The 72,089-nt window shown below is 35.2% G+C and overlaps 4 protein-coding genes and 1 long non-coding RNA gene across 8 annotated transcripts; 3 read left to right on the forward strand and 2 right to left on the reverse strand.

The window, feature by feature from the left end:
• Positions 1–8,056: 8,056 nt before the first annotated feature.
• Positions 8,057–9,064, reverse strand: LOC109178943 (AP2/ERF and B3 domain-containing transcription factor At1g50680-like). Its single transcript, XM_019328493.1, has one exon. It carries the CDS (start codon positions 9,053–9,055, stop codon positions 8,057–8,059), a length of 999 nt encoding a protein of 332 aa, XP_019184038.1. The 5' UTR covers positions 9,056–9,064.
• A 19,668-nt stretch (positions 9,065–28,732) lies between these two features.
• Positions 28,733–29,141, forward strand: LOC109178969. Its single transcript, XR_002053796.1, has 2 exons — positions 28,733–28,897; positions 28,981–29,141. It is a non-coding gene; the product is annotated as an uncharacterized LOC109178969 (long non-coding RNA).
• A 322-nt stretch (positions 29,142–29,463) lies between these two features.
• On the forward strand, positions 29,464–30,140 carry LOC109178944 (homeobox-DDT domain protein RLT2-like). The gene is made up of 3 exons (XM_019328494.1): positions 29,464–29,545; positions 29,685–29,849; positions 29,946–30,140. The coding sequence occupies exons 2-3, from the start codon at positions 29,709–29,711 to the stop codon at positions 30,138–30,140; spliced, it is 336 nt and encodes a 111-aa protein (XP_019184039.1). The 5' UTR covers positions 29,464–29,545; positions 29,685–29,708.
• Positions 30,141–39,612: 9,472 nt separating this feature from the next.
• Positions 39,613–47,269, reverse strand: LOC109179002 (myb-like protein X). 4 transcript variants are annotated; one of them, XM_019328560.1, is made up of 5 exons: positions 46,866–47,269; positions 46,377–46,560; positions 45,750–46,025; positions 41,092–42,406; positions 39,613–40,817 (listed from the first exon to the last, which is right to left on the reverse strand). In XM_019328560.1, the coding sequence occupies exons 3-5, from the start codon at positions 45,825–45,827 to the stop codon at positions 40,183–40,185; spliced, it is 2,028 nt and encodes a 675-aa protein (XP_019184105.1). In that variant the 5' UTR covers positions 45,828–46,025; positions 46,377–46,560; positions 46,866–47,269; the 3' UTR covers positions 39,613–40,182. The 4 variants fall into 4 exon arrangements, with proteins under 4 accessions (XP_019184105.1, XP_019184106.1, XP_019184107.1 ...); XM_019328561.1 differs by having other exon boundaries at positions 41,092–41,656; positions 41,768–42,406; positions 45,750–46,560; XM_019328562.1 differs by having other exon boundaries at positions 41,092–41,632; positions 41,744–42,406; positions 45,750–46,560.
• A 21,507-nt stretch (positions 47,270–68,776) lies between these two features.
• Positions 68,777–71,231, forward strand: LOC109178945. The gene is made up of 6 exons (XM_019328495.1): positions 68,777–69,019; positions 69,102–69,202; positions 69,244–69,865; positions 69,991–70,489; positions 70,540–70,832; positions 70,881–71,231. The coding sequence occupies exons 1-6, from the start codon at positions 68,777–68,779 to the stop codon at positions 71,229–71,231; spliced, it is 2,109 nt and encodes a 702-aa protein (XP_019184040.1).
• The last annotated feature ends 858 nt before the right edge of the window (positions 71,232–72,089 follow it).

Raw genomic sequence — 72,089 nt, forward strand, 5'->3', positions numbered from 1 at the left:
TAGAAATAATCTAGCGACTGAAAATTCCGTCACTATTCCCTTGCAAAATTCGTCATTCAAATCGTCGCAGGGAGGAAACTAGCAACAAATTATTTTTGTGTTAGCGACGGAATCAGATTTCGTCGCAAGTAAACAACGACGCCACTTTTAGCGACAGACCGAATCCGTCGCTATTCCTCTTTAGTGACGGAAATTTCCGTCGCTATTTTCGCGTTTGTTGTGATGTTATTTTATTCACACACTAAATACAATAGAAAGAAGCATTTTTTTTAGTACTAACCTCTCATTTTGAGAGAGCCACATAGTTGCATTGAGCTACAAGCTACTTGACAAATAAGCATTTAATACACTTTAACGAGTGTTAACCAACATAAGTGGTAAACAAAATTGTTTAGGTACGTTTGTCCTGGGGTGCTAGCTCAATTGATTTGACTAGCTAGTCGATCATTAAAGTCTCGTAAGGTTCAATCACACTGAGAACTTGGGATCATTGAGAGACGTTGACCGATCATAGGAGATGAAAACTCCTGTGCGCATAGTGTACATGAGTGAGAACCAGTAGACTTACGGGACGACTCATGATTTACCTCCTCCAATAGTTCTAAGGGTTTTGAATTAATCTGGCGTATCATGGAATACCTAATGTAAAAAAAAAAAAAAAAAAAAAAAAAAAAAAAAGTTTAGTCTTATATTTAATTTGAATTTTCTTTTATTGGGTCTATCATCATATTTTTTCAACAAGACCACAAACCCCCGTAAGCATCAAATCATGGAGTGATGGTGAAGGGGCATTATATGGGTTGTACAGTTAGGTGGTTATGCAATTACGCCCTGCATTGATGGAGATGTGCTGGCACGCTTCAACCTTTCTCCTCATTAAGACGGAGATTGACTGATGTGCAACGCTTTATGGCGTAGGATAAAGAACCCTAACCCCTACCTGGCCTATTTATTATGTACTATTGTTTAGTTTGGAAATTTAATTTATTTATTTATTAACAACCATAATGTTGTATCTATTATGACTATCACCAAATCCATAGATGACAAATAAGTCAGCTTGTTAATGAACCAATTTGGTTAAACGAGTTGGTTCAAACAACTCATATTGTTTTAAGGAGGGATTATTAACCTAGTATTCATACATATATAATTGAACGAGAGCGTCGAACTAGCAAAATCCACAACCCTATACATATAAATACTTAGGGATTATATACATACATATTTAATTAATCTATTTACAAATTTTTTTGAATATGTGTGTGTGTGTCTTCCACACTTTCATGTATCTCCATATCTAGAAACATTATGTGCCAATATAGGTTTTGTTCATGATTTTTGTTTGTTTTTGTATGCTAATAAATGTATATATTGTATTTCAAATGTTGTATGTTATATTTTTTTAGGCAAAATTGTTTTTACACTGTATTAGCTCCGTTACTATGTATTGAATTCTAACATTAATGACTAAATGAAAATAATAATACACCCTTATAATTAATTTTTTAATTAGAAGTTTGCACCAATTGCTTTTGTAACCTTATACATTATAATTCTTCAGTTAACATTATATTTTCATTTTCTCAACATATATACACAGAATTTTTTCAATATAAATAAAAATATTATGATATTAATTAATCATTTCAATGCAATATATATGAGTTCTACATCGTGTAATCTTCATTCATTTATAATAATAATAATAATAATAATAATAATAATAACAACAACAACAACAACAACAATTGTTGTTGTTGTCATTTTGCAAATCATTTAAATATATTCATGATTTTAATATCGGACAGTTACTTTTGTGCATCGCACAGAATGAGACTAGTGTGTGTGTATAGAGGTTAATTTTTATTTTATTTTTTTTTTATATGTAGAATGTAATCCAATTTTAGTCTAATTGTGGAACTTTGGATTATATATTTATCATGATCTTATGATGCGTTGAAAGTTGGAGACTAGATAGTGCTTTAATTGTGAATTATTTAGGGTGTGTTTGGTTGGTGGGTTTTGCCCATAGGAATGGGTATGAAAGTGATTGTTGTTGTTTGGTTGATAGGTTTTTAGAACACTACTATGAGTTTCGAACACCCCATCAATTGAAAAATCCATATCCAAATAAAATAAGAGTTTCATTCCCTTATTCATTCTCAAGCACTACTATTAATAACCATTCCCATTCCACCCTACTATCAAACATGTTAAATACTTTCACCAAAACTCATTACCAAGTATTTGACACTCATTCCGATTCCGATTCCTATTTGCAAACCAAACACACCCTTATTATAATTTTATAATGTTTATAAAGAAATTTATATGTATTTCGGGCTTATGATAATTTATAGACCCATGGGGTCAGGGTCCGCAAATTATGCCCTGGAAACGTGTTCACCGTGAATGGTGAACATGGATCCAAACGGTGTCGTTTTTACGGAATTTTTTTTTATAGTTAATGTGCTGTTAACGGCGCGCATTTGTTCAGATTATGAACTTTCTGTTATGAGATTATAAATGTACTGTAAATTCATAATCTTATAACAGAAAATTCATAATCGCATAAAAGAAAAACATTTATTAAATTATGAATTTTCTGTTATGAGATTATGAATTTACAGTTATGTAATTATGAATTTTCTGTAAATTTATAATCTCATAACAGAAAATTTATAATTTCATAACAGAAAATTCATAATCTCATAAAAGAAAATTCATAATTTCATAACTACACATTCATAAATCCATGTTTGCACATTCATAATTTATAAATGTTGAAGAAACTTGCGCGAAGATGAAGTGAAACCGCGAAATGTGAAAATGAAGAAAAAAAGTCGCGCGGTTAATTAAGAAAAAAAAACGATGCATTGTTACCGTTGGGACCGTGTTCACCATCCATGGTATAACGATTGGTCAGGGTCCAAAGACACTTGAGTTAGAGGGAGACATGGAGCTTAAAAGATTACATAGTTCAAGTTAAGTTGAAGCTAGCAAAACAGAAAGAAGTGTAGCCACCAAGACTCAAACCCTGACTTGTAAATGCACAATTACACCTTACTCTACCTAGTCTACTATGTTTCTTATGTAAATCTAAACGGGAGTTACAATGACGACAAGTAGGTGGACATGATTGATCGAGACATAACAACCAGTAGTTTTATAGTGAACATGATTGATTGAGCCATTACAACCACTCATTAGGGGGGGGGGGGGGGGGGGGGAGGGGTGTGCAAACACTATAAATAGGGCTCCTTAGCCCCCTTCTAACATCATATCATATCCAATATAATCACTTATAAGACACTTCTCTACCCTCCCAACCACAACACTTGGGTGCAAAATCCCAATTCTCTAAGTAGCGTGTCTTAAGAGGTATAGTCAAATGTATAATCTAACTTATAATTAAATGTCTAATCTAACTTAGATTTATTAGACTGACTTTATTATTTATTTATTTCGACCCAATATCTAATCAGTAATATTATTTTTATTTGTATTGTTTATATTTTCTACCCGTTTTATTGTGGGACACCTAGTCCCACAAAATCATTAATAATTTATGAGGGTAACATGCTTTTAAGATAACATATTTTTGATGCGTCACCAAATCACCAATTGATATTTGTTTCTTGTTGAGAATTGATAACATTGGAGTTGTTTGGATGAGATTTATGTAATATAATTACTATTTTCTTTTGTCTTTGTTGTATAGCAAAAAAATATATTATTTAACCACAAAATTTTTAGGATGGCCAGGATTTTAATTTCATTACTATCAAATTAAACTTCATGGAATTATATAATTTCATAGTTTGGTTGGAGAGAATTGCAATTCTGTCCAACTATGAAATTGTAATTTCAAGGTAAAAACTATTAGTGATTGATTGGATTCGATTATGTTGAATATGACAGAAATTTATTGTAGGAGAGCAAAAAAATTTTATAAAAAAAAATTATTTTTCTTTGAAAAAAAGGATACTAGGCGTCGATTCTTGTTGTGGAACAAACACCCATTGTCTAATTTTTTTTTTTTTAAAGAAAAAACTATAGGCGTATGTTCTTGTATAGAAACAAACGCATATTATTAAAAAAGAAAAAAACAATTCAAACCGACGGTTCAAACCAGAATTGTCGGTTCGCCATTTTCTGAAACCGAGAGCTGTCGGTTCAGAACTAGAACCACGGTCACCCCTAAATCAATTATAACCTATTGTTAACCTGTTATAGGAAGTAAAAATTATAAAGGGTATAAATTATAATTGTGTTATTTTTTCGAGTTCAATGGCTTATTTAAAGTATTTTAGAATTCGATGACTTAATTGCACTTCTCATAAAAGTTGAATAGTTTATTTGACTCTTATCCCTTAAAAGAATTATATTCTTCCCATAAAGATATGATACCATTTTGAATTTTCAACTATATATAGTAATATTTATATTTTTAGTCTTTTACCAATAACTTGACTATTTAATTTGGTAGATTGTCTCTAATTATTCAAATTGACCAAATTCAATTCAAAATATTTAAGATATACTGATTTTCACCAAACTTCATTTTTATTCATATTAGAGTATTTTGGATTTTGAATGTTTTAAATTGAATTTAGGGTTTGTTTGGAAACTCAAAAGTGACTTTTGGAAGAAAATATTCATTTTGGTCAATAAAAAAAAAAATAATTTGACAGAAAATGACTTACTAAATTTTTGGTTGAAAGAAATTTTTCATATTCTTTATTTTTCCTGTGTTTATCATCTCTCTCATCTCTTTTGAACCTAGCTAGTTTCTCGATTATTATTACGACTACAACCACCCCCACTACCCCCAACTACCACCACACCGATACACCACCACTAACACTACTATCACCATACTAATTATTATTATTATTATTATTATTATTATTATTATTATTATATGTTTATTTTCACGAAAATAAACAAAACAGAAAAAATAAATAAATCTTTTAGCGTTCAGTTAAACATTAGAAAATTATATTATTAAAAAGAGAAAAGGGTCAAATAGGCCCCTAAACTTTACCTTAAAGGTCAATTAGGCCCCTAAACATTAAAAAATGTCAATTAAACACTCAAACATGTTAAATTGGGTCAATGAAGCCCAAAAACCGGTAAATGACCTGTTATTACAGGTCATTTTTATTCCGGCGATGAATTCCGGCCACCGGCGACAATTTCCAGCGACGGACGAGTTTTTCCGACCGTCCGGTCGTCTTCCACCGGAGAAGACGGCCGGACGGCCGCCTTCTCCATTGCGACCGTCTGCCGACTAGATTTGGTCGTCTTCTCCATTGGAGAAGACGACCAGACGGCAGTCTTCTCCATTGGAGAAGACGACCAGATCTTCTCCAATTGAGAAGACGACCACCAGACGGTCGTCTTCTCCAGTGGAAGACAACCGGAAAAACTCGCCGGTCGCCGAAAATTGTCACTGGTGGCCGGAATTCGTCACCGGTGGCCGGAATTCGTCGCCGGAATTAAAATGACCTGTAATAATAGGTTATTTACCTGTTTTTGGGCTTCATTGACCCAATTTAACATGTTTGAGTGTTTAATTGATCTTTTTTAATGTTTAGGGGCCTAATTGACCTTTAAGGTAAAGTTTAGGGGCCTATTTGACCCTTTTCTCAATTAAAAATTATGAAATCATTTTCTAAATTTCTAAAAAATCAAGAGATTAAAATTGATCAAATAATCTTGAGAATAAAAACTAAACACGTTACAAACTAAAAAAGAAGCGTAAATAGGACGCCGCAATCTAAGGCATGTCACATATGCATAGAGAAACGAAGAGTTTTTTCCCAAAATGGTCCCTCGACTATCGCTTATTTTCAATTTTGCATTTTGACATTTAATTGCACCCAATGTGGTTCCTTGACTTTTAAAAACTTCCCCAAATTGATCCTCCATTAGAAATTTCATCTATTAAGTGTTAAAATGAAGGGCATTTTCGTCCATTCACCTATTATATGCCTAATATACTCTGAAAAATAGTCGAGGGATCATTTTGAGAAAAACTCATTATTTATTTCCATTTTTTTTAACACTATCAAATTAGAATTTCTATACATTTTTTTTCTTACAAATATAAATAGTTAAAATCCACAATCAAATCTCAAAATTTTAAACGTTCTCTACAATTTTTTTCCTTTTGTCTAAACGTACAAATTTTTCCCCTATCCCTATCAAGTTTTACAATAAATTTCGTAACATTCATAAATACTCATATACTTTTTATTTTTATCTTTTTATGTTCATATATATATATATATATATATATATATATATATATATATATATATATATATATATATATATATATATATATATATATATATATATATATATATATATATAATCATATTAAAACTTCAAAAGACAATCAATCACTATGTATTACATTAAATATTATTTTTATAGTTAAAAAAAAAATTATTTTTTGTTTACGTACTTTGGTAAACAAGTTTAACTTTCAAGTTTAAGTTTATTAACATTCATATATAAAATACAAACAAACTTCAAAATGACAAGAACTTGTAATATTGGTAAATGATGAGACTTTAGGTTTAAAATTGTTTGTTTTGTGCTAATTATTTTTGCATTTGGTTTATTTTACTTGTCCTTTAAGACATAAAATTGATAGCCATAGTTCTAGACTCTCTTTAGCATGATGTACTTCTGGGTAGAAAGGCATTTGGAAATGGTAGCTATGGTTTGTACTAACTTTTGAATGAAACTAATGGCCTTACAGGCTAAGTTAAGCCAACTTTCCAAAAATATTTTCTAAGATTTTTTCATTGACCGAGAAGTGACGCGTACTTCTCAGTTCGAAGAAGTGCCAGAGCATAGCGATTGATTGTAAAAATAATAATTTTATTTTCAAAAGGCATAGTGACCGAGAAGTGAAGCGTACATTTTGGGTGTCTAAACTGATAAAAATAGTAATGTTATTTTCAATGGTAAAAATAATATTTAATATGATACATAGTGATTGATTGTCTATTGAAGTTTTAGTGTGTGTGTGTGTGTGTGTGTGAACATAAAAAGTATATGAGTATTATATTTTTGAAATTTACAGAACTTATTGTAAAACTTGATAGGATTAGAGGAAAAGTTTGTATGTTTAGACAGAAGGAACAAATTTGTATAGAAAGTTTAAAATTTTGAGGTTTGATTGTGGATTTTAACTATTCATATTTGTAAAAAAAAAAAATGTACAGAAACTCTAATTTGATAGTCTTACAAAAATGGAAATAAACAAAATAAAATAAATAAATGAGTTTTTCTCAAAATGATCCCTCGACTATTCCCAAAATGGTCCATTGACTATTTTTCAGAGTATACTAGGCATATAATAGGTAAATGGACGAAAATAACCTTCATTTTAACACTCAATAGACGAAATTTCTAACAGAGAACCAATTTGGTAGAGTTTTTAAAAGTCAAGGGACCACATTGGGTGCAATTAAAAGTCAAAATACAAAATTGAGAATGAGCAATAGTCGAGGGACCATTTTGGGAAAAAACTCGAGAAAGGAATAAGCGTGTGAATTAAATGTCAGTTCAATTTGCTAATGAGTGAGTTTATTTAGCCTCAAATGTTAAAAAGAAAAACTAAAAGCACAACTTTTTTTTAGAAAAAGGCAGAGAGTTACATGACACTGTAAAAGGTTTCTAAATTAATAATAATAATAATAATAATAATAATAATAATAATAATAGAGTGTGTTTGGTAAATAGCTGTTAGCTGATTGAGTTAGTGCAGTGAATAACATTAGCTACTTGTTAACTGATTACATGCAAAGTTACTTTTTCAAAAAATTGATTGAAAAAATTACTTTGAACAACTTTTAAAATTTTAACATTTTAGAACAATAAGTTGTTACAGAAAATTAATTAACCAAAAACACTCATATTAATCGTTTAACCAAATCAAATCACTAATAATAGCTAAATAAACTAAAATTAGCTATATTACCAAACAAGGTCATAGTCTCTAAATACTAATAAGTTAAAACGCAGGTTCAGCTTAAATAATTTGCACCCCAAAAAGCAAAAACCCGGCCGGTTTCACAGCCATATTTCCCATTTCCATTTCTATCCCTTCTCTTCCTTCCTCATCACCCTTGTCAACACTGCCCTCTTCCGTCTTTATCTCAACCCCATTGTTACTGTTAATGTGGTCAGTATATTCCACATCTATGACGCAAATGGACCGGGTTTCCGGTCCATTATTATTATTATTATCCTTGTATTCGTAAGCCGAGAATATCACAACGTCTCGGGGCTTAATTCCTTTGTCTTTCACGAACCGGTTCCAACCCCGTGTGAACACGAAGCTCTGGCTGCTCTTCCAGTAACAGTACCGGAACTTCCACGCCCGCATTGCCTTGTCGTAGAACACGAGCTCCACGTCGTCGGCGCCGCCGGTGACCTCCGCCGTGTCGAGAGTTCTGGGGAAGAATTTCAGGGCGTGTTTCTTCGGGATTACAAGGCGGTTCAGTTTCCCGACGTCGCTCGGAGTCAGTTCTTTCTTGAAGAGTTCTGTCAGAACCGAACCGGGTTCGTCCCCGGGTTGGGGAGAAATTCCGACGGGTTGGCCGGAGAGGGCGAGGTGTTTGCAGTGGTCGGAGAATTTCGGGACGTAGGATCCGTCTTTGATCATCTTGAGGATTTCTCCGGTGGAGAATTTGGCCTGGAAAGAGGGCTCTTGGAGGGTGATGCTGGTCCAGGGGAAGTTACGGTGGGCGTCGCCGCAGCGGAGGCGAATGGCGGCGCTGTCGTAGGCCGCCGCCGCCTCCTCCTCCGTCTTGAACGTCCCCAGCCATACCCTCTGGTGGTTCGCGTAAATCTGGGCTCCCCAGTTGCCGCTTTGTTGCCCCACCACGCCTTTGAACCTCGACGAGCCGACGTTGACGGCGGCGTCCGGCTCCGGCCTCTGCCGCTTCTGACGGCGGTGTTGCTCATTGGAGCTGTCGGAATCGGAGGCTTCCACCGTCGTCACGTTCGTCGTGCCACTCGCCATCATTTCCTCCACTGTCAAATCTTGTGTGAAAGATGGAAACAATTAAAACATAACAATTTTTTAATGTAACGAATCATTTCCAGTTGCATGCAGATCATATCAAGAAGAAGATTCATCAAATCCTTGCATCATGTTCATCATAATTTAAGCAGTAAATCCAAATTATCCAATAAACACACTTTTTAAAAAAAAAATCTTCATACAAAAAATAAATAATAATGCCAATAAAATTTTGGTAACTTAAGATTTGAAATTACATGTAGTAGAACTAGTATAATTTGGGTAAAGGTCCACTATGGGACCAAAAGATTAAATTATGTGAATTAGGAGAAAATGATAAGAAACAAAGACTACATTATTACTCCATACATATTGTAAACTTAAAAAACTGTGAAATATATATACATAAAAAGAGTTAAAAGTGTGTACTATTTTAAGTGTTTTATTGAAACCTTATATATATATATATATATATATATATATATATATATATATATATATATATATATATAAACGAAAATACATATAAGAATTTCAATTAGAGAGATTCGTGTGGTAAGCACATATATATAAGAATTTGAATTCTTACAGCATGCTACACAAGTTTTATTATAATGCATTTACTACGCAACAAAATTCTACTTAAATAAAGATGGATTGATATATAGAATATATAGATTTAAGATATATTCAATCATTTAAGAATATTAAATATTTCCAAACATTATATAAGATGTATGTAAATAATATTTAATTTTGTTGATTACAGAATTAACAGAACACCATGCTGACAACTCTAATTCAAACAATAATTGTAATAATCATTGATATATATATAAAATTTTAGGACATCTGTGTGTTAAGTTATACACACACGTGTGTGTATTATTAATTTCAAATATTTACTTTTTTCTTAATTTTAAAAAACCCTAATTTTTTTGAAATAAACATTTATACCTATAACATACCGCCGCCGTCGTTATATTTGAAAATATAAAATAATAAGTGTTCAACTATTTACAAATTAACAAATCTAACAACTTTTTTTAAGCGAAAAAATGACAGTTCATTAATCAATTAAGCACAAAGACTAAAAAGACATGGGAACATCCACAAAGTACAGCATACCCTAGCTCCTTTGGCCTTGACATGGGAGTGGGCAAGGCGATTACTATCTCGACAAACATAATTGACTTCACAACTACTAATAGACTCAACAAAACATTGTTTTGAAATAAAAATTTATACCTATAACATACAGCCGCCGCAGTCGTTATATTTGAAAATATAAAATAGTAGGTGTTCAACTATTTACAAATTAACAATCTAACAACTTTTTTAAGCGAAAAAACGATAGTTCATTAATCAATTAAGCACAGAGACTAAAAAGACATGGGAACATCCACAAAGTACGGCATACCCTAGCTCCTTCGGCCTTAACAAGGTAGTGGGCAGGGCGATTAATTACTATCTCGACGAACATAATTGACTTCACAACTGCTAATAGACCCAACAAAACATTGTTTTGAAATAAAAATTTATACCTATAACATACCGCCGCCGCAATCGTTATATTTGAAAATATAAAATAGTAGGCGCCCAACATAACTATTTACAAATTAACAAATTTAGTAACATTTTTTGAAGCAAGAAAACAACTTCAATTCATTAATCAATTAAGCATAGAGATTAAAAAGACATTGAAACATCCACAAAGTACGGCATACCCTAACTCCTTCGGCCTTAACAAGGGAGTGGCCGGGCAAGACAATTACTATCTCGATGAACATAATTATTACACAACCGCTAATAGACTCAACAAATCTAACAACTTGATCACTCTAGAATTCAAACAAACAAAACAAAACAAAAAAAAAAAAAAAAAAAAAAAAAACCCCAAAATCTTTGTTTCAAACAAAAAAAAAAAATGTAAGTCAATAAAAACATTCATACATCATATATATTCGTCTTTTGTTTTTATGTTTTTTTTTTTTTTTGTTCTTGTTTTTGTTTCTTTCTTTCTTCTACTCGACAACTTCTATAAAAATTCATAAAAGGTACTAGAGATTATGTTTGTACCTGGGAGACCAAGTTGAAGCTTCGGGTCCATCATGCGCAGATACAAAACCTTCCAACAAGGCAACAAGGTTTTCAAGTCTTCATATATTGTGAGAGATTGAATATCAACAACCAAAAATAATTTCTTTTATTTTTGTAAATATTCCATGATTTATATAAATCAACTCCTAATTTATGCAACTTTCCTAAACTTCATATGGAAGTTTCATTTGCCAGCAGATTCCCTTCCATATACATCCCATTCTTTAATTTTTTTACCCACTGCCATACCAAAATTAATTATTTCACTAATAAAATTTTCCTTTTATTTCAACATATACAAAATATATATTTTTTGTTCCTTAAAAGTGATTATACTTGGTAATTATTTTAGGAAAAATTCTATGTTTCCTCTACAAAAATTGTTCTCTAATTAATATTCACTCGTTATTATTGTATTTAATATTTTATTATTACATGAATTATTTATTAGCTTCTAATAAGTAGAGTCTTCAAAACTGGCTTTGCCCGTCCAGCCCCGCCAAAAAGGCAGGCATAATTTTAATTTTATGACCCGTTTTGACGGTTTTTTTTTACCCGACCCGCTAAAATAGCGGGCTTTGCTGGCCCCGCCAAGGCCCATGGGCCTAAGGTGGGGAGGGCAGGGCAGCCTATTTTAGACACGTACCATATAGTGGGCTTTGGCGGGTCCGGACAGGTCCCGCTCCGTCAGTCCGTTTCGATAATATTGCTAATGAGATTGACTAATTCAAAAGTAGTCAATAAAAATAAAAAGTTTTATGAAAAGTTAGGGAGTAAATATAATGTAGTGATTTTAGTAGGAAAAAATATTACTTTTAAATTACGTACTTATCTTATATATTTATATATATAGGTGAGGATTGGAAAGATGACAAATCAGTGCAAATATAAAATCTACAAGTCTTAACGTATTCAAATATAGCCAGTTTTGATAAATTATTCCCTTATTATATAATTTGGTTGTATTATATTTACAAAAACCCAGACGGGAAACTCCCACAAAACATGTAATTAGCCAATTATTATTATTATTATTATCTTTAATAATAATCACTAAATAATTAGAGGACAGTCTTATTTTGTATTTTGAGATTTGAAAACAGATCCCATCCCTGGCTGAAACAAAAGAGCCTTCATAATATAGTGTAGACTGTATGTAGAATGAGATTCCAATCTAGAATTTATGTTTTCTTGGTGTGAACTTAGTCATCATACCATAAATGTCAAAGTCAAAGGATTTTCTCAGTGATCTTAGGACATCCCCAAGAGAGATTTTTGGGGTGATTTTTTAGAAACAAAATTTGAAGGCGATTTTTGGATGGATGGACTAATGGAAGATTAAGTTTTTTTTTTTTTTTTTTTTTTTTTTGGTTGGTTTTCCCTCCTACAAATTAATTTTTTTTTGTGGAACTCATTTAATGATAATAAAATTATAAAAGGTTGTGTAGGTGCACGTAAGGTGCACTTGCCTGTTGGGCACGTAATACTGTTATATTAATTTTTTTTGTTAGAATTCTTTCTCCCTTTAATTTTTTCTTCTCTCTTCCCTATCTTTCTTACTTGTCCATGCAAAAATCACCAAAAATCTTCCATTGTCGAGGTTGCTCTTACATGATTCTAATTTCTTCAAGTTCCTAGTATATTGTGTTTTATTACTTTTACTAGTATTTTTTATGCGCGATGCGCAAAGCATAGGTGCCCAATATTAGTACTTTATAATAAAATTTTAAATTTTTTTAAATTTTAGATATTTAAATTATTGTAAATAATTATAATAATAATGTAAAACATTTGTATAAATTTGATATTTATATTTTAAAAAATAACTAACATATAATTTCAATATATAATGTGTATATATTATTATTATTATTATTATTATTATTATTGAAGAAGATAATAAGAAAACATATGGTGGATGCATGTGCATGGTAACAATGGTGAAAAAGATAACAGAAGTTATAACGGTAGAAGTATGTTTGTCCAAAATATTATAAAGTACAACATTTATAGCATAATGTATTAAAAAAACTTAACGGAAAAAACAGACAAAAATAAAAGGTATAACCTTCATTCACACTTATTATGTTTTTAGATTAGATTTAGATTTAGATATTGGTGTAGTTAAACATCACAAATTATATCATGAACCAAGGTTCACATTGCATTATGAATCATGACCCAAAATGATGACATTCAGATTATATTAACATATATGTTAAGTGTATATACATGATCTGCACATGATCCATGATGCATATGACAAATCTTTATACCATGGATCAGGGTTTAGAGTGCACGGTAGATTTTGATGCATGTGTATATATCTTATATTCTTATGTTGTAAGTTTTTAATTTGTATCTTGTGTTATGAAATTCTTAAAACTGATACTTTTTCATGAATATTTTTTTTTAAAGTTCAAAGAGAATATATTGTTATTCTTCTTCTCCCAAAATATATATTACTCTCCCTCTCCCCTTTTATCTGTCATATTTACTATTTATTAGTCAAACCAACTCTTTCTTCTTTGTTTATTTTCTTTAGTATTTTTTACTCATTTTTAAATTTCATTTTTTTTATTTAATATTAGTTTTAGTGTAGTTTTTAAATCTATAATTTTTTTTTTATACTAATACTACACTTAATATTGTGAAAAATTGAATAAAAAATAACTTAGTCTTGTTAAACGAACAAAACACATAAAATGGGACGGAGGGAGTATTATTCTTTAACATGGGAAAATAACACTTTTTCCCCCTAAGTTATATACTTATAGCACTTTTTCCTCCTGAATTATTCAAGTGGTTAATTCCCCCCTCCCCACCCCCCTCCTAAATGTTAAATGGACATATTTAACCTTAAAATAAATATAAATATTTCATTTATTTTTCTTCTCCAACAAATTATGACCACGATTTGGTTCAAACCGAACAGACACTATAGCAACCAAACCGAAATATTTCAATTACAATTTAGAATCGAAACCTGATATTTAGAGTTTATTAAAATCGCGAACGGGAACTGCCGGTTCATGTTCCAAACTGAAAAAATAAAATACATTTATTGTTGAATTTAGACTATTTTAAAAATAAAAAATAAAATTTTAAAATAAAGACGGTTCAAAATCGCGAACCGGATCCGGAACAGTCGGTTCATGGTTTAGGATCCAGTTTTTCCGGTTCATAATTTTAATAAACTGAAATTCAAATATTGGGTTCTGGATCTGAATCATAACTGGAAATTTTCAATTCGATTGTTATAGTGTCCGGTTCAGTTCGAACCGAACCGTGATCATCCCTACGTATAAGCAATAATTTGTTGGAGAATAAAAAATAAATAAAATGTTTACTTTAAGGGTAGAAATGTCAATTTAATATATCAGGGCGAAAAATCACCACTTTTAGAATAATTGAGGGGGCTAATGTGCTTACATGAATAATTCAGGGAGAAAATGTGCTATAAACATATAATTTAGGGAGAAAAGGTGTCATTTTCCCTAATAAAAATAGTTTAAAAAACTAATTGTAGAATTAACATATACTCGATCATTTAAGAATAATCATATTTTCAAAATATAATATATATGTAAATGAAAATTAATTGGAAAGTGTCATCCCGCACCATGAACTATAACGGATTATTCATGCCGCACCCTGAACTTTCATAAGTGATGTTTAGAACCACAAACCATTAATTTTTTTCCATCTAGCATTTTTTACAGGTTTCTTACAGGTTACCGGTAATAATATGCTGAAATGGATTTTTTTTTTTTTTATTTCGTATTTTTCTTTTTTGGTCTTCTATTTGGTACCGATAATCCAACGCTATTGGGTTGAATGTCCTCTCTCACAACCCCTGCCCTCACCAGAAACTCTGTAGATTGTCTCTGCCAAAAGTTTGACACCCTGCCACCATTATCATCATTCTTGGAGCCGCCGATCTCTTTATGGAAATCTCTCCACACTCCCTGATAGTTGTTATTGCCTCCGCCAGTTATTGCCCATTAAGGTGATTGTTGTTCTTCAATCCTTACTCTAGGTAGTTAATCAATTTGCCGAAATAGAACCCGTCATTGTTATTGCTTTCATGGCCGCATTGCCTCCCTGGCTTGCCAGATACATGGAACCTTCTCTTTCACACCACAAAATCTTAGGTCGTCGTTAAGATTCTTTGTTCAAGGAAATGGAATTGTTGGATTGGTGAATAATGTGAACTAACGGAGATCACACTGCAATTTTAAAGCCACAGGTCCACATTAACTGTACTGTTTCCGGGCATGACGTACTGCATGAGAGGTTGCCTGGGTTCATGAAATTGGTCTCGTCCGGAATTGAAAAGCCCGCCACACCCAAAATTTTAGCTTACTCGTATTCTCTGAAACTCCCCTGTAACTCGTGGTGTTTCTAGAGATCAGTCCTCTATCCACATCTCAATCTTCCCTGTGTATATCGCCATTCCACCCAATTTATACCCCTTATTCCTTTCTTTCTATCACCAGATTCAATCAAACACGATACAAAAAAAGAGAAGCAGAGGAAGAAGAAGAATTTGTTAGTGTCGTGCAATAATGGCTTCAGAGCATATGAGAAGAGCCAACAAGACGGACGAAAGTCGAACTGGAGAAGAATAGAGTCCCCAAAATGGCCAGCCACTTTGAGTCGCTGGCCGAGAAAGTCGCCGATGACACTATTGCGGATTTCCGTCCCGCCGATGTGCGTGTTATTGAAACGACGGTCGCCACTACTGAACATGGAGATCAAGGCAAAATCGCACGAGAAAGGGAAGCAGCTCGCGACGCGCAGAAAGGAGGGAGGGCGCACGGCCAACAAACCCGCGACATCACCTCTCAGCGTGAACACAATCAAGCCAAGCCTTGGAAAGCAACCGAACAAACCCAGGATGATATTGCACCTGATTGTTGTTGTTATTCACCGGCGGTGCCTGATACTTCGAAGACTCTATCGCCATTTCCTTTCTCTCTCTTATGCTGGTTCGCAGGATTTAGTTATTACATTTAAATTTAGGAAGATTTACTTAAAAATAAAGTCCACATCAGCATATTACCGGTGCCACATCATCTTTAAACTGGGAAACCTGTAAAAAATGTTAGATGGAAAAAAATTAATGGTTTGTGGTTCTAAACATCACTTATGAAAGTTCAAGGTGCGGCATGAATAATCCATTATAGTTCATGGTGCGGAATTAATTTTATTGATAATAGAATTAACAAAACACCAACAACTCTGAATGAAAATTAATTAATTTTTTTTTTGAATGACGAGGGAAACCCCACAACCCTTTCAAGTGTGAGTAAATCCCGCCTTCCCTAGCCGGCAAAGGATCACAAGGAGGTAAACCAACCTAGGTTACCCATAACTGATCGGCTCAAACCAAGGAAGCAAGGATTCGAACTCGTGACTTTGTGGTTACAAGTGTAGATCACTTGCCATCTTGGCTGGGGTTACCCCGTAAATTAATTTTAATATGGATGAAAGAGTGAAGAGAATTGAAGTTGGTGCACGTTGCGTGCACTGCACACGCTAGTTAGGAGTGTCATCGTAGCTGTCCGTTGATCTTATAAGGAAAAATATAATATTTTTGATTAAAAAAGTAATAATTTTACGTCATAATGTAAGAGTATTACTTTTTCATGAAAGGTATTACTTTTCTCTTCTAAATAACAAACACTTTATTCTTAATTAATATTACATTTGCATACTGATTCTATTGAACTCGACCCATCTTGCATATCAGTCTCACATAGTCACATGAGTCATAAGTGTGACCCTTTAGATTATACTATACATTTTAAACAATTTATATCCGAAAATCTCTGCATAAATTGAAGTAAATTATGACTTAATAACCATATACCACATTTATAAATCTTATTATCAAATTAACAATGATTAATCAAAATATATTTGGTAATAATTAATTAAACAGTAATGATTATTACTACAGTGAATCAAGAGACATATCGGCACGTTCTTGATAAGTGTAGAATTGCATGACCCTGTTTGGTAAAAAATTACTCTATAGGTTAATTTTGATTTATTTGACCATTATTAATTGTTTAATTTAGTTAAAATATTAATATAAATGTTTGGTTAATTAGCTTTTTACAACTCCAAAAGGCTAAAATTTAAAAAGCTACTTCAAATAACTTTTTCAATTAGCTTTTTGAGAAAAAAGAAATTATACCAATCAGTTAACAGCTAATTTACCAAACATTTTTCTATAATCAGCTAATGTTATCAACTATTTATACCATTTAATTAACACAATCAGCTAACGGCCATTTTACCAAACAGGGCCTATATGTTTTCATCCTTTAGACTAATGGGTTATTTGGTTCACGGAATAAATTTGTGGGAATAGGAATGCTATTCCATTGGGAATGGAATAGGTAAAGAATAGAATAGGAATTGTATATATTCTGTTGTTTGATTCATTGATGAAGGAATAGACTTTGAGAATTGTATTCTAACATTTGGTTGGTTAAGGAATAGAAATGGAATATATGTTTAAAAGACATAAATGTCCTTGTACAAAATATAATAATAATAATAATAATAATAATAATAATAATAATAATAATAATAATAATAATAATAATAATATTATTATTATTATTATTATTATTATTATTATTATTATTATTATTATTATTATTATTATTATTTGTTGGTTTTAGTGTTTTTGGGCCCAGGGAGGTCCAACACCAATAGTTATGCTGTGCAACCGAATGCACCATGCATGGTGCATACGATGCAAAACCACGTCGTTTTGACTAAAAACGCGCGTCCCACTTAAAAAAAAAAAAATCCAGGTTCGATTCTCGGCAATAGCATTATTGTGGATATATAGTTATGAATTTATAGATATTTAGTTCATTCATTGTGGATATTTAGTTCATTCATTGTGGATATTTAGTTCAATCATTGTGGATATTTAGTTCATTCATTGTACATATTTAGTTCATTCATTCACTGTGGATATATATATAGTTATGAACAGGGCCGTGTTTTAAGTTTTGGTGGCCCTGTTCTGGTAAATAAATGTGGCCCTACCAAAATCACAATTTTTAAAATCGATACATGCAAGTTTCGAACCTTTGACCTCCGAATTAAAATACAATAAATACACATTCTTACCATCTCTTCATAGAACCTTTTAAATTCAATTGAAAACTTTTAATTTTTATTTCTAAACTAGCTAGGTAAAAATTAAATATTAGACCTCTAAAATTTGGGGCCCCTCTAAAATTGGGGGCCCTGTGCGGTAGCCCAGCTTGCACAGCTTAAAATCCGGCCCTGGTTATGAATTTCTGGATATATAGTTATGAATTTATGGATATTTAGTTCATTCATTGTGGATATTTAGTTCAATCATTATGGATATTTAGTTCATTCATGTGGATATTTAGTTCATTCATTCACTGTGGATATATAGTTATGAATTTATGGATATATAAAAATGCTATTGCCGAGAATCGAACCTGATTTCTTTTTTAAGTGGGACGCGCATTTTTTAACCAAAACGACGTTGTTTTTGCATCCGTATGCACCATGCATGGTGCATACGGATGCATAGCATAATTTGTGAGTCCAACAAAACCGTGGTTGGTGGATTCACCTTTCACAACGCAGCTAAAAATATGGGCTCGATGATTTTTTACGTGGAAACAGAAAGTTGAAAATCATGGGCCTTTTTGGGTGATGCCAAGCCTAAATTCACTATGTGTTTTGTAGGTGTCTTTGTACATGTTGTATGACTATCGTGTACATAGAAATATTGTGTATGGCTATCATGGAAAACGGATCGACAATATTTCATTTTTTTTTTTTAATTTCGAAGAAAATATATTATGATTCTTTCGTTACTGCATGCTATACCGGGCATTTACTATACATCACAATTTTACTTATTTGAAAATGGATTGATAGAGTACAAATTAGTAACATATATATTCAATCATTTAAGAATATTAAAATTTTCAATATGTAATGTATGTAAATAAAATTTAATTTTGTTGATAACATAATTAACAAAACACAAGAGCGACAACTCTAATAAGGACATCACCAGTTGTAGATTTTTTATTTATTTATTTATTTTTTATAACTAAAAGCCAACATAAATATAAAGCCCGTTATTTTACTAACACAAACTTCTTGGAGGCTAGACTGGGATCTAATCCTAGCTATTGTTGGCGCTCGATTCTTGCAGGCATAGATGTGTTGAGGCGTGGCTGCTTTCGTGAGTTTCATCGCATTGGTGATGGCAGAACAACAAAAATTTGGCACCATCCTTGGCTGCCGGACAGGGATCATCCATATATTCAAACTCCAATTTCGACTGTGCATGATGAGGCAGTAGTCAGCTCCCTAATTAATTCGACCACAGGAGATTGGGATACGGTTTTGCTTAGTGACCTCTTTCTCCCTCGTGATATTGAACTGATTAAGTCGATACCCATCTCGATAGGCTTTGCGGATACGTGGAGTTGGCGAAATGACCTTCGAGGAATTTATTCTGTCAAGCAGGGATACAGACTCCTTATGGATAATGGGTTGTCACCTAATACTGCCTTCACAGCCTGGAGTGCCTTATGGAAATCAAAGCTTCCTCCAAAAGTCCTGAATTTTGCATGGCGATGTGCTAGGAATGTTTTGCCTACTGTTGTTTCTCTAGCTGCTAGGGGCATAGATGTGGATACTCACTGCCCTATTTGCCTTAGTAGTCCTGAAACCATGAACCACCTATTCTTTGAATGTCCAAAGGTGAAGGATATTTGGCTCGGCACGCTGGACTACACTATAACCGCTCAGGTGGGTTTTGAGTCGTGGCTTTCCTCACTGTTTGAGCAATCGAGTAAAGACAAGTTGTGCAAATGCTTAGCAATTTGTTGGTGTGTGTGGAAAATGAGAAACGATTGGGTGTGGAATAGAAAGCAATGGACTATGGAAATGTTGAAGAAATGGGTAGAAAGCAGTGTACTGGAATGGCAATTCAATCCTACAAATTTCGAACCCAGTATTAGTAACCATGCAACGTCAAATATCAATTCTATTATTCCTCCTTCGACTTGGCTAGTAGAGGTTGATGCAGCTGTTCAGCAAAATGATGAATTTGGATACTATGGTGTCGTGGTTTCGTCGAATGGTGGTGGATTTGTCGCGGCAAAGAGTGGCCCCATTCGTTGTCTAAAGGATCCACACCTTGCTGAAGCCATGGCTATTAAGGAAGCACTATCTTGGACCATATCTCAAGGTTGGAACAAGGTAATTATACGCTCAGACTGTCAGATGGTGTGCAGGTTCCTGAATCAAAATCTCCCGGATAATTCCTATACAGGCAATATTATTAATCAATGTCGGGTTCTGAAACGACACTTTGAATCAGTGTCTATTGAGTTTATCTCTCCATCAGCGAACAAATGCGCTCATGCTTTGGCTCGAGCTGCTAGTTCTCACCCTGGTCATATTTCTTGGTTTTCTGCTGTTCCTTCATGTATTGAACAATTCATTTCTTAAGTTTGAATAAAATCTTTTTTTCCTTAAAAAAAAATAAAATAAAAGAGAGAATATCGAGTGACAAAAAATTACCTCTTAGGACATCAACAACCAAAAATAATTTATTTTATTTTAGTAATATAATTATTTCATGATTTATATAAATCAATTTGTAATTTATGCAACTTTCATAAACTTCATATGGAAGTTTCAATTCCCAGCCGAATCCCCTTCCATATACATCTCATTCTTTAATCATTTACCCAGTGACATATACCAAAAAGTAATTATTTAATTAGTAAAATTTTCTTTTATTTCAACACTAGTATTTTCACACGTGCGTTGCACGGAATGAATTTGTTATAATATTTCAAAAATATTTGGATTGCTATACAATTATATAAATTATAACAATGAATATTATATAGTGAAATTGATAAAATTATCGTTGCTTGAATTCGAACAAATAATTGTCCAATTACTCGTGCGATATACGTGCGATGCACATATGAATTTTTTTTATTATATATTTAGATAATAAAATTAAAGATGAAATTATAAACAATTCTAATATTTGAAAGTGTACAATTATTTGATTATAAGATTATTGTAAAAGTATCACTCAATTAATTAAATAATATACAACTCGTTTTTCTGCAATTATCTTAAAATTAATATGTAATATTATTTATGTAATTACATTATTACTAGAATAAATATGAAAAAAGGTAGAAATAATTTAATTTAATTATTATAAAAATAAATATAACGACGCATGTTTAGCTTAATTACCATAATAATTATTAGGAAATTATAATAATATTTGTGCAATTATATTAATATCTTGTTATTGGATCAGAGCTCTGATACCAGATGTAATGGTTCGACTTAAGAGATACCAAAATCTTGAAGCAGTAAGGTGAAAAGAGAGAAAGTAAAAGGAAGATTGTAGTTCATTTAACAACAACCCTTCAAAAGAGATTACAAGACAAGAGTGTTTAAGTAGCTAACAGGATTTCTAACTAACAGGGTACATTTGTCATTTGACTCATCCTAACTACTTCTAACTGTCACCTTCGTGTCAAACGCTGCGTTTAACAAGGATTGTTACACTCTAATAAGGACATCACGAGCTTAGAATTTTTATATCGAGAGACCAAAAATTACGTCTTAGGGCATCAACGACCAAAAATAATTTTTTTTTTCTTTTAGTAATTATTCATGATTTATATAAATCAGTTCATAATTTATGTAACATTCCTAAACTTCATATGGAAGTTTCATTTCCCAGCAGAATCCCCTTCCATATACATCCCATTCTTTAATTTTTACTAGTGGCATATATCAAAAGTAATTATTTAACTAATAAAATTTTTTCTTTTGTTGATATTTTTACCCGTGTAACACACGGAATGAATTTGTTATAAAATTTTAAGAATGTTTAGATCAATATATAATTATATAAATTAAAACAACGAATATTATATAGGAAAATTAATGAAAATTATTCTTACTTGAATTCGAGCAAACAATTTTCCAATTACCATGCGATGCAATATAAATTTTTTTTATTATATATTTAGATAATAAATTTAAAATTATAATATTTGAACGTGTACAATTATTTGATTATAAAATTAGTGCAAAAGTATCACTCAATTAATTGAATAATATCTTACTCGTTTTTATGCAATTATTTTAAAAATTGATATGTAATATAATTTATGTAATTACATTATTACTAGAATAAATATGGAAAAAAATGAGAAATAATTTAATTTTAATGATTATAAAAATAAATACAATGACCCGTGTTTAGCTTAATTACCATAACAATCATTAAAAAAAATTATTATTAGGAAATTATTATATTAATATATGTGCAATTATACTAATATCTGGTTATCGGATCATAGCTCTGATACAAGATGTAATGGTTCGACTTGAGAGAGACAAAAAGCTTGAAGCAGTAAAGTAAAAAGAGAGAAAGTAAAAGGAAGGGCAAATTATGCCCTGGAAACGTGTTCACCGATAATGGTGAACACAAGGCCAAACGACGTCGTTTTTAGGTTAAAAAAAAAAAATTCACGGATGTGGAGTTAACGGCGCGCGTTGATCAAATTATGAATTTTCATAAAATTCATAATCTCATAACAGAAAATTCATAATCGCATAACAGAAAATTCATAATCGCATAATAGAAAATTCATAATCTCATAACTGAAAATTCATAATCTTATAACAGAAAATTCATAATCTCATGGTTCCAAAGTGAATGTGTAGGCATGGTTCCAAAGTGAATGTGCAGGCATGGATTTTCATAATTTATGAATGTCCGTGATTTCGGACGGGAATGTGTAGGCATGGTTCCAAAGTGAATGTGCAGGCATGAATTCATAATTTATGAATGTCCGAAATCATTGTTCACCTCAAATTAAAGTGAAACCGCAAAAAACTCATAATCGCATAACAGAAAATTCATAATCGCATAACAGAAAATTCATAATCGCATAACAGAAAATTCATAATCTCATAACTGAAAATTCATAATCTTATAACAGAAAATTCATAATCTCATGGTTCCAAAGTGAATGTGTAGGCATAGTTCCAAAGTGAATGTGCAGGCATGGATTCATAATTTATGAATGTCCGTGATTTCGGACGGGAATGTGTAGGCATGGTTCCAAAGTGAATGTGCATGCATGAATTCATAATTTATGAATGTCCGAAATCATTGTTCACCTCAAATTAAAGTGAAACCGCAAAATGTGAAAATGAAGAAGAAAATTCATGCAATTAATTAAGAAAAAAAAAAAAGATAACGGTGTACTAACACCGTTGGAACCGTGTTCACCATGAATGGTGAACACGGTTCCATGGCATAACGCTCCAAAAGGAAGACGGTAGTTCATTTAACAACCCTTCACAAAAGCTTACAAGAGTGTTTAAAAAGCTAACAGAATTTTTAACTAACAGAATTTCTAACTAATTGGGTACATTTGTCATTTGACTCTTTCTAACTTCTTCTAACTATCAGCTTCATATCAAACGTTGCGTTTTGACAATAGGGGTTGTTGCACTCTAATAAGGATATCACGAGTTTTGGAATTTTTAAATTTTTTCTAACTAAAAGTCAACATGGATGAGATAGAGAATATCGAGAGACAAAAAATTATGTCTTAGTGCATCAACGACCAAAATTAATTTCTTTTATTTTAGTAATTATTCCATTATTTATATAAATCAGTTCGTAATTTATGCAACTTTCCTAAATTTCTTATGGAATTTTCAGTTCCCAGCAGAATCCCCTTCCATATACATCTCATTCTTTAATCTTTTACCAGTGGCATATATCAAAAGTAATTATTTAACCAATAAAATTTTTTCTTTTTATTTCAACACTACTACTTTCACCCGTGCGTTGCACGGAATGAATTTGCTGTAATATTTTTAAAATATTTGGATCAATATACAATTATATAAATTATAACAACGAATATTATATAGTGAAATTGATGAAATGGATTGGATCGATTATGTTTTATGATATTATCTTTGCTTAAATTCGAGCAAATAATTGTCCAATTACCCGAGTGATACGTGTGTGATGAACAGATGAAATTTTTTATTATATATTTAGATAATAAAATTAAAGATGAAATTATAAATAATTCTAATATTTGAAAGTATACAATTACTTTATTATAAGATTTGCTGGTCCTTGTAGGGTCGAAAGAGAGTCTAGAGAGGGGAGGGGGGGGGGGGGGGTGAATAGACTCTAATCGATTTTAGAAATTAACCCCTGTCGGGGTTATGCACAGCGGAAATCGAATGCTTGTTTTAAGATGAACTTTGCACAGTTTTGTTATGAAAGTTTAATATGTGGTCGATATGCATGCAATGCCAGATAATAATTGCACGAAAGTAAAGAGAAATGGAGAGAGAGATTTTTATAGTGGTTCGGCTATTAACAAAGCATACTCCACTCTTCTTTCACAACTCGTGAAAGGGTTTGCACTATCACTCCTAATACAAACTACTCAAGTTAGCTTCCTTGATCTCTAAGCTGGACAGCTACTTGGAAGGTTTTTCAACTCCTAGAGTTTACTCCGCCTCTATCAACTTCTTCTTCAGAGTTGAGTGTTGGATGGTATTGATGTGTTTTTCCAACAGCTTGAAGTCTTGACTTGATGATCGGCTGAATCTTCTTATAAGGATGCAAGACTTCTTTGAGGATTGTGAAGAATGAATCTGGATGAATTTCTTTGAAGACGTCACAATCACGAACACTGGTTATTAAAAGCTTTTAGGATGATCTTTATTTGAAGAGCTTTTCTTAGATAAAATCAGTTGAACAACCAACACCTTCTTCAGTGGTGAAGAGAGGCATTTATAGGTGAAGAAAAATTCATCTGTTGGAGGGAGATGAATTTCAAACCTATTAACCAGTGTGTAAAAACCATTGGGCATGGAGCATTTATTGCGGCTGTATTGTGTAGTCGTTGGTGTCAAAAAGCATTGTGGCTTTTGTCCTTTTTCTATGACAAGAAGTACTAATCATTTAATGCTCCTTGATTTTGTGAATATCATTCCTAGGACTCATTTTGTATAGGATGATTGCCCAACTGTGAGACATAGACAACATTCTCTTTGTTCGTGTATTAAATTTGTCTATTTAAGTCTGTCTTAGACTTAATGGTCTCGGGGGAGTTACACGAAAGATTGTCTCTATCTTTCGTTGTCTTTGCTGATCAAATGACTTTCTTTATCATTTGATTTTTTTTTATACGAGAGCTAGACCCTTCCATCTTTCGGTCTATGTTGTTCTCTCGGTCTTCTTCACTTCTTCTCGTAGACTTAAACTACTAAACACAACTCAGATTTGTGTATGTATGCTACTTAACCGAATCACATGGTGAGTTGCTATATCTTTCGTTCAACACGAAAGTTCTAAGAAAGGAAAATTAAAAAGAGGAGTCTACAATCCTAGTGAGATTGGTACCATCAAAATCTAATTACACTTGTTCCTAACAAGATTAGCTACTCAATGGTACTTCCCATGATCTTTCATATGCCGATTGTGTTCTGAGTGAGTGCCGAGCTTTACAATGACACTTTGAATCAGTGTCTTTTTATTTTATTTCGAGATCAACAAACATGAGTGCTCATCTCGTGCCCAGACTGGTCCTTTATGCTGGTTAAGTTCGATTCCTTCTTGTATTTAGCATTTAATTTAATGAAAATATCTTCTTTTCCCCTCTCCAAAATAAAAAAAATAAAAAAATTAGTGCAAAAGTATCACTCAATTAATTGAATAATATATGACTCGTTTTTCTGTAATTATCTTTAAAAAATTGATATGTAATATAATTTATGTAATTATATTATTACTAAAATAAATATGAAAAAAAGGAGAAATAACTTAATTGTAATTATTATAAAATTATACTAATATTTGTGCAATTATTCTTTACACCTTAAGTATATTCATTTTTCTCCATATCGCCTTTACTTTTTTCCTCCCCTATCTGATTGAATTAATTGAATTATTAAAAAAAAAAATTAACGATCCATGTTTAATTATAATTATACTAATATCCTTATAATTATTAGCTTAATTAATACTCCGTATAATAATTATTAACCAATTATATTAATATATGTGCAATTGATTCCTTAATTACCATAATAATTATTAAGTGATTATACTAATATTGTGCAATTATACTTTTATAACTTCAGTAAGTATATATATATATATATATATATATATATATATATATATATATATATATATATATATATATATATATATATTTATTTATTTATTTATTTATTTATGTTTTTTTTATGTGAACTTTGTCATACCATAAAAGTCAAAAGGATTTTCTCAGTAAAAATAAAAGGGTTTGAGCTTCATAATATGAAGCTCAAACCCTTTTATTTCACTACAAGAAAAATGCACATAGACAACGGTTATTAACCGTTGTCGTAGGGGTATAATTTCTGTTGTTGAAGCCAGTGTTGTTGTAAGTCCCGCGCATAGACAACGGTTTTTTAACCGTTGTCTTTTCTAGAAACAACAACGGTTTTTTAACCGTTGTCTATTCAGTGTTGTTGAAGCCGGTGTTGTTGTAAGTCACGCACATAGACAACGGTTAATAACCGTTGTCTTTTCTAGAAACGACAATGGTTTTTTAACCGTTGTCTATTAAGTGTTGTTGAAACCGGTATTGTTAAAAGTCACGCACATAGACAACGGTTATTAACCGTTGTCTTTTCTATAAACAACAACGGTTTTTTAACCGTTGTCTATTAAGTGTTGTTGAAGCCGGTGTTGTTAAAAGTCACGCACATAGACAACAGTTATTAACCGTTGTCTTTTCTACCAACGACAACGGTTTTTTAACCGTTGTCTATTAAGTGTTGTTGAAACCGGTGTTGTTAAAAGTCACGCACATAGACAACGGTTATAAACCGTTGTCTTTTTTACCAACAACAACGGTTTTTTAACCGTTGTCTATTAAGTGTTGTTGAAATCGGTGTTGTTAAAAGTCACGCACATAGACAACGGTTATTAACTGTTGTCTTTTCTACCAACGACAACGGTTTTTTAACCGTTGTCTTTTAAGCGTTGTTGAAACCAGTGTTGTTAAAAGTCACATACATAGACAACGGTTTTTAACTGTTGTCTTTTCTTTAAAAGACAACAGTTATAAATTGTTGTCTATTGTGTGTTGTTGAAATCGCTTTTGTCACACCCATAAACTGTTGTCTTTTGTAGAAAAGTCAACGGTTTCTAACTGTTGTCTATTGTAAAATAGACAACGGTTTTTAACCGTTTTTCAACTGCTTAAATTATAATCATATAAAAAAAAACAATTTATCCATTCACCATATGTTTCAAAGTGTAGTTACATAATTGTGCACAAGCTAATAAGGTTCAAAATAACAAGTCAAAAGACTTCCATGACCAATTCTAATTATCATCCAAGTCATAATACTACTACACAAAAAATAATTCCCCGAACCAATTCAAGTCCAAATAATCACAACGTTCTAATGACCAAATCATACCTACTCTATATGACTTGATAGAATATCGGCCCATTCAGAACGCACCATATCAATAACCGCTCTGTCATAATCAACTTGTTGAAACTACATGTAAAAAGTAAGAAAATAAATTAGTATAGATATAAATAATTTGCAATGAAATGCAAAATAAGTTAGGAGTAATTCGGAAAGCTCTCCAATCTGGAAGGTTATAGTACAGAAAAGCTAGATAGGAAACACTAAAATGGCAACTTGCTAGACAGGAAACTAAAATGGCATACTAGAGTCTATTCATGTAGAGTAAAATCAATGCATTGGCAATACAAATCTCTTCCTCAAGGCCCAAGCAAAACAAAACACATCCTCTATATAATGCCACTGCAACCAAGAACTTGACAATCTGGATTGATGAGAATCCTAATTTGCTCTTTAACTGTATGCAAATACTATCAAGTCAAATAGGCTCTATACCAAAGTTGGTTGACTTGTTTCTATATTCTGCCATATTTCCATGAAAAAGATCAAATCTTTGTAATTGAGTGTTTATAAGCCGGCCGGATTTTGACACTTAACACCAAACCACAAAGATTAAGCACACTTTAGTTTATAAGACAAACATGATTAAATAAAAGCTTCACATTATATTTCTGCCATAGCACCATACATTAAGATAAAATTAAGACTTCTTGAACGATACTACATTGAAGTGCAAAATCAAACCAACAAAGAGAACTATATTGCAGTAAAATACTTGGACTATACTATTTTGTGTACTTTGAACCTGCAGATATACTATTGTAGGTTTCCCTTAAGGAAAAGTTTCTTCTTGATGTGTCTTTGTAGATGATACTTATCCACTTCTACTGCTCCCAGTTACCCACTGATAGTTGATAAACAACAGGTTTTCTTATTACTGCCCTCAACTTAGTTAAGTGTTATCTACATTAGTTGAGATTATTCATTAAATACTTACTATGTTCTGTATAGGCGGTTTGTTTGGATGCTTGCAAGAAGCTCCATGAGATAGGAACATTTACTGATATGCTCTTGCCAGATAAGGGAAGTGGCACAGAATCTGAAAAGGTTGAGGAAAATGATGAAGGTGATCCCCTTCCTGGAACTGCCAGGCATAGGGAGTTTTATCCTGAAGGTGTAGCTGACATTCTCCGGGTTAGTTTCACTTAGTTTTGTTTTTTTGCTTTTTGCTTTTTGCTTTTTGTTTCTGTTTTTCCTTGTTTGACACTTCTGAACAGGTATTGGCCAAAATAATTAGGTGGTAGAAATTGAAGGGGAAGAAGAAAACCCCACAGGATCATTTTCTGATGCTCATGATGTGTGATGACTTAATAAGATCTATTGTAATTACTTGCAAAGCAGACACAATTGTCTATATAGTATTTTTCTTGTAGGTGAAGTCATTTTTTTCTAGTGAATTCTTTTTTTAGGTCCATGCAAATGAAATTAAATGTATTCCAAAGTTCCAAAGGGTCTAAAGTTGCAACTTGCAGCTCAATGACAAGTTTCTTATGCAGCACTTTGCACTTTGACAAATAAACAACTCGAATACAATGCGAAAAAAATCAAATATCACAGTTTGGTGCAGAGTTTAAATTACAAGGTTCTTTATTTTGTAGTTTAAATTTATTTGTTATAGTAAAAATCATTAAACAGATGATATGAAGAACAAAGTTGTCTCTCATTCTCAAAGACTTAAAGTGTATATATACACACGATGAAGCTAGAATAGGAAAGGAAGCACTAGCTCATGAAAAAAGGATTCGAAAAGAACTTGAGAAACAGGATCTTTTAAGGAGAAAGGTATATTTTTATGTTCCTTCAAACCTTTGGATTTTATTATTATTATTTTATTATTTATTATTATTATTATTATTTTTTTGCAACTACTTTCTGCAATTTTACTTTTGAAATCTGAAACAATTTTCTTTTCTCACTTAAGAGGGAAGAACAAGTGAAAAAGGAAATGGAAAGACTGGATCGTGAGAGAAGGAAAGAAGAACAAAGGCTAATGCGTGAACAACAGAGGAAGGAAGAGAGGTTTCAACGTGAGGAAAAGCGTGAAATGGAAACACGAGAGAAATTTTTGCAGAGAGAGCTTTTGAGGGTATGTTTGAGGGCGGTTTTATTTTAGTTTCTCTCCTTAAACTTCTGCTATATTCAGTGGCTGATAGCTACCATATTTCTTGTATATTGAGTCCAGGCTGAGAGGAAAAGACAGAAAGAAGAGCTTCGCAAAGAGAGGGAAGCAGCAAAACAGAAGGCTGCTATGGAGAGGGCAGCAGCACGGAAATTTGCTAAAGAAACCATGGAGTTAATTCATTTGTTTACACATTATCAAAATATACATGTTTGTTTGACTAAAAAGAGCATAGCAGATTACAAAGTAACCAGTTGAGGAAGCATAACTAGGACAGCAAGGCTATGAAGCCATGTGTTGTAGAAAATTTAGGGAATAAGAAAATTCAACGATCAAGAACAAGCAAAAGATTGCAACATCACTGTCACTGTATCAAGCACGGATCCTCAGAGTTTCTAGTGAAGAGTTAATGAGTAATTGCAAAAATTATTATGCAATAGCCAATAGAAAAAGCAAGCAAGGAGTTGATAATCAATCAAGGATATGCAAACAACTGAAACACAAAACACACCTAGTAATATATACTTGTATACACCTGGTAATACAGAGTTGTATAAAGAAGACAAGGATTTTGGTTTAAAAATTGCATAATATCTAATACTCCATAGCCAAGTTCGGTTGTGAGGGAGTTGGAAAAATTACTGCAAAAACTATTGTCAGTACAAAACAGAAGAGACAAGGAAGCAATAATTTGATTATCAATCTGGGATATGTAAACAACTCAAACACAACATAATACTAGCAATATAGACTTGTATACCGACAAGGATTTTTGGTAAAAAGAAAACATGTAGTATCTAAATGCCAAGCCAGGGGGAATCAGAACTTGGAACATCAACCTTGATGAGCTGAAATCTTATATTCATGGTGGATGATACACTCTGAAGATAGATGACATGAAAAATATGCACAACTGTGTATCACAGAGACATAGACAGACCTCCAACATAGTATCATAAGAAACAACAGGGAAACTCAGGACAAAGTTCACATCATCAGTGTCCTTTGACTCCCTTCATATGGATAAAACACCCCAAACAACTACAGCCTATTCAAGCAATTCAACACTATAAAATTTCCAGGAGTAGTCCACATATTTCAAGGTTTCTTCAGGTAAAGAAACCCAAACAGAACCATCCACTGATTCATATATAATATAGACACACACACTGTATTAAAAGCTTTTAACTAAAGAAAGCTCAAAACTGCAAATTCAAACTTTCAAAGAAGACATTTTAATATTTCTACCTCACGCAAAGCTCAAGGTAATACAATTAATTTAGGGAGTAAGAAAATTCACAACCTAATAATCCAACAATTAATCTAGGGTTTAGGACTAACCTGTAGGTTTGTGATGGGGAATCCAACGGTGGAAGAGTAGGGAGGAGGAGATGGCGGTAGAGGAGGGAAGAGGTGTAGGTTGAGAGCGACGCTGACGGGAGACGGCGGCGCAGCTGACCGCGGAGGGCTTCTGTGTTGTCGACGGCGACGTGGACTCAGCGACGGCGACTGCGGAGAGCTTCTCTGTTGTCGACTTCCACCCAGGCTCAGCGACGGCGACTGTGGAGAGCTTCTCTATTGTCGACTTCCACCCAGGCTCAGCGACGGCGACTGCGGAGAGTGGCGGTCGGCGGAGTTTGATGGAGTTGTATCTGAACGAGTTGTTGTCTGATATGAGAGGGAAATTTTGTCTGTGCGAGTTGTTGTCTGATCGGAGAGTGGCGGTCGGCGGAGTTGTTGTGCGAATTTTTGTCTTAGAGGGAAAGACAAAAATTTCATTCCCAATTTTGTTTTAGAGGGAAATTTTGTCTTAGAGGGAAATTTTATCTTAGCTTAGAGGGAAATTTTGTAACAAAATTTTAGTTTAATTAATTACTTGGGTCGCTACATCCGGTTAATTAAAATAGTTCCGGGTATATAGGTACAAAACACGAGATTCATAGATTTCTATAATGTAGTTAGATTCATAATAATTTCTATATAGTATATTTCTAATTTAAATACAGTTGTATAGATTAATAATTTCTATACAGTAAATTCATAATTTCTATACTGCAGATTCATAATTTCTGTATTGTTGATTGATAATTTCTAAACTGTATAGTTATCAACAATTGGAAATATGCATTTCAATTCAAAAATTATGAATATATAGTTTGGTATTTATGAACATAAAGCTAATTAAGATCGCGGCAAAAGAAATGGGATATAGCTAACTGTACAGCATCGATCAACTACTCTTTCATATTCATTCTCAATGTGTCCCAGGCATGCCGGAAGGGTCGATTACCAACATATAGCTAACCTTGTTAGTCATGCGCTAGCCGGAAGGGTCGATTACCAACATAGCTAACCATGTTAGTCATGCGCTAGTCGGAAGGGTCGATTACCAACATATAGCTAACATTGACAGTCACTAGCCGGAAGGGTCGATTACCAACATATAGCTAACCTTGTTAGTCATGCGCTAGCCAGAAGAGTCGATTACCAACCTCGGCCCCTATCATACCGCCCGTAACCCTACACATCATACCGCACCATTATTGTTTTTTATACTTGATAATTATTATTGTTTTTTAATTCCTAGATTGGTCTTAATTGTAATATAATTAAAAATAAAACTTTAATAATGAATTATTTTGAAATTTTGGTGAATAATTTTATATATTTAAATATGAACGAAAATAGAACTATTAAATTAACTTTTGAATTGTATTCTTTCTTTGTTAAATTATAGGTAAAAGATAAGGTGTAACACTTTAATACATAAGAGTTGGTGTGGCTTGGTGGATTTAGTTTTGTTTGTTATGTTATGTTAAAGGTCTTGGGTTCTATCCTTCGTGGTGGTATTCTTAACCTATTTTATACAATCATTGTCTTGGTTCTTAAAGACAACACATAAACAAACTGGTAATATACTAGATGTTGCACTCAAGTACACAAGTGTTGGTGTGTCTTGGTGGATTTAGTTTAGTTTACTATGTTAGAGGTCTCAAGTTTTATTCTTTTTGGGGGGAATTCTTCAACTATTTTCTAAAATTGTTGTTTTGGTTTTCACAAACAAAACAGAAGGAACCCAGTTATATACCAGATGTTGCACCTTTAGAAATAAGAGTTGTTGTTGCTTAGTTGGTTAGACTGCTTGCTTGTTAAGTTTGAGGTCATAGGTTCGACTCTTGTTGTTAACATCCTAGTTTTTATTTTATATACCTGTTAAATAATAATGCGCAAAGACAACAGAATTTTTAAAATCGTTGTCTTTGTAGTGTTGTGTATTTAAATACGCTTAAAGACAACATACCAAAGACAACGGTTAAATAAAACCGTTGTCTTAAACAAATAAAGAACACGCAACGACAACGGTTATATAAAACCGTTGTCGTTATAGTGTTGTGTATTCGAGTGCGCTTAACGACAACACACCAACGACAACGGTTAAATAAAACCGTTGTCTTTTTTTAAAAAAAGAGCACACAAAGACAACGGTTGTTTACAACCGTTGTCTATCTAGTGTTGTGTATTCCATTGCGCTTAAAGACAACACACCAACGACAACAGTTAAAAAAACCGTTGTCTTATTTAAAAAAAAACGCACATAGACAACGGTTTTAAAAAACCGTTGTCGTTGTGGTGTTGTCTTTTCACAAAATACACAAAGACAACACACTTATAACAACGGTTAAGTAAAAACCGTTGTCTTTGACAAAAGTGTTGCATCAAAGACAATAGTTTTGGACTAAACTGTTGTCTTTTATACAAAAGACAACACTTTTCTTAAAAACTGTTGTCTTTCTAATGTTGTCTATGTGCATTTTTCTTATAGTGTTTTTACTGAGAAAATTCTTTTTTTTTTTCAAATCACGTATTTTTTTGAGATCTATACAACGCAAATTGCCGAAGGCAGTTTGGTCCACTAATTTCTCAAAAAAATGCTTCTTTAGCTCTTAATTTTAGTTTTTTATGTATTTAGATGGTTTAAACAATCTTTTGAACAATTTTACAACCACTTTTGTAAATAGTTTCTAAGAAATAACTATGGAAACCTTATATTTTAGTACTAAATTTTGAAAATTTTTAATTTTTAATTTTTTTTAATTAATAAAATAAAAATAAAAAATAAAAAATCGGCGCCTAGCATTTTTTGCAACATTGCTTCATATAAAAGTAAAATAAACTTTTGAAAATGCTCTCTAATACCCCCTTCGCCAGAAAACCAAAACGCGACCGCTACGCTACTGCTCAGCGTACGGCGGAGGATCAAGACCAACTGGAACGAAGTACAAATTAAAAAAAAAAATCAAAAATGATGAGCGACCAACTGGAGGGATTCACTAGGTAAGGAACCATGGAAGGAATTGAGGAACATGGAACGTTTGAATCTGCTGATGAGGCCCAAGGAACGTAACATGGTGAAGTTTTGGTCAGTTGATTATTACTATGACTTTGCCAAATACGGAGGGCCATGGACCGTACTTGATCACTACCTCATTGTTCAGGATATATTGGAGGTTATTAAGGAATAATATTAGTTAGCTTAATTCCTTCCATTCCTGTGTATTTTGTTTTAGTCTATAATTATTTTTTCTTTTCCTAAGATCATGGGTTGCCACTACAATGCTCTGTATGCACGGTATAAATAGATGGCTCTTGCTTCAATAATACAATTCATCTATCTTCCTTCATATTCTCAATACTCTGAGGTCGGATTTTGATCCCAATTCGGACAAAACTGAACGTGTCATTGTTTGGGCGAGGTTCCCGGATCTCCCGGCGAAATACTATGATTACAATTTTCTGATGAGACTCGGGGAAAAAATAGGAGACCCTAAGTACATTGATCAAGCGACTTGCATGGTTTTTGCTCTCCAAATTCGAAGAAAATATATTACTCCGTATGATTCTTTCATTACTGCATGCTGTACTAGGCATTTACTATACAGCACAATTTTACTTAATTGAAAGTGGATTGATAGAGTACAAATTAACATATATTCAATCATTTAAGAATATTAAAATTTTGGGAGAAGAAGAATATTAAAATTTTCAATATGTGTGTAATGTCGTGTGTAAATAAAATTTAATTTTGTTGGTAACATAATTAACAAAACACCAGAGCGCGACAACTCTAATAAGGACATCTCTAGCTGTAGAATTTTTGAGTTTTTTATAAGAATTAATTTCACTTTTGGTTTCACAACTTTTGAGATCTTATCCCTTTCGGTGTAAAATTTTAAATTTTTTCAGTTTTGGTGCCTAACTTTGTAAAGTTATATCTATCAGTTTTGGTCTTTTCAGTTAAATTGACGGTGAAATATTGTCTGATTTTATATTTTTAGGAGTAAAATCGTCATCCCAAGAAAAGATCTTCAATATCTAAATAAAACCATTGTAAAACCAAAAGTGAAATTCATTCTTTTTTCTAACTAAGAGCATCCACACTAGTGGATTATTTTTCTTAGTTTTTTGTGGGACCTATGATGAAGTGAATGATAGAGAAAGAGGTGAGAGAATGTATTTTGATCTCATGCAAGTAAACGGTTTTTTTGTAGGTCCCAAGAAGAGAAATAAATGAGGAAAGAGAGCCGTTGTGCACGTTTTGCGCACAACAAACGCCCAGCCGGGCGTGTGGACGCGCCAGCTAGAGCGTGAAACCTTACCTTTTTTTGGGCATCAGAATGGTCAAATGCATTGATATTTTTTTTTCCCCTATTTTTTCTTCTTCTATTTCTTTCATCTCTCTCCTACTTGGATCATCAAAAACCGTGAAAAAGCTAAGAGCATCTACACTAGAGAAGAATACCAAGTTTATTCACAAATTTTAAGAAAGTGGATGCTTAAATGGAGGAGAGAAGGGGGTAGGAGAGAGAAGATTAGGTGCATCTGCAAGGGGTGGAGATAATTCAGAAATGTGGGACCCACAATAAAATTTGCCCAACTATGACAGCCATGCGTGGCTGTCAACATTGCGGTCGCTGGGCGCGTGCAGTGCTAGGCGCACCTGACAATCAACTTATATATATATATATATATATATATATATATATATATATATATATATATATATATATATATATATATATATATATATATATATATATATATATATATATATATATATATATATATATATATATATATATATATATATATATATATATATATATATATATATATATATAGTGAAAGGTTCCCGTGCGGATGAATGCTTCTCGTGCAGGATGTGCGGTGGATTAATGTGCGTGAGATTTGTACTTAATTAATGTGCGTGAATGTGTAAAATGCAGCAGAAAATATTGATGTCAGCTTCTTCCACATCCCAGTAGCCATTGCCCCCCTCCTGATGATGATGATGCGGAGGCGAGCTATGGTGGTTAAGAATTATGGGAATAATACAACAGAAATAAACATTTAGCTGCTGTGCAAATTTTACTGTGCGTGCGTCATCTATATAAACATTCAACTGCACTGAAGGTAGCTGATAATCCAGAATCCATGGCCAAATTGAAGGAAGAAGTAACAAGATGCTTGGGCGTTAATGTGCGTGAGTTTCTGTTCTGCTTCCTTCTGAGCTCGTAATTCTGAAATACTCACGCATATTAAGCACAAATCTCACGCACATTAAACACAATACTCAAGCACATTAAGTACAAAACTCACGCATATTAACATGACGCACATTAAGTACAAATCTCAGGCACATTGAGTACAAATCTCACGCACATTAAGTATAAACCTCACGCACATTAATCCACCGCACATCCGCACCGGAAGCTACAAATGCACCTGATCCCTTCCCAATATATATATATATATATATATATATATATATATATATATATATATATATATATATATATATATATATATATATATATATATATATATATATATATATATATATATATATAAAATATTTTTTGCTTTAATTTTTTTTTCTTTTTTTTTTCTCCCCTCCCATATTCTCTTTTCTAATCACACTTACAAAAATTCCTCAAAAATTCTAAAATAACTCCACTATTGTGGATGCTCAAAGAGCAACCCCATTAAGAGAATTTTGCACAAGTTTTTCATGTGGAATTGCTTTGTTGGAAGAGAGAGAAGGGAGGAGAGAGAGTGAGTGGGTGTATCCTGCCAGCACCCAAGCTTTTGCAGTGCTGTGTGTCCCATAGTGGGGAGAAAGAGGTGCGCCTCATGTGTGCATGTGAGGCGCAACTCTCACGTGCACACGCCCGCCTAGGCGCGTAATTCAACTTCATTTTTTTTTATTCAGAATTTAGTTTTTTTTTTCCTTTTTTGTTTTTTCTTTTCCATCTCATTTTCTCTTTACTAATCACACTTACAAAAACTGTTCAAAAACTACACCAAAACTCCCACTATTGAGGATGCCCTAAAGTAACGTGGATGCTCTAAAAGCATGGATGAGAGAGTATCGAGAGACAAAAAATTAGGAGGCATTCACAATGATTCTCCGCTATCTCTCTATTTTGTGGGCCCAATTTTTCAACATCATCATATAATATACTCTTGTATTTTCTCTCAAATCCTTTTTCATTTTTCTCCATTTTTGTGAGCCCTACTTCTACACACTCATACACATCATACGGAGTATTTTATTCACTTATCTATAATTAATAATTTCAACTTTATAAGTAATGAATTACTTATAAGGAAAAATATAATTTTTTTGATAAAATTAAAAGTATTACATTTGTTCATAAAAATATTACGTTTTCCCTTATAAGTAATATACACTTTATTCTAGCTAATTAGTATTACATTTGTTAGTATAAGTATTACATTTGTATATTGATCAGACTCGTCTCACATATCGGTCTCACACAAATGTGACCCTTTAGATTATACTATACATTTTAAACAATTTATATAAGAAGATCTCTCATATATAAGAAAAATAAATGAAATATTTGCTTTAAGGGTAGAGATGACAATTTGATATATTAGGGGAAAAAAATCGCCACTTTTAAAATAATTGAGGAGGCTAATATGCTTACATGAATAATTCAGGAGGGAAAAGTCCTATAAGTATATAATATAAGGGAAAAAAGTATCACTTTCCCAAAAAAAAAAAAGAAATTCTAACAGTGTCTTAAGACAAAAAATTATTGTATTGATTCATTGAAATTATTATGTATAATTGTCGTCTTAATCGAACAATGAAATTATAAAGGAGGGTTAGGCAAGGTGCCTTCTGGTTTTTTTCCTTTTTCTGTTTTTTTTTTTTTTTTTTTTTTTTTTTTTTTGGTGCAGCTAAGCGCAAATTATGCCCTGAAAACGTGTTCACCATGAATGGTGAATACGAGTCCAAACGACACCGTTTTTACGAATTTTTTTTTAGTTAATATGCTGTTAACGACGCGCGTTTGTTTAGATTATGAATTTTTTGTTATAAAATTATGAATGTACTGTAAATTCATAATCTCATAACAGAAAATTCATAATCGCATAAAAGAAAAACATTTATTAAATTATGAATTTTCTGTTATGAGATTATGAATTTACAGTTATGTAATTATGAATTTTCTATAAATCCTTAATCTCATAACAGAACATTCATAATTTCATAACAAAAAATTCATAATCGCATACCAGAAAATTCATAATCTCATAACAGAAAATTCATAATTTCAAAACAGAAAATTCATAATCTCATAAAAGAAACTTCATAATTTCATAACTGCACATTCATAAATCCATGTTGCACATTCATAATTTATGAATGTTGAAGAAACTTGCGCGAAGAGAAAGTGAAACCGCGAAAATATGAAAATGAAGAAGAAAAGTCACGCGATTAATTTAAAAAAATAATAATAATAATAACGATGCACCGTTACCGTTGGGACCGTGTTCACCATGAATGGTGGACACGGTTTCATGGCATAACGATTAGCAACTAAGAGACCCAAATTAAATCCTTCTCCCAAATACTGCCCATTAAACCATTGAGCTAAGCCCGGGTGACCCAAATTAAATCCTAACTCTATGAGATGAAGTGCCAAAGCATCCAAGAAGAGGAGATTCCTCAAGTTCCCCAACCACTCGTCAATCTGAAGTTAACCAGAAGAGATTCTGGTGATCGATAAAATATTGTTGTAACTCCTGATCTTGTCTCAAACTAGTAACTTCCTTAAGTTTTCACAACCGCTTCTAAATCAAGTTCCATCTCTATGTTCCTAAATCAAGCTAAGCGCCTCACTCCCTAAACCCCCAAAGGCACCTTTAGTTCTTCATGTGATATCAATATCGCAATTTATAATTTTGACATCAAATATTTATTCGTAATATCAAACCAGAAAAGATTATGGTGATCCCCTTAGAACATTCTTGGTGAGCTTCTAGTCATGTCGCAAACTAGTAACTCCCTCAATAACATTCACAACCGCTTCTGAATCAAGTTCAATCTAAAGCCTCTATACGTCTTTGATCAAACTGAACCCTCCCTCCCTAAACCCCCAAAGGCATCTTCAATTCTTCATGTGATACCAATATTGCAACTTATAATTTTCACAATCAATCAACCACACATCAAATATTTATTCATAACATCAAACCAAATCTCTCTTTAGGATAAAAAAATTCTTAAGATAAAACCAAGATGGAGTGGACTGTGTGATGAATCAATCCATCATAAGCCTGTGGGTAGAGCTATTCAAAATATGCATTGGCCAAAGCTATACATCAAACCAGTTTATAGTTCCAATACTGGCACATATGAAAAAAGGAAGCACAGACTAAAAGCAATGTACAATAAGAAGAAAGCAAGATGGTTTTAGAACTTGAAAACTTCAGACTACTGCTTTCATTAAATTAAAAATAAAAACTTGAAAACTAAATTAAATCAATTGAAACTACTGCTTTCTTTTTCCTCTATTTTACATCTATAAAGTTCTATGTTACAAATCAAAATTTTTAGTGGAGGTGTAAAGACCACAGCTCAACTTTCTCTCACACTCAATTAGAAAGAAACCCCCTGAGAGCCTTCAAGAAATGGAATAAATTTGCATAAGCTTGTGGATATCAGTGAACACTCTATGGCGCCCGCCAACCGGGACCTTGGGAAAATTCAACTTTGCGGTTCAATTTAGGGCATAAATTCTCGGACATTCCACAACCAGAACCATGGACACAGAAGTGCAGCTGACCACATAACTGCAACAGAAGCAAAATAGTGCAACCAAGAAGCCCAGCATATTCATGTCCAAGCCTGATATTCTTCTGGATGACTGACAAGCCACCACCATTTGATGACCTCCCCAATAAGATTGCACCCAACTCCCAACATTCAATAAGGAATAACATATGGCAGAGCATAAACATCTGTAGATTCTATATACCGAGCTTCAGACCATACCTGTAGTTCCTCATTGACCCCATTGGAATCCGCCACCCCTGGCTTCCTATCTGAAGGATTTTTGCGTCCAAACAACCATTCATTGTCATCACTTTCAATCCACTCTTCCATTTTGGGAACGGTGAGTATCTGGCTCATATACTTGGAATCTGGATGGGGGGCTTTCTTAGCTGCTTCAATAATCAGATCAGTATGAGGAGGTTTCTTCGATGCTTCAGCAATTGGATTAGCACGAGGTTTCCTAGACACCTCGGCAATTTGGTCAGTATGAGGGGGTTTTCTAAATGCTTCGGCAATTTGATCAGCCTGAGTAGGCTTCTTAGATGTTTCAGGAATTTGACCAGAACCAGTAGTTGACAGCAAAGGCTTTGGTCTAGGAACAGACAATGGCTGACCATGTATTGCTCCATTAATCCTCTGCACCTTATTAACCACCTTAAGCTCAGAAGCACCTTCTTGCCTATTTGATGTAAGGAGGGATACTTGAAGAGTTTCAACTTTATTTCCATTCTGTATTGGCTCATGAGAAGCAGGCCTAGGCATTTTAACAGGCCTAGTTTCATTCTCTGCAAGACAGGATTAAAAAAAAAAAACACACAAAAAGCAACACAACCAGTCAGCCAACCAAGAGGTCAAGTACATCTGAATATGCTCATTGAAATGCATAGGATAAATATAGAAAAATGCTGGCTAAGAACTTCTAGCAGGAAATGTAACATAGGAATTCGGGCCAGAAGCAGAACAGACTTGCCACCAAAGCTTTCCATGAATCATTTATGTTAAGAGCTAGTGAATAAGTATCAAGTTTGAATGTTGTATGTTTTGTGCAACAGAACTCACCAGAAAGAGAACCATTTGTCACAAGTTTTCTCTTTTTGAGATTTACATCAAAAGCAGTACCAGCATTGGTGTCTGTTGAAAGTGCTGGAGCTTTATTACTGCTAACTGCAGAAAATTCATTTTTGTTGATGTCCCGTAATCTATCTTTCTCAATTCCCTTGTGTTCACTTTTCTCCTTTGATTTCTCCTTTTTCTTCTCCTTTTTTTTCTCCTTTTCCTGGCCTTTATCCTTCTTGTGCCTTTTCTTATCTCCATTTTTATCCTTATTCTTGCTTCCCAGTTTTCCATCACCTCTTTCTTTAGTTTTCTCTTTTTCTTCTTTCCTTTCATTATTCTCTTCCAGTGGTCTGCCCATTCCTTCAACTTTACTTTTGCTGAACCCTGTGAGGTTAGGGACAGCCAAATTTCCACTAAAATTTGATTCATTCCTGATTGGATGTGCATCCATCTTCCTATTGTCAAGGCTCTTCTCAACATGTGTCTCCTTATTTTCGGTAAAATTCCCAGAATCCTTGACCCCAACCCTAGGCATTCCTTCAATTTTGTTTTTGCTGGCCCCAATGATATTATCAAGGCTCTTCTCAACATGTGTCTCCTTATTTTCGGGAAAATTCCCGGAATCCTTGACCCCAACCCTAGGCATCCCTTCAATTTTGTTTTTGCTGGCCCCAATGATGCTAGGGACAATTGCATTACCACTAAATCTAGATTCGTTCCTGGTAGCCTGCACATCCATCTTCTTGTTATCAATACTCCTCTCCATGTTAGTTCCCTTGTCTTCAGCCAAACTACTACCAACCTTGACCCCAACCCTGTCAATCCTTTCATCCCTCTTCCACTCAGCAGAGAATCTTCCTGCCAATTGGATTCCTTTTCCATTCTCTTCATCTCTGATCCTCCTACCCAACTCCTGCACAAATTTTGATTCCTCTGTCTCTCTATCAGGACCACTACCTTGAATTGCCTTCTGTCCATGCTGGACTTGTAACTGAACATTGTTTTTCTTTTCCTCAGAATTAATGTTCTTAAAATGTTCATTTTTCTTATCAGTTTCTGTACTAGAAGTACCAGGTTGCCCAGCAGCTTTCGCTTCCTCGGAAATGCTTTTCTTATCTTTATCTTTGCTTTTATCTTTGTCCCTTTTCTTGTCCCTATTCTTTTCCTTCTTGTCCTTGTCCTTGTCCTTGTGTTTATCTTTTTTGTCTTTCTTTTCTCTGTGTTTCCCATCACTTCTATCTTTCTCCCTTTTCTCTTTACCTTCTCCCTTCTCTTTGTCTTTCTTCTCCTTTTTATGTTTTTTTTCTTTGCGCTTTTCCTGAAACAGAAGCAAATAGAGACATAGTTAAAGCAACGTATATAACAGTGAGAAGCTAAAGGTACAAACCGAAGTCCAAAATGAAACACAAAATGGGGAAATTACCACACGCCACTTCACTGAGATGGATACATATATGGCAAAACAATTCATGTATCTTTAAAGGCAAAATCAAAATTCCAGAATTCATGTGGAAATAAAAACCGAACATGAAAATAGCCATCCCTATCTGAAATAGAGGTAGCAACAACATGCCACAAGAAAGCTACATAATAATAGAGGCTTGACAATAATCCATGTGAGACTCCTAGCCTGTATGTCCGACTGTTAGTTGAGTACCTAGCTCCAGGAATATGGAAGAGTAGTCGAGCAGGTGACGACGTAGAGGCAAGGGAATTAAAGAAAACAACCACTCAGCCGAGTTGGGAGCCTAGTCAACTGACCGACAAAAAGCTGCCTAGGCTGAAATCCCCTCGGCTTAGTGTTTGAAGTGCCCTCACACCACTGCGCCACCTCAAAAAGCCTCAAGGGCGCACACCAAGGCGTGTGCCGTTCGCCCCTTCCTGCACAAAGGGTACACACTTTGTTCTGTGACAATGGTGCACGCCCTGGTGCTACTTGCACTTGCCTCAAGCTAAGGCGCAGCTCAAAAATGCGTTTTTAAACCTGGCTAAATGGGTATATCCATAATTGCTAAGTGAGCAATTTAAGAAATTAGACATGCATGAAAGATGCAAGCATTGAGATTAAAACTTCCAGCAACAATTTTCAGATAAAATAATTCCCCCACTACGTTGATGCATCAGCATGCCTATCATGGAGGGATAGGAGATGTGCTTAATGACAAGGCACGAACATGATAATAATTGAGACTAATATAAAATCAATATATATATATATATATATATATATATATATATATATATATATATATATATAGCAACTAAGAATTTATGAGCAAGAATATCAACTAATGTAAGAATCCACATTGACATGAAATGCTTTATATTGGCCTCATTGCCCACTTCCAATCCCCTAACTCCAAAAAGGAAAGGGATTAATGAGGAAGCAACATATCTTCAAAGTAAATGCAGATCATAAATTTTGAAATCCTTTTAGCCCTCATGGTTGAACTGTGAGTAAATTTCCATGTTAGAGAGAAAATATCTGGATGCATAAAACTAAACCTACCCTCTCAAAGATCATATCATAACACAATCTTAAGTTTTGTTCTAAAATCTAAATATTGTTTCTGCCAACTCTGTGATGGTAAAATGGATTCACTTTTTCATATGGAGCTTTAATAAAGACTTTTAGTGTTTCATGCCACATTAAGCGTTTCCCTGCTAGAGAGAGAATCTCTGTGTGCATAAAGCCAAGACTACCCACCAACTACTCAGAGATCATATCCTAACACAGCCCTAAGTTCCATTCTAAATATGTTTCTGCCAACTCTGGTTATGGTAAAATGGATTCACTTTTTCCTATGGAGCTTTAAAAAAGACATTTAGTGTTTCATGCCACATTAAGCATTTCACCTAAGAAGTTTCTATGACTTTCAAGCAATGTTTCATAAGTGCAACTCCATTGCTGTGTCTTTTCCAAAGAACTTTCTATGATCCTCATTGCATTCTTATATCAGATATGTAGAAACTAAATTATTGAGCATCCTATGTTAAATAAAGCATTGATCCAAAGAACACTAGTAAAACTAGCACACTTCTCTCCCTATTTAAATAAAAAACTACTGAAATATCTTAAGTTCTTGATAAACCTCACAAGTGAAATATTATAGGTCTAAGACTTGCATAAATTATTTAGATTAGAAAAGATTAAAACTCTAACCAACTTAGCAACTAATTCCAAAGACACGTTTTTTTATCCTTGGCCTCTGGAATTTGTCCACTTCAATTTAAATTAACAACTAGTTCCAAGATTGTTAGAGAGAGGCTAGTCGTTAAATATCACCAAAATAACATTAAAAAAAAACTTATGGGGTATAAACTTGGTGAACAAATATGCATGTAAAAACAGGGGAAAAGGTTGATTCTAAGGAGTTCATCAATTCTAAGGTTGAAAGTAGAAGGTACTATGTGATGTCAACAAATTTTAAGATATTAGCAGAGCACTTTAATACGTAACAGGAGAAATAAAGAATTTCAGGAGAAAGTCATTCCTTTAGACAGGTTGATTCCGAGGAGTTCATCAATTCTAAGGATGAAATTAGAAGGTACTATGTGATGTTCGTCTATGACTCATGATCCACACTTTCATTCTTTCTAATTCTAAGGAGTAAATTTAAAACAAAGTGGAATCAATAGCAACAGGAGGATGATTAATTCATAATTCATAGTCTTCATAATAATTCAGTATTCAGCCAAAACTTATAACAAAAACATATAGGAGCTTATATGCAAGTTGTTCCTTCAAATTCCAACAGTATAGCACCATAGTGCATCCAAAAGGCAATATCAATCAAGAACTGCACAGCATTAGCACATTGGTCAATGTATATTCCCCTGTGGACTTTATGCTAACTGGCTCATTAAAATGATAATGCTGGGAAAAGCAGTAGTGTCATGAAACATTACTTTAAGTTAGGCAAGCTAAACATTGTCTAACGATTCATCACCCTGAACAATAACCAGTTGCAACAGCTGATTAATCAAATAAATGCAACCATATCAAAATGTACAACTCTAGTGCCTTCAAAAGCCATGTGGAAAACTTCCTCCTTAGAAAAGTACTGAAAATGGTTTTTACTCAAAGGACTAAATAACATTACTGTCAAATCACAGTGCTATAAGATTGTCACAGAGATTGACCAATATGCACTACACTTATAACAAAGATTGACCAATGTGCACTACATTCATGAATCACGGAAATCACATCCAACTTGAAAATACAGGTTAACAGACATTAATTATATCAATGTCATGAATTCATAATGTTACAATTACGTCATTGTCTGATATTCTGGATATATGCTAAAGAAAAGATGAGTATTGCACTATCTGTCTTTCTCCCATATGCATTAAACAAGCATACCTCAGCAATACTCCAGAAAGTATTACCTACCATTTCAACAAAAGCTTTGAAACTTTTAAGTGGGAAGTAGGGGAGGTATATGCATTCAATAGAGCTAAGGACAAGAAAGCAATAAACTAAGTTATGCATCCCATGTTCCCAGAGATCATATAAATCAAAAGAACCCTTCATAAACATTTTTTGCTGCCCAAAAGAACCAGTCAAATTGTCCAAAAGTTACCTCTCATAGTATTGTTATAAGTTCATGGAGCTATGCAAGTAAGAGATGCCATGATAACAGTATTTTACAAACCTCTTTTAGCAAGTCTGCATCTTCTGATCTAGCCTTGTTTTCATATCCCGGTGGTGGAAATGGAAAGCAGCGAGACATTGCACACAATTATACAACAGGCAAAACGAGTGCTGTTGGAAAACCAGTATCCTCCAATCACTTTCTCAAAACAATGTTCCAGTAAGGGAACAAACGAGCCACTATATTCTTGTCCATGCACCATGACCCCACATTCCTTTCCAGCTTAGTAGGCCTCCATTTCAGCTCCCCATTGAATCACTCATCCAAAGCCTTCTACTCCAGATGCACCAGAAGTTCCAACAGTATTATTCAAAACTCAATGGAAAAACAAAACCAATGGTAATCACCAATAGCACTAGATAAAGCACTATAATCGCTGCTATATAGCAAAAGCTCCCACTAAATCTGAGTCAATCTAAAAGGTTTCTTAAGAAGAAAATATCCCAATCTGATTTTGATGTTTTAACACTTCAAAGTGTTCTCAATTTTTGTTTTTTTACTTTCTCTTCACTCCCACTACACAGTTCTACTTGTATCTACAGTCCTCTTCCATGCCCTTTCAGAACAAGCAAAATAGAATACCAGTATTATTCATTTATTAGCATTCAGAAGAGCCAAATTCACCACCAATTTTCAGCTTGAAGCCCGGGAAGATCACAGAACACTCCCATTAATGGGGCGATCCATCAATGAAACCGTGACCAGTAAATAACCACTAAGCACCACCCAATAATCCGAATTCAACGGCCAAGTTCGGAATTGCTGATCAAAACCCTAACTCAGTCGGAAATTCTGATCCGATTCAAGAACCCTAAAAACCAAAAAAAATAAAATAAAAATTCCATCAAAAAGCCAGCATGAGCAGCAATCTCTCAGTACCCAAATATAAGAACCAAAAAAGAGTTCGGAAAAAAAAAACCACAATTTTTAGAAAATACAAAATGGGAAAATAGAAAAGTAACGGAATCAAAGTGAAAATCCAACACTTTCCTGAAAATTACTCTTTTTTTTTTTGTTACCCCAAAAAAAAAACAATTAAATCCGGGGAAAGAAATGGTGATGAAACTAAGCTGAAATTAAATCCGGAAAATTGAATTTTAATTGATTTTTATATACCTTGTCCGCTACAAAGTGAAGAACATTGTAGGAAAGGACAAGATCTCAGTTAGAGCATTCAAAGTAAATACAATAAATATACATATAATTATCGGAAACAATGGCAATAATCAATAGGTTTCTGTGTGCTTCACTCTCGATTAATCACTTTTTTTTCTTGATAAATGGGAAGGAGGGAAGAAGGGTTTGAAGAAGTGGGTTTTTTGGTTGTTCGTCGATGTCTGGTTTTGAGGGTTCGGGAAATGCACGCGAAATGGGAAGGAAAGCCAGAGAAATGGGCCTAAGCCTCACATATATTCACAGAGAAGAGAGAGAAATCACAAATCCCCCTCTCGCTCTTGTGACCGTTTGATCATTGATGAACTCTCTCTCTCTCTCTCTCTCTCTCCCTCTCTCGCTCTCTCTCTCTCTACGCCAAGCGATAAATATATGGACATCCCTTAACTTTGACTAAAATAAATTTGGAGTCATAGTGACATTGTATACTCATTATCTAATTTTCAATCTTTAACATATTATCATATTTATTGTATTAAATCTCATCATAAAATCAATTAATGAAAATAAACATTTTTTAAATCTAATAATAAAAATGCCATCCAAAGAGGTAATATTATATTATTTTAGAAAAATGGTCAAATAGGCCCCTGAACATTACTCAAAGAGTCAATTAAGTCATTGAACTTTCAAAAGGTGCAATTAAGCCCTCAAACATATTATTTTAGAGCAATGGAACCCAAAAAACGATTGGTGACCTACAATTACAGGTCAAAAGGATTCCGACGAACTTCCGACAAAAAAACCGGCGAAATGTTCTCCAACATCATTTGGTTGCCATCTCCGGCAAAGGAGAAAGCAGACCAACTGCTTTGGTCAGCCTTCTCCTTCGCCGGAGAAAGCAACCAAACTGGTTGCCTTCTCCTTCGCGGAGGGAAGGCGACCCAGTCCTTCGCTGGATCTGGTTTGCCTTCTCCTTCGCGAACCAGATCCGGCGAAGGCCTTGGTCGCCTTCCCCCGCGAAGGAGAAGGCAACTCAACCCTTCTCCCGGCGACCCATCTAGTCGCCTTCTCCAGTTGCCAGAGAAGGCAACCAGTTTGGTTGCCTTCTCCGGCGACGGAGAAGGCTGACCAAAGCAGTTGGTCTGCCTTCTCCTTCGCCGGAGATGGCAGCTAAATGACGCCGGAGAACATTTCGTCGGTTTTTTTGTCGGAATGTTGTCGGAGGCTCATCGGAAGTTCGCTGGAATCCTTTTGACTTGTAATTGTAGGTCACCAACCGGTTTTTGGGCCTCATTGCTCTAAAATAATATGTTTAAGGGCTTAATTGCACCTTTGAAAAGTTCAAGGGCCTAATTGACTCCTTGAGTAATGTTCATGGGCCTATTTGACCCTTTTCCTTATTATTTTTATACTTAGGTGATTCGAGATTCGTCGGACTAATTCTAAGCCCATAAAATCCTGTCCATAGAGTCACTGCAGAGGTAAATTACGAGCGCGCAATTATCCTACCGGTCCCACCCCCACACTACTACTTTCAATCGTGATGTCAAATCAGGTGACAAATCACTACACTAAGCTCATATTGTCAAGCGCTTACTACTATATCAAAAGCTATAACTCACCGCAAAGGCGCAACTTTAAACTTGTGACCTAGCTTTAATAGCACTAGTTAGGACCAAACGTTTACCACTATACCAAAATCTATAACTCACAGCAAAAGCGCCCGCAACTTTATTTCCTTATATATACCGCCACCACATTTTCGAGAGGTAGAGTACTGAAATTGACCCATCACCATCCTCCGCCCAACAAACTTTTTTTTGTGAGATAATACGCGCAAGTTTAATTGAGTTTTCTAACTTCATGTCTTTAATACACAATATGTGTAAATTTGATTATTAGTTACTCCCTTAGGGTTGGGGTTCAACCTTTTGGAAGATTGATTATTAGTTATCATTAAAAGTTACCAATTTAATCTTCACCTAAAAATATGTTAATAGCCCACTTGATCCAATCCGAAGTTGAGAAAATGTGTAAAATGTCAAATTCTAGTTTAACTAGATAAAGTTATAATAGATCAAAAAGGTTTAATTTCTAATTTTTTTTGGATTAAGAAACGGGAACTTATATGCTATGCTTAATAACCTCTCGTTAGAATCATCCTAGTCTAGGGGATATCAACCTTCCTTATCATTCAGAACTACATGGTAGACAACCGGGGGAATCATCTGCTAACCAGTCCAACCATTGCTCTGTGATCGATTTGTAAGCTTTACCAACCCATCAAGAACCTCGTTTTGCTCCCTATAAATATGTTTAATGGTAACCTCTCAATCTTTGCCCAACCACCCCTTACACTCTTGAAAGACATGCCTCAGGTCCCCAAGTGGTTGTCCTGTTCCTCCCATCCTCTTTAGAGTCCATTTGTACGTCAAAAACACATTATGCAAACAAATTAGGAAGGAAAATGTAATTAAGTTTTTATCCTTATTAAATGGAATTTTTTTGGGTGATAAAAATATATCTTTACTGATCATAAATGTATGCAGAATGTTGTAATAGCTTGCCCACAAGAATGTTTTAATACCTCACATTTATTAACAACATATTTGGTTCATGGAATAAGTTAAGAATAAAATAAATTTTCTAGGAATAGATCTATTTCATTATTTGTCTATACCTTTTTGTCATGAGAATAGTAATTCTTGGGAATGAGCTATCCCCTTTGTATCGAAAATAACCGAATAGTCATTCCTAAAGGGGTCTGGTATTAGCTATTTTCATACTCTCGGGAATAGCTTTTGTATTATAACTAGTATTTTCACCCGTGCGATGCATGGAATGGATTTGTTATAATATTTTAAGAAAATTTGGATTGATATACAATTATATAAATTATAACATTGAATATTATATAATGCAATTGAAGATTTGAGTTCGATCGATTGTATTTTATGATATTATCATTGCTTGAATTTGAACAAATAATTACTCAATTAATAGCTAATGTATATATGTACGAATCCGGTGCTGAAACTTTAGAGAATTATATATCAGTGTTTAGGATTTGTATTAATTATGCAAATTTGCTCGTTGTCTAGCAACTCGATTATAGAAATCATTTGCTATCCTAATTTATTTGTATGGAAGATATATTTTCTGTGTAGATATATACCAATTTTGTCATCTTCGCATAAAAAGAAAACATAATATCACTGGTTGGAATTACACATTATTGAAAGCACCTTTGTAGACGACATCGGTAGTAGCAGCAGAATCTTGTCCATCTTTGTCTAGAGCTAACATCTTCAGGCCATCAGGATGGGTGACTCGGGAAAAATTAGCTATGTACAATTGACAGTAATTAAAGACCGATTTTTCAGCAATAATCCAACGTGAGTTATTGGTTGTCCCTGGCTTTTGTTGGTAGTCATGGCATATGCGATCATCAACGGGTATTGTTTACGGTGGAACTTGAAGGGAAATCTTGTATCAGAAGGAGTGAGAGACATTCGGGAGATAAGAACTTTGGTTCCTTCATTAGTCCCATTAACTATTCTTGCTTCGACAATGTGTTTGGACAATCTTGTGACAAAGAAGCACGTATCGTTGCAAAGACCAATAGAGTGGTCTATATTCTCCAATAACATAACAGGTGCACCAACCTTTAATGTCAATGAATGATTAGGAAGTCCAGACAATCTCAAACTATTTACGAATTCAGGAGTGTGTACTTCTGATAGATTTTCACCATCTAATTCGGCCTTACACAAAGAGTTACAACTTAAATATGTTCGACCTTCTGCAGTATTCATGTCATACATGTACTGATTGCGACAACTATTAGTCTAGTTGATTTCGGAATAACGGGAATAATCTGTCTAAAATCGCCGCCCAAAATTACTGTATTTCCACCAAATGTGTTTTCATCACTACCCGGTATGGCGGATCTCAAAGATCCCTCATGGTTTTATCCAAAGCCTCAAAACAATGTTTGTGCGTTATCGCTGCTTCGTCCCATATTATCAATTTTCTCCTTATTATAAGCTTAGCAAGGTCACGATATATTGCACGTGGAATCTTCGTTCAAAGAGAATGGTATAGCAAATCCGGAATGCACCGTCCTGCATCCTGGCAAGAGCAAAGATGCTATTTCACTCAAAGCAACGTTGAGAACAATATCACCGCGCCTCCTTATCTTTGAAGATAATATTCTTCACACTAACGTATTGCCTGTTCCACCGTAACCGTACACAAAGAACAATCCATCTTCATTAGAATCAATATCATTCATCACAGAGTCGTAGACATTCTTTTTTTTTTTCGTCCTTCAATTGTGTTACTTTCATGCTCTGTCTTCAACGATTCCTTGTCATACACTAACTCTTCAGCTATCGACATGTTTTCCGTCAAACCCATGCTGCTTTCGTTTCAAATTGGCATTTCTGGAAAGTCCTTCAAGCTCTTCCCCCAACAGAGATAGCAACTTCTCTAACTCCACCAGAGCGAACTGTTTCTTATCCGAATTCGATAACACCAACTCTTCATAGACCAAAAAAGAAAAAAAAAATCAACAAATTAGTTTATTTTAGAAATAATGATAAGCAAATAACAAAGTCGAATAAATAGATTGGATGTCGATATACCTGGATTTTGCATGAGACGTCGACGCTAAAGCTGTGCATCCTATGCAAGAAAATTCCCAAACGGCATTCCACACCACCTCTAGCCTACTGATTGAACTTGAAGGAGTAGCGTCGCAAACAACCGTTGCAAAGCATACGCGGATGCCCAGTAACTCGAATCAGTAATGCTATCAATGTACTCCTTGTCATCATCTAATAATCTATATTCATAACACGGATCTCTAAACGATTTGTGAATGACCCCCGCAAAAGTGTGAATAATATCCTCGTGGTTGTGAATGACCCCCGTAACAGTGTGAATAATACCCTCGTGGTCCACGTACCAGATTTAAAAGGCATCATATGGAGAATACTTTCTTCCTTGGATGTCAGTCAATTATTTCTTTTAATACATATTAATTAGTTAATTATTAATAACATTTTTTTTCTTTTTAATACATATTAATTAGTTAATTATTAATAACGGTTTTTTTTATATTTCCAGTAAATTATTAATAACATATACTTTTTCTAATTTACATATACTATAGTTAATCCCCCCAACACCGGGGTTCGATCTTGTGACATTCCTTTAAGGGGTTCGTGTCATATATATTCTCACTTAATTATTTTTTTAATACATATCAATTAGTTAATTATTAATAACATATTCTTTTTTAATATCAATTTAATAACAGATTTCTTTTCTAATTTATATATACTATTGTGTAACCATTTCCTTTTTCGTTTGAGTCAATTTGGGATCATTTTTAATTTTAAATTAAATATTAATATTCATTTTTTTTTCCAATTGGCCTAATTCTCATCCATGCCATCTTTATTCTCAACCAATTATTTTTTTAATATGTATTAATTAGTTAATTATTAATAACATATTTTTATATATATTTCTAGTAAATTATTAATAACAGATACCTTTTTTAGAATTTACATATACTATAGTTAATCCGTTTCCTTTTTGAAATAGTTAATATGGGAAAATTGTTCAATTTTTAGTCAATTATTAATATTTATTTCCTTTTTCAATTGACCTAATTTTCGTGCCATTTATATTCTCAGTCAATTATTTTTATTTAATACATATCAATTAGTTAATTATTAATAGCAATTTTTTAAAAATATTTCCAGTCAAATATTAATAACATATTTCTTTTCCAATTTACATATACTATTGTTTGGACGGTTTGGTGATTTAATTTTTCATTTCGGTTAATTTGGGATCATTTTTTTTTTAATTTTTAGCTAATTATTAATATTCACTTCCTTTTTGAATTGGCCTAATTTTTGTACAATTTTTATTTTCAGACAATTATTCTTTTTAAATACATATCAATTATTTTCAGACAATTATTCAGCCAGGCAGTTGAGTTTTAATGGGAGTTTGAAATTTAATAAATTTAAGAGAGAATTACAAAACTAATAATGGAGAATATAATTTTTAAAGGGAAAATGAATAATATAATATTGTTGAATAAAAATTTGAATTTTAATATTGTTGTATTGTATTATGAATAGGAATTTTAATGTAGAATTGTATACGTATAGGAAGGTAGGAAACAATATATTCTATTAGGAATTGTAGTACACTATTTTACGCCTGCATGGGTAGGTCAACTGGTCATAGAGGTGAAACTTTGGAAGAATGACCAGGGATTGAGTCTCATTAGCGGTAGTGTGAGAGCAACCTCTCAAAGTGAGGGGGGTTCCTTGTGCGCAGCGAGAAAAGTATGAAATATTATATTATGAATTCTATTACACTATTTTACAATATTACGCAAATCTTAATAGTGTAGGACTGTTTTAGGTATGAGGTTAAAATGAAGGATTTTGTTTTTATATATAGTATAGAAATTTGTGTAATTATAATTATTAGCTTAATTACCATAATAATTATTAGATTTTATATAGTAATATTGATTTGGAGGTAGTTTGGGCGGGAAATTGAGAAAGTAGGATTTTATTTTTATTATTAGTATAGATAGATAGATTAGTAATTTTAATCTAGAATTGTATTAGGAATAAGAAAGTAGGAAATAATATATTGTATTAAAATTGTTTTTAATGTAGAATTATAGTACGAATAGGAATTGTATTACCATATTTTACAATATTACGCAAACCTTAATTAATAGTATACGAGTGTTTTGGGCGAGAAATTAAAATGGAGGATTTTATTTTTATATATAGTATAGAATAAATATGTGGGTGATAGAAAAAAACAAAAACAAAAACAAAAAAAATAAAACAAGAAAACAAAAAAAAAATGATTAAAAAGTTGACAATTACCTTTGTTCTATGTTATGTGCTTCCCATTGTTTCCTATAACTCCTAATCTTGTGAGCTTCTTCATAGTACTATTATTTGAGATGGTAGTACAACTGTAATATTTTGTTAAAACACAGTGTTTTGTTTCATAAGAAAAACCCAAAAAAAATCACAATTCTACAAAATTACATTCGATTACTATTTCATGGTTCATAAGATACTAATAATGCAGGTATGTATATTAATCTTTTTTTTTTTTAATGTATAGATTAACCTTGTTTTTTTGCATTTTTTATTTATTGTGTATTTGTGCCTAATAGTTGGAGGTTATACTTTGATAAAAGTCATAGTTCTACCTTAACCCTCTGCAACTTGAGATTTATCTGTGTTATTAATTTATTCTCTCTCTCTCTCTCTCTCTCTTCTTTTCTTTTCTTTTTTTTTTTTTTTTTTTTGTGCCTTATTTTGTTCTTTTTTTTTTTTTTTTTTTTTGCCTTATTGTTAGAGTTTTTATAATAAGATGCTAGTCCAGAGTAAGGTCCGGATGCGCCGTTAACAAATTATATAGTATAACATATACTTGTGTTCTTAATTTAAAAGGATGAAATATGTACAACTTGTATTAATTTGATAAGAATATTTATTTATTTATTAATATTGTAAATAAAAATACATTTAATCCCTATATACAAAATCTACAGAAAATCCACAAAAGACCTATACATTTGTCCTCTATACTATTACACCTCTTATTACTTGTCAGTGTCTTTGGTTGTTAGTTCACACATCTGCAAAAAAAAAAAAAAATGTTAAGCACTTAAAGTAAAAATCATATAAGCAGTTAAAATGCAAGAAGTTAAGTCAACCATTTTATAAAGCAATAATTGTCAAATATGTAAAACACATAAAATGCCACAAGGCCGTACCTATCCAACTATTTTACTCGTTAGTTGTTGATATGCAACTAATAAAGAAGAGTAGAGCATATAATGTTTATGTCACTAAGCAAGTAAGCATATACATAGCAGTAAGAATAAAATAAAACTTAAAACAATAATTTGGCAACTGTTAATTACTTAATAAAATACAACTAAAAGCATATACATAGCAGCAAGAAATTTAAATTACTTCGTCAATGACACTAACCTTTGGTTGAATTGCCTTTGTTGGTTGACTGTGGAACATGGATATTCCCTTGACAAATAACAATGCATCAGCCGGAGTCCAAGCAGAGACAAAAACAGATCCCATTAGTATTTACTATTTGAAGAATCGAACGAAAATTCCTTTGCAGATTCGAAAGTATTATATGGAGGTGTTGAATTGTGTGGACAGATTATAAGATTTCTAGTATTGTCCTATTGTATTACGAATATGGATTTTAATGTAGAATTATAATACGAATAAATAGGATGGTAGGAATTTTAAATTAGAAAACAATATATTTTATTTGAAATCTAGATTTTGTGTGCGTTCAAAAGTTACACGTATGGAGTATTATAGTGCCAGAGAGAATATATTGTCCTTTTGTATTACGAATAGGAATTTTAATGTAAAATTATAGTACGAATAGGAAAGTAGGAAAAGATATATTCTATTAGGAATTATATTACATTCTTACCCCAAATTATATTACATTCTTTTATAATATTAGAATACAAATTTTAACATAGAATTATAATTCGAATAGGAAAGTAGACCAATATATTTTATTAGGAATTGTATTGCATTATTTTACATTATTAGAATAGAAATTTTAGGAATTGGGCGAGAAATTAAAAGTTTAGGATTTTGTTTTTATATATAGTATAGATACTAAAAATATCATTTACACAAATGCTAACATATATAAAGGATCATATGCGAAGAGTTGGTTAGGTGAAAAAAGGACTAAATCGCAGTCACTGATCCAGTTCATATCAACCGTCCAGAATGAAGAACATTTTTAAAAAATGAAGTGACATTATGGTAATTTTGTGTAAATAAGTTCATATTCTTTTGTCTTTGAGTGCATTATTTTCCTTTTATGAGTGCACATTGTTGTGCCTTGTAGTGCACATTGTTACCTTCTAGTGCACATTGTTGTGTCTTGCAATGCGCATTATTGTGTCTTCCATTGCACATTGTTAATAGGCTAGTTTAACAAGTTCAACATACCCATTGCTAAGTCCCATGAAAGAGGGAAGGAAAGTGACGGGTTCAAGAAACGGGTTTAATAATTCCGTGAAGATGAATGAACATTTTATGTCTTCTAGTGCACATTGTTGTGCCTTACAAGATTTGAAAAAAATGCAAAGACAGTAGATTAGAAGCGTAAGTTGTTTTTTTTTATAGTCGTTGATCTGGACAGATCAACGGCTCAAATTTATCTGTACCTGAGCCCCTTGTGTGTGTGTGTGTGCGTGTGTGTGTGAACCCATCCCATGTGAGAACTTGTGGCCTAATCTGATTCTCCATTTGACTTGATTTAATGAATAAGATTTTTTCTATAATTAAATGCTTGTTTTTATTATTTAATACACCATGGTCAATAGAATAATTTTTGATAGTTTGTTTATGCATGGTAACTACTTATCAAACAATAAATCACATCCCTTAAGGATGGATGAGTCCCTTCCACTATATATAACCTGGGGGTGTGGTTGAGTGGAAGGGACTCATCCATCCTTAACCAAAGGTCAAGGGGTTAGTTCAATCATTGACTTTAGGTATAAAGCAACTTTAAATCTCCAGGTCAACTGTCCCACTTAAAAGATGTGCCTACAATTCAGCGAGAAGGAGATTAGTTATTATGTTCGACGGTAGAAACCCTATATATATATACACACACACAAACAAATATTAATTATAATCATAATTATAATTATTACAATATTAATAATAATAATAATAATAATAATAATAATAATGATGATGATAATTATTGTTATTGTTATTCTAATCTCTATCTCTCACTCTCATACACATATATATACATATATAACATTCGGTATAAAGTATATTTATGTAATTTTAATACTTATTGGTCCAAGCCTTACACAAGGTGACGGTAGGGTCCAGTCCGAAAGCTGAGAGTCGTTATGTTGTGCAACCGTGTGCACCATGCATGGTGCTCACGGTTGCAAAAACGAAGTCGTTTTGACGTCCGACTTAAAAAAAAAAAATCAGTTTTGATTGCCGTTAACAACGTTATGTTGTGCATAATTTGAACTATACATTCATAACTTCATAACTATACATTCAGAATTGCATAACTACACATCCATAACTTTATAACTATACATTCAGAATTGCATGTATAACTACACATTCATAACTTCATAACTATACATTCAGAATTGCATAACTACACATCCATAACTTCAAAACTATACATTCAGAATGCAAAATTATAACTTCATAACTATACATTCAGAATTGCATGCATAACTACACATCCATGACTTCATAACTATACATTCAGAATTGCATAACTACACATCCATAACTTCATAACTATACATTTAGAATGTGAAATTATAAAATTATGAACATATGTTTACGTAACTAACAGCAATCAAAAATGATTTTTTTAAAAGTAAAACGACGTCGTTTATGAAACCGTATGCACCATGCATGGTGCACACGGTTGCACAGCATAATTTGTCGAAAGCTGATACATTGATTATGGATTGCAAAAGTTTGATGTATTGATTCCATGAGTGTGAGATCCTTTATGTCTTGCACGAAGGGAACCAATGTGCTGACTTCTTAGCGTACTTGGAGCAAAGCTATAATTGGGGGACCACGGTGTTGGCTCATCCACCTAACAAAATGGGAGTTCTCCTTGTTCGTGATGCTAACAGTGTGGCAACAAGAAGGCTATCTTAATCTATGGGGATATTGAACTCCTCTTTCTTCACCCAAAAAAAAAATACTTATTTCATTTTTATTTCTTAAACTAATCAAACACCCTAATATAATTTTTAAAGTCTTACTTCAGTGAATCAAATAACGGTATATATTATATTCCTTATGTAATATCATTTTTATTCATTTAAAATTCATTATGTGAATTGAACCAAACATGCAACAAGTGTAGTTAAATACGGATCGGAGTATAAATTATTAGGAATTGATGGAATTAATTGATCCGGGGTAGACCCGAATCAATGAATCCGGATAAGAACGTGATATGAAATAAATAAATGTAACGCAAGGATATCGTAAGGTCGCAGGGACCGTAGGTCGCGGGGACCGTATATTGTATTAAGTATCGCTAATAAGCTATTACAAGGCTTGATTAGGGCAATAGTAGGTGTAAAATAGTGAACATGCCTTGTTAGGACAAGGAGGGGGGCTTTTATACAAGCTAAACCCCCCAACCGACTCCCCCTAAATCGGGGGGTAGTTGGATCTACGAGTTGACCGCGCCCGGGTGTAGACCGGGTCCGCAGGTGTGCCGAGCTCAACATGGCCGAGCTCACCGTGACCGAGCTCACCATGGCCGAGTTCACCATGGTCGACCTCATGTGGCCGAGTTCACCATGGCTGAGCTCATAGGGCCGAGCTCACATGGCCGACCTCATGTGGCCGAGCTCATATGGTCGAGCTCACCATGGCCGAGCTCACATGGCCGACCTCATGTGGCCGAGCTCACATGGGCGAGACACCTTGGGCCGAGCACGGGGCTCAACCTCCGGGCCCGGGTCCATTCCATACTTCATTGCTCCGCTTCCCGGGTCGGTTTGCTCCGATCATAATATATCCAACATGAGTCCCCCACTTTCTTCGTTGGAGAAATCGATAACGAAAAAGAGTAAATGTCCCGACCCGACCTCTATGCGCAATGTGGCCGAGCTCACCACGGCCGAGCCCATTGTAGCCGAGGTGTCCTAGGCCGAGGTGCCTTGTGCCAAGGAGTCCTAGGTAGAGCTCGCTATGGACTTGGGCGCCTTGGACCGAGGTGAGACGTCTTGGGATGAAGTGAGACGTCTTAGGCCAAGGTGAGACGTCTTAGGCCGAGGTGAGACGTCTTAGGCCGAGGTGAGACGTCTGAGACTGAGGTGAGACGCCGTAAGCTGAGGTGAGACGTCTGAGGTCGAGGTGAGACGTCTTGGGCCGCTCCAACTTCTTGCTCCGCTCCTCTGGGTCGGTTTGCTCCGATCATAATATATCCATCATGAGTCCCCCATCATCTTCGTTGGAAAAGTCGACAACGAAAGAGAGTAAATGTCTTGACTCGACCTCCATGCACAACGTGCCGAGCTCATATGGCCGAGCTCACCATGGCTGAGCCCATTTTGGCCGAGGTGCCCTGTGCCGAGGCGTCTTGGGCCGAGGCATCTTGGGCTGAATATTCGTCAATGAAGGAGAGTAAACACGAGTTGCACTCCATTAGACTTGATTGTAGCGGATTGGTTGTAGCTTGTTTGCCGTCCTCCTTTCTTTATCATAGGGGTTCCGTTTCACCCCTTTGTATTTTTCTTAACATGCCTCTCCCCTCCGGAGGTGGGCACATTTTGTGTCTCCCCTCCCGGAGGTGGGCACATCTTATGTCTCACATCCAAGAGGTGGGCACATTTTATGTCTCCCCTTCGGGAGGTGGGCATATTTTGTGTCTCCCCTCCCGGAGGTGGGCACATCTTATGTCTCACATTCGGGAGGTGGGCACAATTTATGTCTCCCCTCCGGGAGGTGGGCACATTTTATGTCTCCCCTCCGGGAGGGGGGCACATTTTATGTCTACCCTCGAGAGGTGGGCACATTTTATGTCTCCCCTCCGGGAGGCGGTACTACCGAGGTGCTACACTTTTTTTTTTTTTTTAACACAATGCCTTATGTTAGCCCTTGAGCCTAGTCTTGCTGGACTAAGCCACCGAGCTCTTCCGTCGGGGTTGGTACGCGAGGTCGGACCCCGTGCCCCCTTAGGGTACGTTTGCCGCTTGAGCCTAGTCCTGCCGGACTGAGCCACCGGGCTCTTCCGTCGGGGTTGGTACACGAGGTCGGACCTCGTGCCCCCTTAGGGTACGTTAGCCGCTTGAGCCTAGTCCTGCACTCCTGCCGGACTAAGCCACCGGGCTCTTCCGTCGGGGTTGGTACGCGAGGTCGGACCTCGTGCCCCCTTAGGGTGCGCTACCCACATGAGCCAAGTCCTGCCGGACTAAGCCATCGGACTCTCCCGTCGGGGTTGCTACACGAAGTCGGACCCCATGCCCCCTTAGGGTACGTTAGCCGCTTGAGCCTAGTCCTACCGGAGTAAGCCACCGGGCTCTTCCGTCGGGGTTGGTACGCGAGGTCGAACCTTGTTCCCCCTTAGGGTGCGCTACCCGCATGAGCCAAGTCCTGCCAGACTAAGCCATCGGACTCTCCCGTCGGGGTTGGTACGCGAGGTCGGACCCCGTGCCCCCTTAGGGTGCGCAAGCCGCTTGGGCCAAGTCCTGCTGGACTAAGCCACCGAGCTCTTCCGTCGGGGTTGGTACGCGAGGTCGGACCTCGTGCCCCCTTAGGGTGCGTTCGGGAAGGTCGGGTGGATACTCGTCTCCCCTCTTTAAAAATGAATGAAAATCACTTCGACACGAGAAGTTTTATTCCGTTTATTGCAAAGGAGGAGACATGCCACCTCTTGCAACATCTTTAGAGGGGACGCTCCACCTCTTAAAACATCGTTGGATGAGACGTTCCACCTCTTGAAACATCATTGGAGAGGACGAACCACCTCTTGCAATATCTTTGGAGGGGACGCTCCACCTCTTAAAACATCGTTGGAGGGGACGGTCCACCTCTTAAAACATTGTTGGAGGAGACGTTCCACCTCTTGAAACATCCTTGGAGAGGACGGCCCACACGGTGGCCCGAGCAGGTCTCTTTGTGGATCTCCTCTATTACTGACCTCGCCTCGTTGGGGTACAAACAAGGTAGCAGGGTGTCATTGGAGGACCTCATGTAAAGTATATCACGGGAGACCATGTAGGTACTCCCCACCGGCTTGGCTGCGGCCTTGTCAAGGGGTAAGCAACCCATAACAGGTTCATCCGTTAGGTAGTGAGCGGGGGCGTCCCCCCTGTACTACCGTTAGGGAAATGCCAAGGTTGGGGTCGGCGCGAACGACCGCGACCATGGGTTAATAAGAAAATATTGTTAGTGTTTTTATGTTCAAAAACCCCATATTATAATTGGCAATATTATTATGGCATACTAAGATAGGTTTAGAGTCTGTCCGGTTGGGTTTACAGTTTACTGATCAAGCAGAAGCAACGACAGAAGAACTGACACTAAAGATCTGATTTAGGAAAGCTGTTTCCTTAAGAGTCTTACGCGGTATTATCAGCCTAGTATGGAAAGACGATCAGCGTATCTTCAAAGAAGGTAATGGACCTAATCTGCTGAGATTACATTCCTCTTATATAGTCCTACCTTCTACAATCAAAGACATTTTATGGAGAGTGTTTATTGAAGGATCTATAAGTACCAGTTCTTTAAGGGAACTAGGGTTACGCCAAATAAGAAGAAGAAACACTCCATATCAGTTTAATGAGTCTAGATCTTTGATGGTCATGCACCTTCTCAATACAACATGTTCACGGTGATTAAGATGATGAACTTGAGAAGAGTTACTGCTGCTTAAACGAAAGGACACTAAGATCACACTGTTGTGGGAACAACCTTATAGAGCGTCACTGAAGTGGACTGCATCAGAGTTGGCTCTCCAAGTGAAGGGATTTCATTGGACTTCTGTATGCATGGCTCTCCATCTTCAACAATCCACTAAACCTGTGTAGACTGGGTATATACCTTGTGTGGGGCACTTGGGTAAGATTATTGTATATCTACCTTTGTACATTGAATTATGACTTAGTGGATTGGACGCCTATGTGATCGTCCCCCAGACGTAGATACACACCGTATCGAACTGGGTAAACATTGTGAGTGTTCGTTCTGTGTGTTTGTTTATTTTTCTCTGATGTTCTCTTCATGATCTATCGTTACTAAGTAGGTGCTTAACTGAATCAATCAGTATTCTAAGTTAGCAAACTATTTCTGATATTTTACGTAAAATGAGGAAATGCAAAATTACATGTGGTATCAGAGCTTTTAAGTCTACATAGTGACTTGATCCGAAGGGCTATCTTAGTTTTGCATTCTCTATGTTTTTGTGGAAGTCTGTCTGTGTGTTCGTTGGCTGGTTGTTGGTTTCAGGATGGACGCAAGTATGAAACCACCAGAACTAGATGGTCACAACTACTCCTTCTGGAAGGCTTGTATGGAGATATATCTTCAAGCACAAGGAACCAGGGTTTATCGCACCATCCTAACTGGGTGGAGTCGACCTACTACTCAGAATGCACAAGGAGTTGCTGAAGAAAAACCCATGGAGACTTGGACAGACGATGAAATGAACACCTCTGATCTGAACAACAAAGCACTGAACTCAATTGTTGGATCACTACATGAATCTGTTTTTACGCTTGTTACAGGGGTAAAAGAGGCTAAACGGGTATGGGAGATTCTTGAAACCAGATTTGAAGGAACCAGTGACGTCAAACAGTCAAAGTTGCAAATGGTTCTGTCAGAGTTCGAAGCTCTCAGAATGACTGAAGACGAAACCATTTCTACCTTCCACAGTAGGGTTCAGAACTTGATGAACCGAGCCTCAATTCTTGGGGAACCATTCACTGATGAGAGAGTGGTCAAAAAGATTCTCAGATCCCTACCTAAACGTTTTCGAATGAAAGTAACGGCTATTCAAAAACACACAGGTTGGGAAAAGAAGACTGTCGGAGAACTCATGGGAAGCTTACACACATATGAACTGGAAGTTCTTGCTGATGATGATGTTGGAAGCAACAAGAAAGGAAAGTCTGTAGCCTTTGTGGCTGAAGCTGATCGAGAATCTGACACAGACGACATAGATGATAAAACCCTAGCTCGCCTAACCAAAAACTTCAAGAAAATCTTAAAAGGGTTCAACAGAAAGGGTCAAGGTCAGTCTACAAGAACACAATACAAAGGCAACAACCCTTCATATCAAAAGGTTGAAACAGCACCCTTCTCACAGAACAATCAATCTCAGACTGGGCGATCGAGACAAAACAGAAATAGTGCCACAGACACAGGAAAACCCCTCAATCGGTCAGTGCAGTGTAGGGAATGTGAAGGATACGGTCACATACAGGCTGAATGTGCGACATATCTTAAAAGGAAAAAGGCTATGTCTGTAGCTACTCTTAGTGATGATGAGGAGGAAAATTCAAATGATCAATCAGATGATAATGTAGGAAACTTTGTAGCGTTCTTCACTGCCACAAATATTCAATCAGACGGAGATCAATCAGATGGAGAATCATACATATCAACAGATGATTTTGAAGAGAGACATATTCAACTTGAGGCAGAATTTACAAAACTTGTCGCTAGCTGGGAACAACTTGTGAAAGTAAATAAGAATCTGAATGACGATCTAAAGCAAAAAGATGATCTTATAAAGAAACTGAATGCTGAACTGGTCATAAAAGAAGATCTCATCACTCAGATACGGTCCAGAGAAGGTAAATTAATCAAGGAGTTGGAGAGCTTGAAGAAAAATATACAGATGATGGACACCACATCTACCTTAGATAAAATTCTAGACTCTGGCAGAAACCCTAATGATAAAAAGGGTCTGGGATTTGAGCAAGGAGAATCTTCGAACAACGCACCAAAGTTCATCAAAGAGGAAATGTCTAAGACCACAACATATCACAGGTATGAACAAGGACAGTCATCTCAGTTAGTACAAATCAAGGAAAGGAGATACGGTACTAACACTGACCAGGACAAATCAACTTATCAATCTCATTATTCGAGATTCAAAAATAAGATTGTCAAAGTTAAATATTATACTCCCATTTGTCACTACTGTCACACAAAAGGTCATACTCGTCCCGAATGCTATTTTTTCTACAGAGATCAAAGGAAGGAAAAATATCAGAATAAGACTATTACACCATTCACTAGACAGGTTTGGGTCAGAAAGTCAGAAGTTATCTGTTATCCCACCATTGTTCTAACTGCATCTACAACTGACGCTAGATGGTATTTCGACAGTGGTTGTTCCAGACATATGACAAGAAACATTAAATGTCTGATGGCTGTTCAACCTAGCAGTTGAGCTGTAACATTTGGAGATGGACAAAAGGGTAAAATCGTTGGGAAAGGTGTCCTAAATGTTCCAGGTTTACCTCAATTAGAAGAAGTCTTGCTAGTCAGTGGATTAAAAGCGAATCTTATTAGCATCAGTCAGTTATGTGATCAAAATTGGAATGTATGCTTCGATCGTAACTGCTGCAGAGTGAGTGACAAAGCAAATCAACTTGTCATGGAAGGAACTCGGTCTTCAGACAACTGTTATGTTTTGACAAATGAAACTGCTTATCACCTATCCAAATCTGATGAATCGAAACTCTGGCATAGAAGACTGGGTCACATAAATTTCAGAGATATGGATAAGTTGATAAAACTGGAAGCAGTAAAAGCTGTACCGAAGATCAGAATTGATCTAGAGAAAATTTGTGGCGCATGTGCTATTGGGAAACAAATCAGAACTCCACACAAAGCAGTAAGAGGTATCACCACTGAGAAATGTCTAGATCTTGTCCATATAGATCTCATGGGGCCAACACAGACTGAAAGCATTGGAGGAAAGAAATATATATTTGTGTGTGTAGACGATTTCTCTCGATACAGCTGGGTTTACTTTCTGAGAGAGAAGACAGAAGCCTTCAAGGCCTTCAAGACTCTGTGCATAAGAGTTCAGAAGGAAAAAGATGAGTCTATTATAAAAGTTCAGAGATTGAGGAGTGATCATGGAAAGGAATTTGAGAACTCACTATATTCAGACTTCTGCTCTGAGCATGGTATCTCACATGAGTTCTCAGCTCCTAGAACTGCTCAACAGAATGGAGTGGTGGAAAGAAAGAACCGAACGCTACAGGAAATGGCTAGAGTTATGATACATGCCTCACATATGCCACAACGTTTCTGGGCTGAAGCAGTACACACAGCGTGTCATACTATAAATAGGGTCTACCTTAGACCAGGAACGACGAAAACTCCATATGAGATCTAGAAGGGAAAGAAGCCAAATCTGAAATACTTTCATGTGTTTAGGACAAAGTGCTATGTGCTGGCTGACAGAGAACAAAGAGGGAAGTTCGAACCCAAAAGTGATGAGAGCATCTTTCTTGGATACTCTCCGAACAGTCGTGCCTACAGAGTCTACAACAAAAGGACTCAGTCTGTGATGGAGTCAGTAAACGTGGTTGTCGATGACAATCCAGAAGAACCAGTGGATTCAACAGTGATAGAGTCACCTCTACGTGATTCAGATGCAAGTAATAACAACAGTCAGCTCAAACCACAAGATTCATCAGATGAAGATCAAGAAAGTTCGGAACAAGAGATAGATCTCATGAATGATGTTGGTAAAGACAAACCCACCAGAACTCAGAAAAACCATCCATCAGATAACATTATTGGAGATATTTCAGATGGAATGAAAACCAGAAGCAGAATAAGAAATAATCTGACAGAAATATCTGGGTCTTACTGCTATACCTCAAAGATAGAACCCAAAAATGTCAAAGAAGCTCTACAGGATGATCTGTGGATCAATGCAATGCAGGAGGAGCTACATCAGTTTGAGCGGAATCATGTCTGGAATCTTGTACCAAGACCTGATGGTGTCAATGTAATAGGAACGAAGTGGATCTTTAAAAATAAAACTGATGAAGCAGGGAATATAGCCAGAAACAAAGCTCGGTTGGTGGCTCAAGGTTATACACAGATTGAAGGGGTTGACTATGACGAGACATTTGCTCCTGTAGCTAGACTTGAGTCAATCAGAATCTTGCTGGCTGTCGCTTGCATTTTGGGATTTACATTATATCAGATGGATGTCAAGACTGCGTTTCTGAATGGGTATCTCCATGAAGATATCTATGTGGCTCAACCTAAAGGTTTTGAAGATCCAGAACATCATTCTTATGTCTATAAGCTTCGAAAAGCTCTCTATGGCCTTAAACAAGCCCCACGGGCCTGGTATGAACGTCTGACACAGTATTTGCTCCAGCACGGATATAAACGCGGAAGTGTTGACAAAACTCTGTTTGTCAAAACGACTGGAAGTCATGTAACCATAGCTCAAATCTATGTTGATGACATTGTGTTTGGATCAACCTTGCAGAAATACACTGATGAGTTGGTAAAAGTCATGGAGGAAGAGTTTGAAATGTCCATGGTTGGTCAACTGACATATTTCCTAGGCCTACAAGTCAAGCAAAGTTCTGAATGATACTTTATTTCACAAGAAAAGTATGCTAAGAATCTTGTCAAAAAGTTTGAGCTGGAATCATGTAAACCATCCAGAACACCGATCTCCACTTCTACAAAAGTATCGAAAGATGAAACTGGTATATCAGTGGATAACACAGTCTATCGTTGATACGTAGTATATTTGCAAACAAATAATTCTCGAGTACGAGTTATCGATCCACAGGGAAGTGGTTGTATCAAGCACTAGTTAATAACTTATTCATTAGAGCTAATCCTAACAATTACTTAGATGATTGATTGGCATAAAATAAATAAAATAAAACAGAGGTTCAGGATTTTGAAAACAATTAGAGAGAAGTTGAGATTCATGGGATTCAAGTATTTAATCACCTAGTGCCAATTATCATTTGCAATATTTAGTTTGGAATTAAGATTTGTGTGGGAATGCAAAGTGGAATCGAATTACTCCCGTAATCTCTATTCCTAGTGAATTTCCACTCCTATGGCTTAAACACCCAATAAGATCAAAGATCAGCATTCAATTATTCCTAATTACTACCATCTCCCGATTGGCATCAATCTAGAATAAACTTCCCCTAATAAGTTCCCCTTTCCCAAGGACCAACCATTAGGTGCAATCGTGTGTGCCCCAATTTATGCCCCAACTCCCATTGGTGACACAAACATGGCTATGAAGCTAGTAACTATGGCCATTAATTACAAGCGTCAAACAATATTATCACGATTGCAACACAAGAATTAAACCCAAATAATAATATATTAAAGAAACTGAGAGCTCAGGCACATAGGTTCATAAACACTTTTACCCAAGAATCTCTAAAGAATTTAGCCAAGCATGACTAAATTATACATAGCAAATATAAATAAAGAATTACAAATCATCAAAAGAGTACAAGAATTAACCAGACGATTTTCCCAAATCTCCCTAGTCTTCTTCTTGCTTTCCAAGACAACTTGTGGCTCTTGATTTCTCTCCTTCTTGTCTCCAAGAATCTCTGAAAATCTCTCTGTCTCGGTCCTCTGTCTTAGGGTTGAGGAAGGAGGGATTTTATAGTGGGTACAAAGTTGAGATGAAATAGGAATCTTGTACCAAATTGGACTCAAATTCTAATTCCTATATTTAAATAAAGAAATTGCCGTCTTTAATGATATTTAGAATTTGGAAGATTCCTTGAATTGCTAACTTTTAATATGGAGATATGAGCCTTGAAATCCGTGCAATTGATATTAGGAAAAGAAATCTCGCGCTTGTATTGAATTTTGCCCAGCTGCGCCACTTTAGGCGTCTGTTTTTATCCCAGAAATAGACGCCTATTCTCTCGACGCGTCGAGAATTTTCTCCACGCGTCGAGACTTCCTGTGCGCGAATTAGTTAGCTACTGGAAAATTTCGACGCGTCGAGTCCACTGGGCCCCGAACTCATCCAAAATTGCTCCAAACTCATCCTTGAACTTCCCTTGCTCATAGAATTGACCTACAATGGTTCAAAAACACTAACAAACACCGTAAAACATTCAAAACAAGTACGAACCATAATTAAATGATAATAGCAAGGAAAACCTGTATTAAATAAGCAAAATTAAAGAACTTAATTACTATGATGATTCAAAATAACCATAAAAACAAGCACAGATGTGATAACATCAATCGTAGCTTGATAGGCAGTCTGTTGTATCTAACAGCCAGTCGACCAGACATAATGTTCAGTGTTAGAATCTGTGCAAGGTATCAATCTGACCCAAAGGAATCACATCTGATAGCGGCAAAACGCATTCTGAAATACGTGAAAGGAACGATACAGTATGGACTCTGGTATTCCAAGGATAGTGAACTGAATCTGGTTGCATATTGTGATGCTGATTGGGCAGGGAATATTGATGATCGGAAAAGTACTTCTGGAGGATGCTTCTTTGTTGGGAAGAACTTAGTATCATGGTTAAGTAAGAAACAGAACTCTATCTCACTAAGCACTGCAGAGGCATAATACATAGCCGTAGGTGGTTGCTGTACTCAGTTGGTTTGGATGAAACAGATGTTTCTGGATTATGGTCTTACACAAGGAACAATGACACTTTTTTGTGACAATGTCAGTGCTATCAACATCTCCAAGAATCTTGTTCAACATTCCAGAACGAAGCATATTGACATCAGGCATCACTACATCAGAGACCTGGTTGAATCCAAGGAAATTGAGTTGGAATACATTCAGACTGACAAACAACTGGCGGACATTCTGACTAAGCCACTGGATGCTAATCGTTTTGAAATTCTCAGATCTGCTCTGGGAATTTGCAGAATTGACTGACTAAAGCAGTTGGTCCGTCAGAGAGGAGTAGATTTATTACGGGTCAGTGTTATGACTTTGAATTTCCTTAAAGACTCATCTCTTTTTATGTTAAGAAGATCATCTAAGCTTATTCTTCTCAGAAGATATCTTAAAAGATCTCAATGCTTTTTGAATTTCAAATTCCCTTGGGTTCCGTTTCCTTCCTAAAAAGGAGCTGTACCGTTGTGTCCATCAATCACTTCTGCATGATATTTTGACTTGCCGCATTAATTAGGGTTCATCACCCTTAAGCCTATATGATACCGGGTCAAGAAGAAAGAACTCACCTCAGCTCTCATCTCTCCATTTCCCGTGCTTATCTGCTCTCGGTGTTTTATTCTTCTCCTCGCACTTAATCTTAAATGGCGGACCCCGTAAGAAACATCATCATTAAGCTTGGAAGTAAGGTACACCCTACGGCGGCAGCCCTCAAACACATTCAGACGCTTCTACAGTTGGCTATGAAGAAGAAGCTCAAGCTTGATCCTCTGCTTCGCGACGAGATTCTGGTGACTGTTATGTCCAACTATCCGGAATTTTATGCTGAATGGTCGGCAGATGATGTAACTGAACTTCTTGTGTTGGTCGCCGAAGCCAGTGATGACGTCTCTCCAGTGTTTATTCCAGAACCCTCGGATGGAAATCGGGCCGGGGCATTCCTTCAATTTTTTGCTCAACATGCCCTAGAATCTGTTGAAGAAGCTCGACGATGAGAGGAGTCCCAAGCTCTGTATCTTGAAGCTGCTCAGAGAGAAGCAACACACAGACAGGAGGTTCTTCGACAACGGGTAAATGATTCTGAAACCCCTATTGAAATTTCTCCTGATAGACCTGTTGATTCTTCTATTCCATCGTCTGTGTCTGTTTTGCCTGAAAATCAATCTGCTTTGGGTTCCGAGAAGTCCCCTGTGAATGTTGACCCTCTATCTTTGCCTGTGACTAATTTTGCTGGTGAAAAATCTGATGCGTTGCATGTGTCTGATGAGAAAACAAAGTCCTCTGATAAGCCAAATCCACTGAGTCTGGTTGTTTATGCTTCTGAGAATATTGCTCTGCCTCCGTCTGAAACTGTTAATGTCTCTAAAGAGTCTTGTCCTGCTGTTGATCCTCCTGCCTTACCTGCAACTGTTAATACTGTTGATTTATCAAGTCCTCACAAGTCTGAGAAAACAGGTGGAGTCCCTGTTTACACTGCAACATCTTTAGGAGAAAGCCTGGAACATGTGCGACATTTTGCTGGGTTACCATCTGCTTCGATCCCTCAACCTTATCGAGTGATACACCCTTCAGAATCCTCCAGTGAAGATGATAAGATACTGGCTGAGGTGTATGGATCCCAAGCACCTTCTTCTGCTGCCCCTACTGTTGAGGCAACTGTTCATCCTGATTCCACGAATTTCAGAATTCGAGAGATATCAAATATTGTTGGGAGCTCATCTGCAAATGTTTCTGTTTTTCTAGCCACTCTGTGACTCCAGTCCAGTCCCCATCTAGAGAAACAAGACGGACAAAAAGGAAGAATGTTCCAACGAAGGTTGTTGTTGAAACCAGTGCTGATAATGTTGATGTGGATCAGCCTGTGAAGAAGAGAAAGTCGAGTGAGACTGCTAAGCCTGAAGGAGACCCACCTATCCACCAAGTTTTCAAGACTCTACGTTCCTCTGTTAAGCAACAAGGAACTACTGCTGCTCAAGCTGCTTCTGCACCAGCCCCCTCTGCCAGAAAAGGGAAACCTACCACAAGGTCAAGAGGTCGAAGTGTAACTCCGGAGGTTCCACCTATTGAAGGAATTGATACTACTGTTTACAAACCTCAGTTTGTATCCCTTGCTGCACAAACAAAATGGGCCACTATGGTCAGAAGGGAGCTGATTGTTCAAAGAACTGTGGATGAGAATCAACTGAACTCCGTTTGCGACATCCTGCCCTTGCTGAATGAAGTTGGTCTTTTGAAAACTGTTACAGATGTTTGCCCTTACTCCAAGCTGCTCACATATGAGTTCTATTGCAATCTCAGTGATGAGATTGACAATCTCACAGGGCGACGACCGATGCAAATCTTATCAGAGGGAAGTGGTATGATTTTGGACCAGATGTGATAAATAAATACTATGGCTTGCCTACAGTGCAAGAAGAAGCTGTTACTGAATGGGACGTGGTGGCCAAAACTCTTACCGGTGGACATACTACATCTTGGCCTACAGGAGATAAGGACTATTTGCTGAGCTCGCATCTCACGTCTAGATATGTCATCCTACATCGCCTGGCTCTGCACAACTGGCTTCCATCAGCTCATTTCAACACAGTTGGCAAGCTTCTGGCAGGGTTCTTATTTAGAATTGGAACTAAGATGCAGTGTGATCTGGGCAAATGGATCTTTTATCATGTTTTAACTCTGATTCATCCCCGGGAACAGAAGGTAAGATTACCGTTTCCAAATCTGATTTTTGGCATCCTTACCTCTCAGGGTCTTAAGCCTATGCCCAGCGAAGTGATCAGTCCGACGCTGCTATATACTGTTGATAAACGTCTTCTTTCTGGAGATCATCTTAAGGATGTCGTTCCTGTGACTGCCCCATCCAATTCGGAACCTGATGCTGTGAATGATGAGTCTCCTCATGCTAAAGATGTGAAGCTTTCCGAACAATTGAAGGCGCGAGTTGCTGATCTTGAGACGGTGCACGGCATCATTGCCAAGCAACTGACGGGTGCGCGCACTGAGCTAGCTACTGTTCTTCTCCGCATGAGCCTGTCTGATACTGCTGCTGCTGCTGAGGATCCCGTGAAGTCTGACTGTGACTCTCCCTCAAATGCTTGATCTTTGGCTACCATTGGCAAAAAGGGGGAGTAGTAACTCAGGGGGAGTTTTTGTGATCGAGTACTTTCTGGCCCTAGCTGGGCGTTATGTTTTGATGTCGTTTTCTTTGTTTTTAGACTGCTTTGGATCTTATGTTCTTTTTATCCTATGTAATCAGTTTAGACACTTGGGTTGCTTCTTTTAATAACCTATCTTAGTTCTTTTTATATAGTTGAGTTGTTTTGCCAAATAATAGCCAAAGGGGGAGTTTGTTAGTGTTTTTATGTTCAAAAACCCCATATTATAATTGACAATATTATTATGGCATACTAAGATAGGTTTAGAGTCTGTCCGGTTGGGTCTACAGTTTACTGATCAAGCAGAAGCAACGACAGAAGAACTGACACTGAAGATCTGATTTAGGAAAGTTGTTTCCTTAAGAGTCTTACGCGGTATTATCAGCCTAGTATGGAAAGACGATCAGCGTATCTTCAAAGAAGGTAATGGACCTAATCTGCTGAGATTACATTCCTCTTATATAGTCCTACCTTCTACAATCAAAGACATTTTATGGAGAGTGTTTATTGAAGGATCTATAAGTACCAGTTCTTTAAGGGAACTAGGGTTACGCCAAATAAGAAGAAGAAACACTCCATATCAGTTTAATGAGTCTAGATCTTTGATGGTCATGCACCTTCTCAATACAACATGTTCACGGTGATTAAGATGATGAACTTGAGAAGAGTTACTGCTGCTTAAACGAAAGGACACTAAGATCACACTGTTGTGGGAACAACCTTATATAGCGTCACTGAAGTGGACTGCATCAGAGCTGGCTCTCCAAGTGAAGGGATTTCATTGGACTTCTGTATGCATGGC

The sequence above is a fragment of the Ipomoea nil genome, unplaced genomic scaffold (genome assembly GCF_001879475.1).
Source record: "Ipomoea nil cultivar Tokyo-kokei standard unplaced genomic scaffold, Asagao_1.1 scaffold0875, whole genome shotgun sequence".
NCBI classification, from domain to species: Eukaryota; Viridiplantae; Streptophyta; class Magnoliopsida; order Solanales; family Convolvulaceae; genus Ipomoea; species Ipomoea nil.

Excerpts from the sequence above, each read along its gene's own strand:
- LOC109178943 (XM_019328493.1), bottom strand. The coding sequence starts at position 9,055 with ATGATGGCGAGTGGCACGACGAACGTGACGACGGTGGAAGCCTCCGAT.
- LOC109179002 (XM_019328560.1), bottom strand. The coding sequence starts at position 45,827 with ATGTCTCGCTGCTTTCCATTTCCACCACCGGGATATGAAAACAAGGCT. Across the intron at positions 42,407-45,749 it reads ATGCAGACTTGCTAAAAGAG|GAAAAGCGCAAAGAAAAAAA; the intron begins GTTTGTAAAATA and ends CTTCTGTTTCAG. Across the intron at positions 40,818-41,091 it reads GACAAATGGTTCTCTTTCTG|AGAATGAAACTAGGCCTGTT; the intron begins GTGAGTTCTGTT and ends CCTGTCTTGCAG.
- LOC109178945 (XM_019328495.1), top strand. The coding sequence starts at position 68,777 with ATGGCGGACCCCGTAAGAAACATCATCATTAAGCTTGGAAGTAAGGTA. Across the intron at positions 69,866-69,990 it reads GCTCATCTGCAAATGTTTCT|CCTGTGAAGAAGAGAAAGTC; the intron begins GTTTTTCTAGCC and ends GATGTGGATCAG. Across the intron at positions 70,490-70,539 it reads AATCTTATCAGAGGGAAGTG|TGCAAGAAGAAGCTGTTACT; the intron begins GTATGATTTTGG and ends GCTTGCCTACAG.
- LOC109178944 (XM_019328494.1), top strand. The coding sequence starts at position 29,709 with ATGGAAAGACTGGATCGTGAGAGAAGGAAAGAAGAACAAAGGCTAATG. Across the intron at positions 29,850-29,945 it reads TGCAGAGAGAGCTTTTGAGG|GCTGAGAGGAAAAGACAGAA; the intron begins GTATGTTTGAGG and ends TATTGAGTCCAG.